This window comes from Harpia harpyja, chromosome 14 (assembly GCF_026419915.1).
Source record: "Harpia harpyja isolate bHarHar1 chromosome 14, bHarHar1 primary haplotype, whole genome shotgun sequence".
Taxonomy (NCBI): Eukaryota; Metazoa; Chordata; class Aves; order Accipitriformes; family Accipitridae; genus Harpia; species Harpia harpyja.
In genome coordinates this window covers 21,039,893-21,111,401 of record NC_068953.1, presented here as the reverse complement: position 1 = coordinate 21,111,401, position 71,509 = coordinate 21,039,893, and the positions used below count along the sequence as shown (strand labels likewise).

Genomic DNA, 71,509 nt, shown 5'->3' with positions numbered 1-71,509 from the left:
GTAGAGCCCAAATTTATTCTCCCCACCCCAAGGAAGAACCACACCAAACAGGGGAGTGCTTTTTGGTACCTCCATGAAACCCTCCCAAGCAAGTATTTCCCATCCCCTTGTGTCACTCTTCTCAAAAGCTCACCATCTGTTACAGATGCTCTGATAGTTGAAATAACTGAAAAAGAGAAACAGCTGGCAAATAAAAGCCTAAATTTTCCAAGACACCCCTTGTCTCATGAGATGGAGCCTTCTAAGTCCTCCAAGGTCCCAGCATTCCTTTAGGCTAATTCCTTTGGTCCCAACTAGCTATAAATTCAGTGCAGCCCTAGGGCTGCTCTCTTCAATGTATCTTCTTCTTGGAGGTTGTTGTCATTGTTGTCCTCCTCCTCCTCCTCCTATGTGCTGTTAGAAGGGAGTTGGGAAGGAAAGAAGAGATCTTCCCTTAAGTAGAAGTTGCTCTCCTGTAGGTTCTCTGTTGCTCTATTTCTATCCAAAACTGCTCTTAATCTATTGTCTTTTTTTATTTATTCTAAAATTGTTAGCATTAGCTTTTGCTAGATCTGAGAATTAGAAGTAGAAAGATGAGGTTTCTTAATTTGTTGTGGTTTGGGGTTGTGGGTTTTTTCTGTAGAGGATTGTTAAGGTTTTTCTACAGCCTGAAGGGCTAAAGCTCACACTTGTGATCATTTCAAATGGATAGTGTCTATCTACTCTTCCAGGAGTAGTGCTTATGAGACATAGCAAATATTAACTCTTCCTTTTTTTCTTTCTTCTTTTTTCTGCTTCTATATAGAAAGCAGAGGCCAGGTTAAGCTTTTGTCCTCCTAGATAACTAGGAAGTGTATTGTTTAACTGCAGCAAACCTTTACTACTTTTTTTCTGTATACTGTGAAGAAAAGTGGATGTTCAGGAAAAGACATATCCTACTGAAACATGTTTGGGGCTGGTGGAGGCGGGCTGGCTGTGCAAACATATCTTTAGGGATTTATGATGATCAGTTTTTCAAGCATTAGGAAAGCCTGAGAGCACATTATTTTTAAATGAGTTATATATTTAGCGCTATGCCCACCATTCTTTCAGCTCTAATTTTAGAGGGCAGGGGCCAACTCTGGCACTATTGTAGCCTTGTCTAAATTTAATATAGTTGAGCAGCTGATGATTATCAGAGGGATTGCCTTTTTGCTCCTTCAGGAATTTTTCACTCAGGAAAAAAAGTCACTGTGTAGTACTCCGCTTAGGGTATCGTACAAGCTGTTGTAGTACATGAGAAAAAAGTGTGCTCTGAAATAGTCTTTTAAGCCCTACCTCTTACTCCAGGTAGGCATTTCAGATACAGGAGAAGTGAATGAGGTTGGCTTGGACAATATTTTCCTTTGCCTTCTGTAGAAAGAGTAGTAACTTGTGCTGGCATATACCAGCAGACGAGTCCTATCCCATCTCCTTACGAGTACAGATGCCACTAGATAAAGAATGGAGCTAAGGATCTTCCAGTTCACCAGTTGCCTTCTGGAAGGGGTGAGAAGTGTTGTTCTTCCCATCTGCTTGCCCAATGCTAAGGATCAGGTGGTCCATCCAGAGCCATGGTTTGAAGACCAGAAGAGGAACTCTTCTAATCCTTCAGTTCAGTCTCTTACAAGATGAAGCCCCCAGAGGGTTCCCCCAGTTACAGTCATGGGTAAGTGTGACTTTTAACTCTTACATGGGTGTCAAGACAGTCAGACTTCAATGTGTTGTTTTTCTTATTATGGCCATAGTAAGCAGTATCGTCTCAAGCAGTGTCTCTCTGAATTTGTCAAATGATATGCTATTCATATTTTATGGAAACGGGGACTTGTGATGCAAGCAGGTTTTTTAAGGATTTGTAAGTGATTAAAGGCAACATACACAAACACCTTAGTATTAGAGGCAAGTTTAATCTGCATTAACTCTACACAGTGTCAAAGACTCATTCTAGACAAAGAGTGCTTAATGAAAAACTTTGTAAAAAGAGGCCTTGCAACTTCCTATAAATATTAGGCTTTCTGCCTTCCTTCTGAAATACATTAACAGCCTCAAGGGGGATTATTGATGCTGGCAAGTAAGTTTAAGCAGTCCTCAGAAGTTCCTGACACTGTGTACAGCATTAGATTTTTGCATATGGTTCCCCCCACACGCACTTACGTGTTTTGAGGTTGGGGTGACTGCAGGTCTCTGAGAAAGCAAGATTGATAAAGCAAAGCAATCGGAGTTATTTCCTATGCATGAAATTGATTAAATGCTTCACTAAATGGCTTATAAATTTGGCTCTCATATTTCTGTCACCCACTGCAAAGATTACAGAAACTCCGTCTATAACCATGTTGTGTACAATACCAAATTACAAAAGGTTGTAAAAACTAATGTTTTGTTTAAAGTTTTGAGCAGGACCATATGCTTTCAGTGACCTTGAGTAAGCTATTTTAATTCAAAACATTTTAAAGAGTAGAAGAGAAGGAAAAAAATCCATCTGCATAACAAAACTGAACTAACACAATTTAATACTTAGTATGCAGCATATCATTTTTTACTTCTTGCCAGAAAAAATGTTGAATCTCCTTCTACCAGAGTATTCTAATTTTATAGCTATTAAGTGTATGTGGTATGAAACCTAGAAGCTCAGGTTTCCCCAGATTGAATTTGCTTTTCTTATTTTATGAACTCTGTCATCAAATCTATCTGGGAACTTACATGGTCCCCTTTACTCTAGAACCCATGTGCATCAGGCAGTAGTGTTTTTGACCTCATCAGACTCTTTAAAGTGAAGCTTTATTGATTTCTGCCTTAGCATAGAGTTTCATTACCACCCAAAATAGGACGAAAAACTGAGGCACAGAGACACTGAGGATCTCAAGATGCCAAAAGCAGGTGTGAGCATAGTTTGCACCCAGATCTGCTTGTTTCCCTTTCACATGGGACAGCCAAAGGACTTCGTACAGTTTGGGTACTGGGGTATAGCTGTACAAGCATAGTCAGCTGCTGGAGATCTACTGGTACAATATTAATTTCCTGACTGTGCCTAGTCATGTGCAGTGTCCTGCACGCATTTAATAACAGCTGCTGGTTACACTCAGTTATGCTCTCAGCCCACAGCAGAATAAACTTTGGGCCACCTGAGTCTTCTGTTATTTTAAAATCTTGTGTTGGCTTATGCCTTGGCTGTCCTGGTGTAAACACCTGACCCGGAAACTTGAGCTCACCCAAAGCTATCTAATTGTAGGAAAGCACGTTATTTATAAAGTCACAGACATATAGTTAGCCACACTAAAATAGGTAGATTGCTTTATAAATCCAACAAACACTGTTCTTCTGACAGTCATAAATAAAAATTTACAGGATCCTTTTTACCTGCAGCTCCATTTTACAGATGGGAAGACTAAGGTTCAGCAAGCAAACAGGCCTTGCCCAGTGTCAGAGAGTAAGTTCTCTGGCAAAGCTTGAGGCTGAGCTCTGGCTCTTCTGCTCCCCAGTGCTTTAAGAGTGCAACCATACTCTCCTTAGCTATACAAATAAAGATCTTAAGTGATTAAGTGTAAGTACTGAAGCGAAGCTCAGGGCAAGCAAGAGTGAATTGGCATGAAATGCAAACATAAGCATGAGAAAATAATCCCTGTGTTTTAACCATAAATGCCTGTTTTCTACAGGAAAAGCTATGTTCTCCTATAACATTTACAAGCCATCTTGTCCCCAGCAAGGATTAACATTTGGCATCGAAGTACTGATCTGGCAAAGAGCTGCCAGTAATGTAATCTTTTTTACAACCAACGACATGCTTAAAGTCTTGACAGACTTGACCTCTGCCCATTGCTAATCCCTAACTTTCTTGCCCATTCAGATGTACATCTTTAAAGAGATGGCACCGAATGTATAGCAAACAGCTAAACTTTAACTGAAGGTGTAACAAGAGCTGCCCAGAGAAAAGCATTGGGTGGAGGGAAATCTGAGTGTTCTTTACCCAGCCTCGTGCTGGGATTTTGACCCCATTGTGGGGGAAGAGGTGCCTGCTCAGTTATACATGTGCAGTGACTTTGTTTCTGCCCAGATGGGAGAACACACCTTTTGGCAAGAGAGGATGTAATGATTTGCTGGGATTACAGGAGCACTGAAGAGCCCTAACTATAATCAGACTCTTTATGCTCAGACTGTCTGAACAGTCCTTGATCCCAAAGGATAAAGCTAAACAAAGTAGACGAAGCTCACACAGAAAAATGAAGTATAAAGAGACCTTATGTTTTACTGAATAAGTTTCTCAACTCCCAGTTCAGGCGTTTGGTTGAAAAACCAAAGTGATAGATTTACACTATGTTCAGAGAAAATAACAGCCAATCCAAAAAGATTCCAGCTGTCTTTTCTTTCAGTTGTGTGACAACCAGTCCTGGGACACATGCCAGCTCCTCAGATATTGCTGCTCCACAGTTTAGTTATTCTAACTCCTGGCAACTGGTTATTTGACCTCTTGGTGGCTTGTCTTTTTAATATCACTTTCTCTATGTGGATAATCTAGTGGGAATCCCTCCTTTATAATGCAACAGTCTATACATGGTAATTGGCCAGAACACTGAAGTATTGTGCTGTTAAGTTCATTCTTGAGCTACAGATGAGGAGCACTTATTTTGGTTGGGAAGCACAAAAATATGGTTCAGTCTCTTGTTTGTGAATTAGCAGTCCCCAGGCACTAAAAGAAAAGTCTAATCTTTTCTATGCCATGTGTTATATACCAGGTTTGGATCACTCTCTAAAGCCATGTGATAGCAATCTCCTCCTCCCAGCTGAGCACAGCCCTGGCTCCAAAGGACACACAAAGAGGAGATCAGCTGAGGAGCATCAGCCCTCATGGCTTTTGCTGGCTTGTGGGTGATGAGTTACATCACCTTTGTGTGAGAAACCAGATGGGTGTAAAAACTTATCTATATTCCTGTGTCCTATTAACAGTGATTACAAAGTGGCATAAAAGCCAGCAGAGTGCTCTCTATCTCATAGGGATCCTCCAGTGAGTGGCCAGTGCTGTTGGTTGAGGGTTGCTTTTCATTAGATTCTAAAGCAGCCTAAAAGCATCTCAGAAGAGCCTGGTGTATCTAGACAGTCTAATCTCCTGATGCTGTACTCAGTGAAAAAGCATGCAAGCAATCCAAACAAAAGAAGCAGCCATATATCTTTAATTTAAGGTTATATTCCATTGTAAGCCCTTTGTCCACCTTGAGCAGTCAGAACACAGCCATAGATTTTCCAGTAGTCTGGGAGTGGGATCTTAGAAAATGGTGCACTCAGTCTCACATGGACTTAAATAGGTTTCAGAATAATCCATTATGCATCAAGTGTTTAATCGACATAATTAATATTTTTAAGGGGAGCCATTTACATTGTCAGTTCTATACACATTATTTACAATTTCAACAGTAACAGTTAATGCTCTGTGACAAACTATATTGTTTCCAGCTTGTTATCCATTCATAACAAGGTCAATCTATTACCATTATTTTTGTGAATGTAGATGTTACCTTGAGGCAAAAAGTTAATTGTAAATTACAGAGGAGGGATTATTGAGTTTTTTAACTGTATTCACTGTAATGTATTGTAATGGTGCTATTTTATGAAACATTTACATTTAAAAGCATTTTGTTATTCATATCAGATATGTTGGACAAATTCACTTCCAAACTTTTCAAGAATTTACTCAATGGGAAGGGAAGAGCCATTTGAAAGGATCTAGCTGAACTTTTTATAACCATTGCAGTTAAAACCAAATGTAGTCTCATCTATTTTTCCCCTTTGTCTAAGATTTGTCCCTCTGCCATTACTGTCCAACACAACTCTAAGAAATGCTTAGTGCTCTGAGACGCAGGAGCAGATTTGATTGTAATTTAGAGTAACGCTTTAGCCCTTACATCACAAAAGTGATCTGTAAGAGATGTATCTGAAGAGTTTATTCAGCCCCTCATACACAGTAAGTACACAGTGCTAGTCTGATGTCTGAACTCTTCTACCTCCTTACTTTTGCACAATTTCTACTGCATTGGCTGATGCCCTGGCAGACAAAGTTCAATTTTGTATTTATGCCCTGTCTTGTTTGCCCCCACCTGAGAAAAAGTCAAAGGGTATGTGGCATCGCTGCTTCCTAGATTGCAGTAAAGGCTGTCATTCATAGGCTCTGCAGAATAAGATGGAGAACCATCATAAAATCTGTGTTTCTCACATTTTAATGATGCATCTCAAGGCAAAACCCATGAGCTTTCTATTAGATCATGGACTTGTCCCTCATAATGGACAATGGAGAGTTGACACCGTCTAACTTCAATCTAGACAACGCTTCTGCTACACCTACATACAGATACAGCAGGTCTGCCTACCACACTGGTCTCCACCTTAGTTGTCTTCTATATTTGTACTTTGAATTAGGTGACTTAAACTGCATTTTATTCTGGCTTCAGTTATAACACTGGCATTGAATCTTTACAATCGCTTCCAGAATAACAGAAGACAAACTCAAAACACTGAATATTTTGAGTTGACTAAAGGAAGTAAGATGATCACTGATCAGATGCAGAAATGCATTTCTAGTAGCACAGGAATCAGAAAAGTGTGTTAGATTTTTATCTTCCTTTCTCTACTGCAGAATAGGCAGGTGACAGCTGCTGGGATATTTGCCTAACTATCCTATAAAAGATACATTCTAATTTCTCAGTGATGAAGTTTGTGTAGTATGCTAGCGGTGTTTGGGTGAAAAGAAATTTATCTCCCCCGAAATTTTATGGAGAACAATTTTAAATTTGTTAGAATCCATTGTTCCAAAACCCAACTGCTCACTTGAAAAAATCTCTTCCTTTCTTCCTCAAGTCCTAATGAAAAAGAAATTTGTCAGGCTTGTATCTTCTATTTGAAAGGCTTAATATGCTAAATCAGACCAGGTTTTCTTTTACCACACACTCTCAGAAACTTCAAGGCATCATCAGGTATTAGCATATCTAGCTTGGGAAGGGTTAAGTAACATTATTTCTGTGGTCTCCATTGCTGGTAGTATGTTCAAAGTGCACAAAGCTCAAGACATGTGCATTCTTCGTCCAATAACTTGTCCAGTAATTGGTATATTGATTGCTAATGTCATCATGTTTTAGTATATATAAACCCTCTCACTCTATCACACAGCCGCCAACAATCCAAGAAGTCATTGTTTATTCATTGTAACTCCCAAACTGGCCGTGTCAGATTCTGCTTGAGGCCTTGCTGATAAAAATCAGCAGATGATTGGGCACACACATTCTTGACATGGCTGACCCATGACATCTTAGGGCCAGCAGGGAGCCTGTCATTATGTGTACAATACTCTTCTTTCTTTCCCCTTATCTATTCCCAGATGACTTTGAGATTTTTATTAACTCATTAATGACTGAAGATGTCATTAAAGAAAGTGGGGAGGAGGGGGAAGAAGGACATGTTTGTTTGTTTAAAAGTGGGGAGCAGCAAGCCATTGGCTCCACGTGGAGGAAGCTTAAAGACAAAGCTGAAGTCTATCCAGAGGAAAAGATCATTAGTTCATTAGGATGACTAAAGTTAAGCTTTGAAGGGAGAAAAAAAATACTAGACCATATTTGAAACACAACTGAGGAGGGAGGGATGGATTTCTCCACAAAAAGAAAAAAATACTGGTCAGGTTTATGTAGTACAACCAGTAGTCCTTACAAGCACAAAAGGACATCTTCCTGGTGTTACCCAGGTGTTCAAATACTTAAGTATTCACTCATAATGAGTTTTGTGTTCAGGGTTAGCATTTTATCATGTCTTTAAAAGTGTGTTGTTTTCTACAGGGAAATAGTATCTGCTTTTTTTAGTTTTTCTTGTAAATATGTCAATTGAACAGCATTATATGGTAATAACACCTGCAGTTCTTCTCCAGTTGTGGGGTTTTTTTTTTTTTGCATCTTAAGTTTGTGAATTCTACCTGTAAATGTAGCAAACTACTGAATATAACTTTGCGGATTTTTACTATATGGTCAGGATTTGATTGCATTAGAATATACATTAGGAGCAGAATTTTCATGTGAGTTTGTTCACAGCCTGCTTCTAATCCTACAGCAGTTAGTCACTAAACTTCCCCTGAATTCGGGATAAACTAGTCCCACCTTTTTCTTCCATTTTAAAATCTTGCCTATATTTCTTTATTTTTCTTTGAAACAATCTCACAGCTGATATTTTTATTGGAAGCTGGATTCCTGTGACAATGAAAGTTGTCTTTTTTCCTCCTGAAATTTGGGTGTTTCCTATCATTAGAGGCCTGTTGGTTTAGAACCAAGGACTGAACATTTTCAAGGATTGCAATTATTTTATTTTAATGATTGCCATTTGTGGATTGACTGAGAAATAGTGAATGCTTTTCTGTCTTAGGCAGCTGCCCTCCATATGGTTGTTGATCTCAACCTAGAAACTCTCTGACATGATTGTAGTGGTACTGGACATTAAAGTGACATAGAGCTAGATGTCATCTGCATTGGCTGGCCTTTAATAATCTTTGTTTCAATGTCTATCTTTTTGATGAGGTGAGTGGAAGAAAGATGAGCCTGTTTCCCTGAGGGACCTGCATGTATTGGTATAAAATAGTAGAATAAGCTCCCTGGATGGGACCTGTGAATTACTAAAACTAACTCAAACAGGAATCTGCTTATTCCATCATATAAACTGCAGATAATGGCTTGGCAATCAGGCATATCAATCTGACCTTATAGACTGACTATAGCAAGTTTTAGAATGCTTAATAGGAGTTTAAAAAGAAAATTTAATTATGCCATATTGTTTCTGACAACTGTCCCTTCTCTCCACTCAATAAATGATCCAGATCACCTGGGTCATAGGGCAAACATTTATTCTTGGGAATAATGATATTTGCTGTGTCCTGAGTCCTTGCAAAGACAGTGGACATTTTCTGCAATATTAGAAGTCATTTCTGGTTTGCTGCTTTGAGAGATTTCTTTTCCTCTTTTGTCTCCTGATAATTAACAGAACATCGTTTGTATTGCAGTGGGAGCAGGGGTTCTCCATCAAAGGTCAGAGACTTGTGCAAGGTGCTGTCTGGGGCTTTAAAAACTACATATATATATATATTCCAAAGGAACACACATGGATTTGAAAAAAGAAAAAAATAAATAAAATGGCAAGAACACATCAGCATATGCTGGCCTAATCAGCTATGCCCAGCTTCATCAAGGTGTACCATTTACCTAATGCACATTTTTGAGAGGAAGGTTTCCCTTCTCCTTACTTTCTGACATCCAGACTCCCTTCCATCGCATACCAAAGTGGGAACATGTGATGAATCTTTGGATAATGGACTGTTGCTTTGACAAACTACTTCTCTAGCGAAACACGTGCCTGTGTTGGCGACAATAATAGCAAAGTGCGGATTTTGTGGAAGAAATAGAGGCTTTGAGGGCTACAGCACCAGACTCTGAGTCTATAAATTGCTGGACTGGGATGTTAGATGCCTTTTAATATTTTCAAACATCCAGTAGAGTAATGAAAGAACTGTAGGACTATCCTGATGTAAGACCTCGGGAGAGTTGTTTTCAGAGATCATGGGAGCTCACAACTTGTTTAAGAACATGAAGTCCTATCCAAGTAATAGCTGGAAATAAGTTGCTTGATTTTTCTATCCCTAAAGACAAATTCTTGTAATAGCAAAAGTGTAAAATCCAACAAAGAGAGGCTTGATACTTTCAGATACTCCAGCTACTTCATAGTGGAAAAAAGGCATACTGACAGTGAAACTATTTGGGGTAAATAATGAGGACAGACTTCTCAGAAATAAACTGGCATGGATTTGGCCATGAGATGTCAGATTCATAACTTGGGAAATGAAAGACTCTATATACTAGAGAGCAGGCCCTAGCCCAGCAGTGGCAATTCAGCCTTCTGAGCCACAGGGATTTCTTTATAAGCAGTGGTATATTAAATGTGGAATCGGGTAGGCCAAAGGGACAGCAGTAAAACAGAGACAACGTGCAGTGACCAAAAATGAGCTAAAGCCAGACACTAATTACTTTGCAGTAATTTTGTTTTCCTTTAGAGTTGACTAATATCTCTTGCTCCTGGATGGTAAATGCTTTTCGTCACTTAGGTTTTACAACTAGTACATTATTTTTTTTTTTAGTTTAACTGAAGCTGCAGAGAAAGCAGGTTTTGTCTATTTATCTGATTTAATACCTTTATCAATATAAAGATGAGGGGTGGATTTTTATACTGTGCACATAGCTGGAGTGGGCTGAGGAAGAGCACTTTTAGACAGGCCTAGGTCAACAAAACAGATTCATCCATCACATCTGCCAGAATGGAAAGATAGTTGTCTCGATGCTCAGTCAATCCGAGACCTTTCTGCTGAGTCAACTGACAAGATTGCAGATATTTGTGACAATGAGGACACTTATCCGCTAGTAAATAGACTGAAGACCACCTACACATTTGGCGGTGGGTCTTCAGTTTAGGAAGCTCTAAACTCTTGAACACCAGCATATTGTTATTTGCAGTCCTCTTCTCCTTATTGGTTGAGAATTGTTACCAAAAACTAAGCTAGAATAAGACAAAATAACAAAAGGAAGGGATTCTGAGGTGATAATGGTTGAAGGTGTGAGAGTCAGTAGAAAGTACAGTAAAGAAACCCATGACAAGTCATGATAAATGGGTCGTTATAAAATTCATGTTTAGGCTGCACCAGTCTGGGGATAATGCCATTCGTCATGGCAACACTGGGGCACTAATGAGCCCTCATTGCATATTCATGGCTTTGGCGCCTCTCTTCTCTCTCTGCCTCCCTCCCACCCCGAACCAATGCCTGGTAAATATCTCCACCTCAAGCTGAAACTCGACTTAGGCTGCTTTTTTTTTTTTATTTGTTATGTTGCAGCAATTACACTGTAAAAGTGCTGCACAAGATTGATTGCTCTGATCTGTAGTTCAATTGTAAATTAGAATACACATCCCCCTGGGGACACACGGCCCCTATTTGTGATTAAGAAAAAAGCCCCATAATAGACTAATAGCTAAAGTTCTCTCTCTTTTACTTTCAGGCAATTAGCTTGATGAAATGGCCTCTTTTTGTGTACCCTGGAAGTGTAAACCGATATCATAATGAAGTATATGATGTTTATTCTATTATTTTCACCTTGCCATGTATGCAGGAATGCATAAATAATGGCTGCTTTGTCTAGTACATTTACTGATTCAGAAGTAAACTATGTCTTAAAGATGCAGTGTATGATCCTGCAGCCTTACGTTAAGCTGGACACTGTGACTAGGTCCTATAAAACTAATGTTCTGCTGGAAGAAGTTGGAGACCATTTTTAGTCAGGTGATCAAATACTGTTTGCAAGACACTTCCATTTATAAAGAACCTTAATTGGAAAACCCTCCTAATAACCTTGTGAGCAAAATAAGGTATCTCCATTTTACAGAAAGGAAAACTGATGGGGAGATGCTGAACATGTTACACAAGCCCACACAGGACCTCAGTAAGTGCTTAAGAAACCCTAGCTCCTTGAACTTTTTTACAGGCAATCAGAAGCTCCTTTTCCTCTCTTGTAAAGTGTTATTAATGCTGTCCTGGATGGTTCATGGCGTGGCTCTGACCTTAGCTTGCCTCAAAGACGTAAAACTCCACGGTGTCATGCTTGCCTTTGTTCCCATGTGACATACATGGCTAAAGCTCTTTCACCTGAATCCAAGGTGGATATGGTCATGCCCATATTCAATATCAAGTGTTGGCTGTTGGCTTTCCCAAGGCTCAATTCGAGCTGTCAGTCTGAGCAAATGAGTCATGTTGTGCAATAGCATTATAACATTGTGATGGTGTTCATGCAGTTCAGCTCAAGATAAATATCTGGGAAGAAAACTGCCATATGATGATAGCTCTGACCATACCTGCTTTGTGACAAAAGGTGCTTCTACATTAGCCTTTCACTTTGGCCCGGGAGTGCACTTTTGAAGTGAATCCTCCAAATGACCCTGCCTACCCTGCCTCACAACGCGAGGCAGTCTTGGAGCACGCAAACCGAATTCTTTTGTGTGAAATCAAACCAGATGATGTGGTCTGGAAGCTCCAGCAGCTAACAGGAATTCAGCCCACAGGAGCATGCTAGAGCTAGTCCGAGTCAACCTCTGACATGCAGTGACCTGGGGCCAGTTTGTGCTCTTCAGTGCACAGTGTAGACATACCTTTATTTGCCTATTTGCTAAGCGAAATGGGGTTCCTAGCCATAGAGTTATGAGAAGTTGAGATAATACAGCACGGAGGACATGTGAAATGGCCTGAAAAACCTGCATGAGAAAATGCACCACTTTATGTATAATCCCATCAGTTTATCTGCAACAGAAATATTTTCATTTAGTTTAAATTCTGTGTAAGAGAGGTTCTGTAGGGGAATATAAGAGTTTGGAAACATTTTGCTAAGCACTTCCTGTGCAAACCTTCAAAGGGTAACACTCTGTACATGGCTATAATACCATATTCTGTTTAAACTTGTTCATCATTGTCTTCTTGCATGACAGCCCTGGCATTTAAAATATGTTAGGGGTGACACAATACTTTCACCTGGTGCAGACATATATCACTGGAAGGATGTTCTCATAAACAAAGTGCTGCAGGCTATGATCTTATCATTCTCTTCTTCCTTCTTCTCAGTTCAGTTCAATGACAAACATGTATTTCTCTTCTCTGCTCCAGTTTCTGGTCAAGAGAAGCCTGGTGTTGAAGCAACAGGTGATGTTGCAAATCAGGAATGACAAGCATTGGTGGTAGCCTGGTGGGGGGAAAGCAGCAGAGGGGGCAGCAAACATGCAATGAATTTTTTCATGCTTTGGCTGGCACACCAATTCTACATGGTGCTGCAATTTTATAGCATGAGCAAAAGTTTACTCATGTGCATGCCTGCACATGCACGGTTTTTTTGAGAAAGACATAAAGCAAATTAGAGTGTTCACATGTAATTAGCTGACTATTAGTGTGGTTCAGCTGAGGCGATAGGCAGACAGTAAACTTTGAGATAGCTTGCAGATAAAAGGACTGAGGGTGTTCTGGAGAATGCTGGAGGTAATAGTTCAGAAGAGAAATTCCTGACAAATTGAGCAGGCATCTAAGGGTGTTCTTGCCCTATACCATTAGCACAGCACAGTGTAGCTATACAAGCCTTCCCTCTCTCACCTACAAAGCTTGACACTTCCTGGCATCCAGGGCTCTTTCTCCTTGAGACCACTTTTAAATTATTTAAGAATTAATTATATTTTTCTGTTTAAACACATTAGTTTGGACTAAAACTGTGAAATTCCCTGCTTATGCTTCCTGCCCTCTTTGTGACAGCACATGAAAGAGAGACTACAACCCTTGTAGAAGCTGGAATACCTCCAGTTATTTATCTAAGAGTGTAGATGACCAGGTCTAGTAAAAACATTATCACTTACCATAAGTAAGCATCACACTTGGAAAGAAACCCAAAGTGTGTCCCAGTTCAAGTCTTTGCAACTTCTATGAAAATGTGGGTATTTTACTAAATCTTTGTGCTAAATGAAAATGTCATCATCTTTTCCCTTGTTCTATAGCTGGCAGAGAAGTGTTTTTTTCTGTCCTTTGGGAGTTTTCAAGATTTCATTTTTTTTCAACTAATTCTCTGGCTAACCAATAAGCTGCTAAAAAAAAAAAAAATATCAGACTGAGCCATTTGCTTCAGTAATTTCAAAATATTTCATTTTTTGCTTTCACCTACAGATTAAAAATTAACACCAAATATATTTCAAAGCAAGTAAATGTTCATTTAGAAAAATATCTATTGGGACTCTTGCAAAGATTTTGAAATGTCTTTAACATCTTTTTTTCAGTTGAGAAGCCTCATGAAAACCACATTATTCCCTCCAAACCTTTTTGCCTGATTGGCGTTTTCCAGTACAAAGTTTTCATGGAAAACCTCTGACATAATCCACTTGTATCATAAATTCAGTATCTCAGGGTGTTCTTGTTTGGGTTGGCTTCTGATGAGGAATAATTGAGAACTGCATGCTCTGAGTTGATCTGGCACTGAAAATTTAAAATACTGTTGAAATTATCCATACTTCTGAGTATCTGTTCATGTAAAAGCTTACATTTCGCAAGGCCTGTGTACCTATGGCCTGTTGTCCCTTCCATTACTCTCAAATAGGACTGATCTAAAGTGTTTCTGTTGAAGTAAAAATTTGTCATAGGTTTTGCACAACTTTTACACTATTTCTTTTCCAGTGTGTAAACTCCATAGCAAGTCTGTTTGGACTCTGTCTGCAAGGAAAATGCACACTTGATGTATCAGAGGAAATTTTCTTCTTTTCTGTCATGCCAGACATGGAATTCACCAAATAGGCAGAAGAACTAGCACTGTTGGAGTGGGTAAAGCCATATTCACCAAAGAACACACTATTTTTTGAAGACAAGGAATCACTCTTCAGTGTACAGTTAGCAACATTTGGTAAATAGTAATACTTTAACTCCCAAAGAAAATTACCACTTCTAGTTTTAATGCTCACTTGTTCAAGGCTTACGTAGGTATTTGCCATGAACAAAAGTTGGAGTAAATTCTCTCCAGAAGAAATGTTGAATCAAGAGTGCAAGATTGTGTTGATGTTTCAGTTCAGCTTGAAGGAGGGAACATTCTGCTGTAGATCTCAAGTGATGCTCAAGGGGAAGAATAGCACATACGAGGAGAAGAGCCAGCATGCCAGTGACCAAGAGCCTACCACTAGAGATAAAGCCTGGGGACCGTGTCAAGGTAAGGGCCCTCACAAGCCACTCAGCAAGTGCTTTCTTTGCAACTCGTGCTGCCCTGCTTACCCCTTCTACCTTACTGTCCTGTTAGTTTTCCTCCTCCCACTCTGCAGAATGACAGGAAAACCTGAGGTTTTTCACAGGTTTCTGGAGAGAGGAGCAAGCTTCCAGACAACCATTTGTCTTGCCTAGAAGTAGCTGTGCTTGCTTAGACCAAAGGTCCAGATAGCCCCTTACCATGTCTGTGGCAGAAACCCCTAGCAGATATGCAGAAAAATGTCAGAAGTCAAACACAAACTAGTTTTTCTGAGGTATTTTCCTTGTTCCTGTCGCTCAGTGCATTGCAGAGACTGACAATAGAAGTTGCATAAAGCAAAAATGTTTAATGGTATCAAAGGAACCATCTTCCATGAATTTCTAGTCCTTTTTTGATCTGATTATATTTTTGGTATTCTGTGGCAGAAAGTCCTGCAATTTAATTGTGCTGTACAACAAATTTTTCTTCACTTTAAACCTCTTTTGCTCCTTGTACTAACATAGTGAATAAATATTCCCCTCTTCAGAACATTCTTCATAACGTTTGTCATCGTATAAACCTCAGCCATCTCCTTTCAGAGTTCTAAATTATCTAGTTTTTCCTCGTGTGGAAGCAGATAGGTACAATTACCCACAAGACAACCATTATCACACCCAACTGTTGTTACTGAGACTGAAACTCTTTTGCAAATTAATTTATTTAAAATAATCCAAATGGTGCAAATATCTGAAGATCAGGCAGATCTATAAAACCTGCCCACAGCAAAATCATGCAATTAGAATCATGCTCATAAGTGTTGGAGTCTTAAAACATTAATAGATCATTTTAATGGAAGGAGTTATTAAAATTGTATTTGATTTCCATTATTACAACACTGAATGCACTATGGAAAACTGAGTTCATGAGAGAAGTACAGCACAAAACAGATTCTTATTATCTGGGTTGGAACTTTAAAACAGACCATGCTTTACAGTTCTGCCTGAATTTTCTTTAGTATTATTTCTCTTCTAAATTGATAAGAACTCCTGTTTTTATATTAGAAAGAAAATGAGGAGGAGGATAAGAAAACAGCTGGAGATTGAAATAAAGCCTCAGAAAAGTAATTTGAGGAGGAAAAAATCCTTTCCAATGTAAGTAATTTTTATCATATATGAGATATGTTGTTCTGATCATAACTATCAGAAGTCCCATGAATTGCAGGGTTGCCGTAGATGATTTAGGAAAAAGTCGCCCCAAATGTGGAAGTAATTATAAAGAAATTCACGACTCATTAGTAAGCATTCCTTGTTTTATTTCTGTTACAAGTAGACTGTAATTTCTGGATCTCTATCTGACTTGTCTTTCTTGGGCACTTACCCTCCCTGATGTGTTTATAAAATTCCATGTTTCATTAGTGGGACATCACCAGAAAATCTGATGTACAAACATCTTCCTTAATCCAGTAGAAAGCAGAGTTTGTTGGAGTCAATGGAATCATTTCCATTTCCAACAGATTTAGGAATAAACCTGCAAGGGTTAAAAAAAATATATAACCATGATCACAAAGTGGAGGAAGGAATACAGTGAATTTGCTCTGCAACTGAGATATTTTTAGGTTTGTATTCTTTAGAATCCCTGTAAAGGTATGTCCCTTATGCCCAGTTGTCGAAAATAGCATTTAGGCGTTTAGACTTGAGTTGATTTAATCCAGTACAGAAGTGTGCTCTAAATTTTTCAATGCAGCACAAATGTGCAAAAATGGTGTCTTCATTTTCAAAAGCTCCGTATCATTTAGAAGAACTGTGCCAATAAATTAAACAAAGGAGAATATTTGTATTAAAAATAGAAACAGTGTCCTGTAGAAAAAATATTCTCTATCTTCTGAACTTAAAATATGGTTTAAAATTCAATGATCAGACCCTTAGCAGGTGTAAATCATCACAGCAATGATGCTGTAACACTTTAAATGATATTACCAAATTGTCTTGCTGGTAATAAAGAATATCCTCTATGGAATAAGGACCAATGACAGGAGAAAGTATCAGTTGATATTGTCTCAGCACGCATAAGTGGTAGACAGAAATATTCATGTGCATAATCTTACACCTTGCCTACATGATACCCAGTGGGCTAAAGTAATAGCATACAGAATTATCTTGGAAAAGGCAATTCTCAACAGAAACTAAAAATCTTATGAGTTGTCTGTAAGTTTCTCATAATTATACATGGCAAAAATGAAAATAAAACTAACAGGCATGCACTTGGAAAATGTTTCTTTAAAGTTTCTTTAAAAATCCAGAGCATATAATACTCAGATGTTTTTCAAGCCCAATTTTTCTGTTTCATCCCAAGAAAATCAGTATCTCTCTCCCCATTCCTTTCCATGGGTTTATTATGTCTATATTCTACAGCCCATGAAATAAATGTAATTCCTATTACTCAGAAAGGTGATGAAGTCATTCTGATGAAACATGACAAACTTCTGCTCTGAATTTCTGGTGTAAATTTCAGGGGAAAAGGACACCTCAATTCAATAGCCACTTCCATGAAGAGCCATACAAGCTACGCCGTCTGCTACAGCACAGTTCCTTTAACATACCAACATAATGCGTCTTTTCCAGAATCAAACTTTTCTTTAAAAAGCAAGTGTTTCCCTTCCTCAGTATTAAAAGTGCATCTCTTCTGATGCTTGTGAAAATTATTTTTAACAGCTTCCTTAAGATGTCCATTTTGAGCAGCATAATCTCAGGGTTGGGATCTCAGATGTTCATGAAATGTGCTCTGACCTATGTGTTCTGCTCATGGCTTTCCCCAGTATGCTATGGGTTTTTTGAAATCACTTGGTTTTAATTCAAATCAAGTCACTATGGGGATGGTAGGTCTAAATTCCATGTAGCAAAACATGTAGCTGATGACCAATTCCCTGTTTTCTCGTATTGGTTAAGGTCAATTTTGGTTCCACTATCCCAAAAAACTTTAGAAATAGTCAACTGAGGGAGGAAAAGTATAGTGCATAGTGGTGAATGATGCTTGGATGCATGTATTTAAAATGTCCTATAAGTCCAGAATAACCAGAATCATGATGTCATAACCAAATGACATTAAAAGGCCAAATACTTACCATACATGAAGACAAAAAAATAGTCTCTATAGATTACCTGTGGGTATCTTTATTGCAGATACTGAAGGATATTCTAGATTAGCAGAAATCGAGAAAGAATTAGGCATATATGTATGATTAGTCTTTGATCTCATGTAAAATGTAGAAGGCAGAAAATACTATGTATTACAGGTCCCTGAGCAAGAATCATTATCTAGGCATCAAGTGTAAACACATTACAATCGGAAGACTTTTTCTGAAGTATGAAAAAAATCCACTAACAGCAGGAAGCAGAAATATTGGAACGTTTCCCTTGAAGCCCTCAAAACTAAATCTGGATGCCTCTGTGTAAGGCAGGCTCCAGCAGCACTGTCCGTCCAGGAGCTCTGATCAGGCTGTCTCCTGACCTCAGTATCTGCACAGTCCAAGCAGGGACACATTGAATAGTAGCATCTTTCTGAAGCTGCTTAATGTATTAGGCTCTTTTTTAACCTGTTGGTGTCCTGACTTCTCTTGTATCATGTAACATGGAGAAGTGTAGCCTTTTTCCTTATTAATATAGAACATACAAGTATCCTCATATGAAGACTAGCAAAATGCCACCTGTTGTAAAACAGCAAATATTTTGTATAGAGGGAAAATTCTGTGACCTGCCTACTAAATGAGAAGCATAAACAGTTTATGTATGGCCCCCAGTGAACTCATCCCATTTTGTGCATATTGGAGCTCTGCAAATCTCCAGAGTTTTGTGTTTAGCAAAGCAGATGTGCAAATGGAGATCCTGGTGACCTCACCTCTGAGAATCAGGCCTTTGACATACATTACTCTCCTGCTGACAGCAAGAGAAGTGTGGATCAGTTGGCATTTCACACCTGCAACTAATGTAGAAGTTGTAACGATGTAAGTGAGCATTAGGAATAGAAGTGATGCTTTAGACATGAACCAGCTATATTTAACAGGAAAGGTGCAAATCCACATTATGACTCGGGATATGTATTAGCTGCAGCCCTTCTTTAACCTGGAAAGAAAGAATTATATCCAAGGGAACTTACCTCAGAGAGTTTCTCTTTCCGCTGGTGGAAGTGATGATTAGGCTAAAATTGGCCACTGGTTTTATCTGTAGTTGGGGAATATACGATTTAGTTCATACAGCTTCAGCTGGTAGGCCAGTCTCGGTTCAAGATTCCGATCTACTGTAAGTACCTCTTCACAATCAATAGAGCAATGAACTTGGAGTAGAGCCGAGGACCTTGCCCGGCTCCTTTGGCCTGGACCGAGCTGACCTGGTGAATGTGCAGGGGGATGAGATCTCACTGAACATCCAGAGTTCTCCAACTCCCGTCTGCCTTGGGAAGTCTGTGCCTCCAGACAGGCTCCTGGGGCCAGGAATTACAACAGCTTTTCACCCACTATTTTCTTGTTGGTAACAGATGCTTTGCACTGCTCCTTGGGCCTTTTGGAACTTCTACTAATGCTGCAGGATGTATTTATCCTATAATATTCATCACTGATTGGGGCTTTCTTCACTAAACCAGATATATCAACAGCAGAGCATTTGGGGTTGGATATGTTTGTCTGTTACTCCATCGAGGAGTAACAAATCTTGTTGGGTGGGTAGGAAGGTATCATCACCCATTATATCAGCTTGCTTAACCCAGGAACTCATCTCCACTTGATAGTTTTTGGAGGGGTTTTTGTGAGTGTCTAACAAGTGGCTGCTCTGATGCCTCCCAGCCTACAGTCTGATGCCTCATGGCTTTCTTCCTGGCTGAGAAATGTCACAGATGGAAATGAGCGGTTTTGTTTCCTCCTGCCAAGCCTACAGGGTGGAGCGGGTCACACCGGCACATATCTCCTTGAAAAGTCAGGGGATGCTACCACCACCAAAATGGGCCCCTGGGCAGTTAGTTACGTGACATTCGGCTTGAGAAAGGAAACCGGTTTGTCACCTCATTGCCTAATGGTGTGAGCTCAAGCCAGAGCTGGGGCATACCTATGGGCGCAACAGATAAGATTACATTATTAACAGTATACTCATCATGTTCTGAAGATATTCTAGTTTCCAACCTCAGAATGTGATACAACATTAAAAACGTGGTGGGATTCTCCATTACATGAATACTAATTTATGGGTTCTCATAACAAAGAAAACAAATCATCTCTCCCTACTCATCCTCCTGATATCTGTTAGAAGATATAACAGCTCCAAAGTAGATGAGAGCTGTCATAATCCATGACCCCCTGGCCTGAGAACTGTATATACATGTAGGAAAGGGGTTCTTACCCAGAATAACGTAAGCTATAAATGATGTGTGAATACTTCTGTATAACATGATAGTGTGTCTATAATCTGCAAAATGTATTTTGGATGTAGTTGAGAATAGTAGTGTATGTGATTCAAAGTAATCAGGTACATTAAAACATGTAGGAAGGGCACAGAAGAGACAAGGGAATGTACAGGTAAAGGCAGGAAAAAAGGAAAGAGAATAGATGCAGAGACAGCTAAAAGGATGACAGGTGTGACAGGCAGGATCAAGTAGGACAAATCCAAATAGTTTATAAGAAGACGGAAAAATGCCTCTCTGGCATTGTACCTTTTAGTGTTTCTCCACGATGATGTTATAGTGCTTTTTCTACTCTTGATGCAAACCAAGTATTGAAGTTCTCCTGGTTTGGGGTTTTTTTCCCTGTGTAAGATGTCCTTTACACTGCGATGAGATCACTGGTATATTAGTTCATTTTAATCTTTTCAGAAAGAATCCAGGAACTGCAGTGAGGTCATGACTGCAGTAATGTATAAAAGGATGGGTTTATGGAGGAAAGGAGAAATTTTCCTCTCATTTAGCAAAACTGTAACAGAATTTGTGGCTTTCAAGTGTGTTGGACAAGTTAAGGTTTGTTTATTTTTGTCTGTTGCATGTTTTTGCAAAAGATGTCCTGCCTTATACTCTTTTTTTTTTTCAAAGTATTGCATAAATCCAACAAAGCTTGCAGACAAAGCACGCTGCTGGAGCAGTCTCCATTTGAACAATCATCTAGAAGCATCTTTACCCATGGTACCTCCCCAGTCATACAGTCAAGAGGGGGGCAAAAAAATCAGACTCCTGTGATGACCTGAATGTCCTCACATTAGACCTTCTGTATCCTTCAGAAGGCAGATGCCTCACTGAGAACATCCTAGTTCCCATCTCTTTCAAGGAGGAAAAATCCTTGGGGCATCCCCCAGGGCCATGGTATCACTGTTTAATACAACATAATTGTGTGTCATTGATCAATGGAGTAATGTCAGGCATGAATTTGGACCGTGACATTTCAGGCAATGACAGTGACTCAGAAGTGCCAAATTTTCACTGTTATTCTGATTTTATGTCCAGTCTTTTCCACTCTTTGTTTGCTAAGTGAAGTGACAAGACTTAATTATATAATTCTGAAAGGTCTCTGGATGGATTTAGTACTGTAAAGAAATATGTAGACAGATGGAATCATATGCCTCACTTCACATTAAAATACAATACATTGGCCATGGTATTCTAATGAACTTAAAAATTACTCCCCAGCGTGCTTGCTGCCTGGGTCAGAGGGGTTATTCTGAGTTTGCTGTCTTCCTGGATTCTTGAGATAATTCCCTCCGGATTTGTTGGGTCAACAACAAAGTGGTGATAACAAATACACTGCTGCTTTAATCCAGTGCCATGCTTTCTCCCTCTTTGCAATGTGGATTTGTGCGTACTAACAGTTACACTGTTCCTAGTTTAACAACTTAGAGCATTAGTGACATGCAGCATAAGACCAGTTCCCCTTTCACATCTAGAGACCAAATGTCCTGGATGATCTGTGTGACACAGCGGATGCTGCAGGTTTAGTTTTGCTCAAAGAGAGTTACCCAGAGTTAACCCAGAGAGTTAGTTACACAGAGAGGAGTGGGAGATTAATGGTGTTCATGGATAGCGATAGGGAACTGTGCACTCTAAATGCCATTGCAAGCAAAGAAGAGCCCACCTCTACATACTACTAATATACATAACTATAGAAAGCCTTCCTATTTAAAAAGACTAATTAGTAATGCTTAGTGGTCTGGATTTCTAAATATGAATTGTCAGGGATTTTAGCGGGTTTAGGGAGGTGGGGAAATGGGTTAATATTGCATTGTTTAAAATTACAGGGGTTTGATTGTTTAAAACAATAAGCAGACAGGGTTTCCATGCCAGATTTGAGACATTTGTTCTCTTTTATTTGTACTAAAATTTCAGCTTGAGCTCACATTGTCATTCTATCCAGACTGCTTCCCAGACGAGCTAATTTGTCTACCTGTGTTCCATTTTAGGCCTTGGTTTTAATTTGAGGATGATTCCTGCTAATACCAAAGACTGGATAGGACATCCATTAAAAGTCTACACAGCAATTGAAATGGAAAATTCCAAAAGAAACCCTATTAGAGTTTTTCTCCATCAAATCAACATTACAGACTTCTTATGCATTTCTTAATTAGACATTGATATTAACTGGACTGTTGCATGATTTAAATCTAGCTCTTAATCTCAGCTATTCTATGCTGCTGTAGTTTTTATGACATCCAACTAGCGACTGCTTTATGCATTAATCTATCTGGAAAACCACCTTCACATTTTTTTTGTCTTTTTTTAGAAGAATAAAGGCCCCAAGAAGGAAATGAAAGCTTTTGGGTTCAGCCATTAGTAATTTTCTGCTTAGTATTTGAAAAATTGCTTATTTTAATTGCTTCATAGAAGAAAAAGATATCAAAGCTAACGTTCTTTCTCTCCAAACTTTGTAATTATTTCTCTCAGACTCTTATTTGAAATGCCTTGAAAGGATTTTCATTGAAATGTAGATTTCTTCTCTTTCAAAAGTACTTTTATTCCCCTGTGCTTCTTTCCCTTTTTTTCTAGTGACTTCCTCTCTAGATTTAGAGCAAAATACATAGACTCCAATTTCTGGACACCGTAGCATGTGTCACACAGATGTCCCTTAAGTGCCATCTTCTTTAAAACTAACCTTCCCATGGCCTAGAGACCGAGCTGACCATTAGCCATAGGTCTTAGACAGCCTGGTATCCTCGGGCTTCCTCCACAGACAGTGAAGAAGAGTCATAGGTGTTACAGGGGTTTGCTGTATCAGTCATACTCATTCTGAAAATTGCTGTGTGATTTGCTTGTTAATATCACTACCAAAACCAGGGGGAGCCTAATGGAAAAGTTTTATAGATGTTAGTGAGCGTGTCAGTGAACTGAAGTTTGGGGCTTGTGATAAAGTCTAGGGACAGGTAAGCTTTGTATAGTTTTGGGTTCTGTTTCCAGCAGTATAAGTCCTGAATACCCTAATCCAGGGAGGAATTTGCTAACCAAAACCTGTAGTTAGTTCTGCATTGTATTTAAACATCTGTAGCACAAAGCTTCAGGATCATGTTGGCCTCATCAGTAATCCTTGATACCAATACAGCAATAGTAGCAAGAAGTTCTTTATTTCACCTATACATTTTCAGGGAACATTATTTACTAATAGATTATGATCTGGTCAAAATGATCTATACATTCATTACATCTAGTGTGGGCTTTCATAACTCACTGTATCTAAGAATGAGGCAAAACTCGCATTTGTTTATAGTGCAGCAATTCTGCTCAGCAAAAAAAGGTGCAGAGAAAATACTGTCCTAAGCACCTTGTGATCTGCTCTGAGTCCCAGGTGATTTCTCATGCCAGCTCAAAAACATCTTTAAGAGCCTCAGAAGAGTGGGGACCTGACTGCCTCAGAGACTCCTCAAAATATAGCTGTTCTCTCTGCAAATAAGCGGCCCTGCAAGCCTAGTGCAGTCATGGCTAAGGTTATCTCGTAGGGGGAATCTTCACAGTGGAACAAAACATTTTGAGAAGAGAAGATTGAAATGAAGCTAAAGCATTCTCAATATCAGATTTTACTTGCATTTTTTGCAATAACACAAAAGGAAGAAAGAGAACAAGAAAATGAGTTAGAGGAAGATGGAGAGAGAGATGGTCTATTAAGCAGAGCTACTTTTTTACTCTCTGAATTTACAGTCCTGATAGACATCTTTATTCAAAATTACTCTTTTTTTATATTCAGATACTACAGTTTTCAATACTAGGTCCTAGATTTGTCTGGACAGATTACCCTCTTATTCCCACAATGAAACTTAATTATCCTTTTTATGTCTTCAGATACTTTCAGTCATTTCCTGAACTGTTTCTGGGGACAGAGCAGCTGATGGGTCAGTGAGTAAAGCAAGTACTGTGCATCCCTGTTGGCCACACATTTCTGAAGGCAGAAGCCCTTTGGCCCCAGGTCTCCTTAGAAAGATTTTGAGCACTAGTACATGTAATTTGCTCAGATCTACTTTTGCTGAGCTTTTTTTTTGACTAGGCAGAGACTCGTCATTTTCTCAGCACCTTTCTGTGTATTACTTGGAAGGAGCTAAATGTGAGTAACTCACCTGGAATCTGTAGAAGGTTATTTGAGTGATTCATCTCTGAGACAAGAATAACCCCTCATGAAACCCAGGATGGAAATGACTGCATGGTTTAAAACACACCTTCCTGTATCACTGCTCTTGCAGCAGGAAGGAATGCATCTGAGTAGTTAAAGTCCAAATAACTAAATAAATTTGTTCAAAGCAGCAGTAGTAGCACTGAGGGTCATTTAAGTTGCTGGCATTGAGTAGTTACTAGACTTCGGGACACTTCATTGGTTTCATCTGTGAAGAAACCTATAGCCCACATTATCCATTATCACTACCTTCTTTGTCTGAGCAAAACTAACAAAGAGTAGTCAACATGGAAAGGTTGCATGAGATAACCCAAGACTTGCAAGTACTAAAGAGAAAATTGTAATGAGTATCCATTCAGTCTTTGAGACTTATTTTTTAGCTCTTATTATTTTTATAAAAGTCTCAGTTCTTGAAATAAGAAAGAAATGTTACAATAAATTAAAACATAAATAGGCTTAAGAAAATCACCCAGTTCATCAGAAAGCAGAGAAATAGCACAACTGGTGTGTGTTATAGAATCCTTTATGAATTAAATGCTAAATCCCAAAGGGCTGACCCGGTTAAATAATTTTAATATATAAATAGAGCAGGTGTTGCTGCGGTACACAGGTATGCTTCATTGGCTTGAACAAGTAGTGGTCAAATGCAGTTTCACAACTAGGCTGGGATTAACAATAGACTTTGTACGGACTTTATACATTCTATAAAACCCAAATTAAACAAAAATCCACTTACCCTGGAATAGTATTCATATTCCAGTCACATCTCTGCATGGAAGTTGCTTCTTCCAAATCCAAATTGTGACCCCAGCCTGAAAGCAGGGAACAGGATGGCACAGTATCACTGAGACTGCATAGTCTTCCCACCAAAACCAGAGATTAAGACGGCACTGTGGAATAAAACACAAGTTTCTCTGTCACACCTAACCTACATTTTTTCCTGATGAGTTTATCACTCTTAATAATTTCCACTAGCCTGAGAGAACAGATAATCTGTTTTCTATAAATACAATAAATAGTGCTTCAAAGGACATGGCATTTATTCAATTCATCATTTCAGTGATCCAAAATAAATGTAAAAAGAAAAGATATCTAAAGCAACAAGCAGCAGAGGGTCTTGGGCTGAGTCCCCATTTTTGCTCCTGATGGGTTCTGCCATCTTAGACCAGTAACTTCAACCTTCAGCCGGGGTGCATTTGTCTGCCTCCATAAAGCAGACAGTTAGCACCTTTTATAGGGCTCTTACAGTACAGTGTACTGTACAATCTGTACAGTGCATGGCAGTAAACTAGGTCCTGATCTCATCTGTGCCCTCGCTCCATGTGACTGGAAAATGGGTGATAAAAAATAATAATAATAAGCTCTGAATAATTATGTATTGTCTTTATAGTGAAGCAGGTCTTGAGAATTGTGAGCTCTCCACTGGGAGAAGTCCCATATAAAAAATCTCCCTGGCATAAAAATGAATCGGATCCTGTCACATGAATGGCCTGCATTTACTATTCTTTTCACTTACTTTCTAGTCGCTCATTTTCTGAGCCGACTTGTGCCTGTTCCCTGGTTGTCAGCAGAAGCTGGGTAACAAGACTTGCTGGAAATGGAATATTAAATAAACAAACAAACACAGAAAGAACTGCTGACTCGGCAGATGTGCTATTACAACCATGATGTAAAACTATCAAACAACAAATGTAACTTCTGAATGTCTCATGATTCACATCACAAACAGCAAGGGAGAAAAGTGAAAGAGGATTTTGACCAGTACTAAGGAATTTGGAACAACACTGGATTTTGAGATCATAAGCAATTCAGGATGGGTCCAGATTGAATTCTTGGTTGGTCTGAGCAGCATATGTTCTTCCCGTAACCATTGCAGCATTAAGCACTGCATCCATCATCTGTAAAAAGGCAGCACTTGGACTACCCTGATAGCAAGGGCTACTCTGCTATAACCAAGAAAATCAATCAGCATCTCAGCTCTAGGATACTGAAAATGTTTGGGAAGCTCAGGAGAACGCTTCTCTCCTCCCAAGCTCCTGACAGTTCTGAGTGTCATACCAGGGCTGCTTGTTTCATCTGGGAATTGGGGAAGGCACATGCTGCCTAGACTTTGAAGCTCTTAGAAAAGGTAATAGTTCATACCTGCTGCACTGGGCTCACTCCAGGTATGGGGCATCTCCCCCAGGAAGATGGAGCAAAACAGAATAGGGCAGAGGCAGAAACACTGTGAGTAACCTAACGGAGGTTTTGGTGGGAAGAAGGGGAGATCAATTATCGGAAAAATCTGCCATCCATTAAGTGTCCTGGAACAACTATTGTGACATTGAAGCAGTGAGTTTCCATGTGGCTTTAAGACATCTGCCCTAAGGAAGCATTTGCAATTGAAACTGCATCCTCTTTTTCTTAACTCTCCAATTCCCATGGGCCAGCAGTTGCCTTGCTAAATGAAATGCTTCTTTAGGGAGACCGGCTGGCCCCGGGGACTGGTAATGCAATATAGTGCCTTTCATCTCTCACCCATGAACCCAAGTCAAACAGAGTTTGGTAAATGGCCAATAACCCTTACCATTCCAGGGGCTGTTTGGTGACCTGTGTGAAATGAGGAGGGTCATCTCTGTGTCTGTTTACTAGAAGGCAAGTGTCAACTTCACCATAAAAAGGGACACAGTTACTACTCATTATCACCCAATTTAACATTCTTAAGCCAAGAGAATAAGCCCGGAAAACTCAGCCATCTTCTTACTCAATAATGGTAGTCCCAGTATGTCAGGGCTTGAAGTACATTAATGAGGACAGTTGCATTGTAGCAAACCAGGCTGTGCCTCTCCTGTGGACAAGAAATCCAAGTCTGAACTACTCACAGTGGCGCGTGATTGCAGTTCTCCCCAGATCTATGTGGAAATGCCCAGGAAGAATGGTTCAGTTTTTAGGTGCAGCAGCCACTGAAGCATGGCCATGAAGTTACAGAAAGCTGCAGACTTCTGCAAATCTGCATTTAGGGTCTTAAATAGACACAGGCAACCTGCATAGGGACACAGCATCCAGTACTGATAGAGTTAATGTGCTGAGAAATCCTTCACTGGAAGGCTCTGTTCCCTCACCCGTCATGAATATACTGTTCTGGTTACCAAAATAGCTGTATTTGGAAGGGTTGAAGGCCAGAAGCTCACTGTGCTACCCATTCTTGCCCTATGCACTGCTCATTTTAAGGTCAGACCTTTAGCATCAGGAACCTGTTAGAAGAAAGAGGAATCACTTTAAAAGTTGTTGCCACTCTGGGGGTTACCCTGGAAGGTCCAAGAGGGGAAAGGGAAGGGCGGGGGCAGATAAACACTTGGTCAAATGAAAAATCAGTTGCCCCTAAATTTCAATAAATCTGCATAAACCTCCGAAACCCACTCAAAACCCCAGCCAGCTTGTTCTTACCCACAATGTTTCTAGTCACCACTATCATTTTCTCGCCCTTCTATGCCATAGCAATGATAACATTGTCATTGTCAATTCTGAGTTACTGTTTAATCCCTACTACTTGATTAATTGCACTAAATTGGTATACCTGTATTAATTAAACGGAAGACAGCAGAAGCAGCTTTTACTTATTCTTTTGCGTAGACCATTTCCCAGGGCTTCTGAGGTTGTGGAAAAATAACAATACAGACACACCACACATCATATTTCAGCTCAGCTGATAAAGCTATTTTACTCATACAGTGGCCCATGATTTTTTTCACATATCACAGTATAGGCTTAATTACCATGCTGCTGCTGCATGGCAGCTCCCCTTGCTTTTTTTTTTTATTTGTATTATTTGCAAGTCGTAATCATGTTTTCCTGTCATCCCCGAGCAATGTGCGTGCGTGCGTACAGGCAAATGCCAAGCCTGGAAAGGAAATTTGATGCGTGTCCATGAATCGGAGTTTTCAAACTTTGGCTGAAGATTAGTACATGTAAACATAGCTCTGCCCCCTTCATCTTGGATAATTGGTCACAAATGCTACTTGACACTTCTCAAATCAGACACTTTACATACTTCTGAGCATAGCTGAACTTTTTTGGCAGGAATTAATTTGCTTTGCAACTCAGCCACTCATTCCTGGCCCGATCCCTACTCCAGCGATTTCAGTGCAATGTTCTGCCAGTGCGAGAAGCACAGAGGCAGGACCAGATCTGTTTGCTAGCGTTGACGAGCCTGGCTTTGTTCACTCCCTCAGAAATACAATTACTGCAGCTAATGTTCTGCCCTTTGCCAGCTTTGATTAACAGTGGGATTTTTACCTTTGAGTCCCTCTTTCTATCTCAATTACTGTACAAGTTACATTGCATCAGGGGACAACTCAGAAAAATGAAGAAGGCAATGGAGCATCACCAGAAAATGCAACTTCTGACATGCCAGGACCCTACCACAGCAACATCAGCTTTATGGGGGAGGGCTACAGACACCACCCACCCTTGAAGACATTGTCTCAGCTTTCTCCTACCTCTCCTGCAAACGGTGCATGCCCTAGCAGAGAAGGGGAATCCATTTCTGAAGTGCTGATGAAGTTTGAAGTAGCCACAGAATTTCATGCTATTAAGCAGCCTCCTGTTTGTTCTGACATTGCTGTGCATTTCCTCACCGAGCAATGGTACTGCAAGAGCTGAGCAGACCATATGCTCACTTAGAAGGGCTGCCAGGTCTCAGGGAGCATTACTGTGCCTACTCCAGGTGGGGTTTGGGGCAAGAACACTTTCCATAAAGGTTTTCACTAGGAATATTGTATTTTATCTGGTGATTTATTTCTGTCCAGCCTCTGGACTAAATGGCAGTTTATCAGCATATCCATGTACATCTATGAATAACCAATGGAAAATATCATTCACCCTTTATTCACTGGGATGTTGATAAGCTGCAGCATATTAAAAATGTTTGTCAGTTTGTTCTTTTCAGCTATCAAATGGGATGTGTGCCAGCATGCCCTCCTCATGCTGGCTGCTTCATCCAGAAAATGGAGAAAAAATGATGAAACAATGTCAGTTCTAGAAGAGGGCGAAGGTTCGCATGAGTTATTTTAGCATTATTGTCTTGCTCATCACTAACACTAAATCTGTAAATTAGATTGAGCTCCTACCTGCTGAAGCAAAGGATGAAACTCTGTGCTGTGCTTCAGGTATAGACCATGAGAGGAGCAAATACCTGGTCACGCACTCATGTTGCCTTGGTTCTCAGGGCTTCATACAGCTGGAAGCACTGATAAGGAGGAGCCAGGACAGGAACAGACCATGCGATGTTTCTCCGACTTCTGGTAGCTTGGGCCGTGACTGAGAGCTGAACCACCACCCAGCGACAGTCAGGGAACCAGCTGCACCGACCACCTCCCCATGTGCTTGGTCCCCACACTTTCCAATCCTGGTCTTGTGATGGTTCATCTCTAGAAAAGAAGGGTAGCTGCTGTTATGAGAGATATGGCAGATTCACTCTGGAGAAGCAAATGCCCTTATTGCCCCTGAATTTGCCATGGAATAATGCAAGAGAAGACATTGCCTGCTAGTATGTCTTGGGTTTTCATAGATTCTTACCTTAAATAGATGGAGACGTATCTTACTTCCTCCTGTTTAACTCTGATGTTGGAACCATTATTGGGAATGGTGGGTATAATATTTATAGGTGACCAAGGCACCAGTTGGCAAAGAGATGCAACATAGCTCTAAAGCCTGAGCTAAGGAGGAGGCTTAGTTTCCATTGCTATTATCCATCACTATATAAATTTAGCTTTCAGGTCCTAGACATTTTAAAATAACATGTCTAGTGTTAGAATAGAAGAGTATCAGAAAAAGTGAATTACAGGTTACAGGCTTCTAGTATTTGCAGTAAAAGAACTATTATAGTAATTACACCTATAGAGTACTCATTTATGTTGTTATTAGGGGAAAAGAATGGTAGAATTAGGATGTATGGAAAGAAAATCTCGCAGAAAGGGAGCCAAATGATTTAGCTGGGACAAAGAAATATGATGGCTACTCAACACAGTTCTGTTTTCAGCACATGAGCTTACCGTGTGTGTGTGGACCAGCAGTGTCCAGTGGTTTAGGGGAAACCACTATAGGTCACTGATGTCTGGTAAAAATGGGAACAAACAACAGCCCACGGAAAGGCTTGACGTCACACACAAAGCCCCAAACTGGGAGCTGGATGCCTTATTGTACCGCTGAACATCTCCATAGTCTTTGCTAGGTGAGAATGGAAATTGCCCAAATGACTCCGTGAGCTCGATACTTCACAGACAAAAATCCTTCCCCACTGCCAGAAAGATCAAACCCAAACTCTTGAACATTTGAAATGAGACCAGAATAAGAAAAAAAAATCTTTTTTTCAGGGGAAAGGTGAATCTCCATTTTGACTCGTTATTTTGTGGTCGGGGATAAGTGGCCATTATTAGTAGTACCTAGGTACCCACTGTTGTAAATCTACTGCGTTACCTCCTGGATGTCATTACTGAAAGTAAGTGAACTGTTGCTTCAGTGGCTAAAGATTTACTCGCTTAATGCCTGGTGTCATCAACAAATTCAGGCTGGCAATGACATCCTACTTGTCTAAACTAATATACAGCTTTGCACTCTCCTTGTGTTTCTTCCCATTCAAACTTATGGCTTAGTGTTAATGTCTACCACTAACCAACATTACAGCTGAAGTGAATGAAGTGACGAATGAACACACAGTTTGCATGTAGATAATTAGAAGTCCGGCTGAGTAGATCACATTATTTAATGTATCATCATTATTTTTGTATTTTAAAAGCATCTAAACAATATTATTTCTTCTAAAACTCCATCTCTTCAGTGCTCTGACACCAGGGATGAATTGTGTTATGCATTTTGGTAGAGATTTGCTTTCTAAAAAAATGATGGATCCACTTGGAGCTTAAATCATTGCTGTAGTAAGTTAGTAAGTTGTCCCTACCTGAGAAAACTCTTGTGTCAGGAGTAAAACTCCTTGTTTGGCTGTGCTGCAAGGAACAGGGTAATATTTAATTATGACAATTCAAACTCATCTGGTTTCTCCAAGTGCAGACTATATTGATTTACAGTACTAATATAGAAAAGGCGGAATTAAAAAACTGGTTTATTTAGAAACTTACTTATTCCTAAAAATGTCTGTTCAGCTCATTTTTAAATTTGATTTCTTATCCCAGGTGAATTACACTGCATTTCTGAATCTCAAGAACTGCTTGTGCCTGATAACAGCTAATCGAAGTCCCAGCATAGTTCAGTCATTTTGATTGTAAGATTTTTGTTTGTTGCTTTATTGGACAATGGTGTTTGCAAAAGAGAGATTAAGAGCACCAGAGACAGCATTACAGACCATGGTTAGTGCATGAGACTTAATATTAGTATAGGACCACAGTCCGTAAGATCAGTGGCAAATGAAACCAGCTTGCAGGCAGAATCAATGTCTTGTTCTGAAAAAACAGTAAGGAAAATCCGTGCCAGCGTTTCCGCATGACAAATGAACTTAGGCAAGTTGAAGATAATCACGATTATTTAATATTCCACAGCTTTACAACTCAATACTCTGTGGACAAAAGATCAGAAGGCTGCTGAGTCCAAAGTTTTGAATCTTTGGGTCAATATGCTTCTCATGTCTTCAGCATTTAGTTTAATTTAAGAGGAAACAGTTCTGAGCTAAGATAAGATCTCAAACAAAATTGACGTGGGCTCGCAACATGGCCTAACATAACAATTTAATCTATCCTGTGCTTTCCTTGAAAGAAGGCTTAGTAACTGTGGTATGATTTCACCTGCTGCTTCTAACATTTGCTCTTTCTTTTTTCCTGAGCAAATTTGGACTATCAGATGGCGAGCAGCTTTGTTCATGGTAGACAAACTTGAATTCATTTAGGATTAATAACAATGGGTTCAATCCTGGATTCAATGGCAGTCTTAATGAATGGAGTCCTTGGAAGACAAATATTTGTTTGTGTTAAAGAGAAATAATTAATTCTCAATTTTCCTGGGTATGAGGTGATTACAACACATATCAAAATGTTTTCCCTGTGTATCCACCCTTGGGCGTACGAACTGCAGGAATGTTCCCCAAGCCCTGGAATGGCAGATACAGGCCATTTTGACCTTGTTATTTCAAAATCTGAAGTTTCACAATGAATTATTTGGTGTGAGGAAAAACATGTCTCTTACTCACAGTATTATCTCAGGCCCTCGTGGTGATCTGATGCCAGGGAGTAAGGCGAGAGAAAGGTCCACATCGCTGCGATCCGTCAACAGTCATAGCTCAGGACAGGACTACTCAGATGGAGGAATCCAGGCTGGATCTAGATTTTGGCCCAATCCTCACCATTGTCTTAGATGTGGGCATCTTCCAAATTCCTGTGGGAAATCCCGCATTCTTTACTACTTTCCCTGACTCTTAGGAAGCAACCGGAGCACACGCCACCACCATGCCCGGCCAGGGAAGAGCTGGCTGAGCCGCCAGGCTGGGCTGCACTGTCCAAAACTGAGTACCCGCTGACCTCAGTAAAAATCAGCAGGCTTCAGCAAATTTACCCTGCAGGCAATATTACCGTGGAAAAACATCGCCCACGTTGCTAGAGTTTAGGACGACAAATTAGAGCTTTTCATATGCACTGGAAGCTTCCCCCCCCCCTTTTTTTCTCCCCCCTCCCTGCCCCCCCAAGAACATCCAGCTGCTTAATTCCATTTGAAATCACCCGGAGTAGGCACCTAAATAATCTTGTCCTTCATGCCTGTCAACATCTTGAGGCACCTAACCACCTTTAGAGATGTGGTGTGAAAGCTTGTGAACGATGCAATCGAGGAGGGAAACAAAAGACAAGTATCCCTATTTGCTGCCCAAGAATCCACAAAGAATGCTGCTTCAGCTCTGCTCTGATTTCTAATTAGATTATGAGTGATGTAGGACTCTGAAGCCAAGCTGGAGTTTGTGCTAGCACTTTGCATGTATGAATGACAAAGGGACACTACTTTCATATTGATTTAAGCAAGCCAGTGGAAGAATGTTTAAACATCAAGTGCTTGATGCCCCAGTTTGCCAGAGCACCTGGAAATATCAAATTAATTCCAGGTGTTCTGCCATTAAGACAGGCTTGCTGCTTTTACAGCCACACACACAAAATGTGGCTCCCAGTTCCACAAATAAAAACTGAGTGGTTTCTGCTCCTAATGCCTCGACAACTCTGACATATTGCAAGTTCTGGAAAGAATTTTAATCTACATAGTTTTTTAAATGGGGAGGGGAGTGAGGGTGGAGGGATTTTAAATATGCTGCATACAATTTGTGATGGTCATCTCTAAAATGCAGCTCCATTATCCTTTTCCATTTGGAATGAATGAGGCTAATTAATTTCAGGCCATACTTGATGAGGTCAGCACCATACGAAGGGTGCGTGCTAGACATTGCTAATCTCTTTCAGCTGAGAGTGATGAATTAAAGATGAAGCATTCCTTTGCAGGCCTAATTTAGAATGTATATCAAAAACCTACAGCAAATAATACTATACCCTACAACAAAGGAAAACTTGTTCTCTCAGGCTCCCATGTAGCGTTGATTTTAAAGGCATTTTCATTTCACTTTGGAATTCCAGCTGTGGATGGGTGAAACAGTTCAGAAAATTCAAGCTTTCTCTCCTTCTATTGCTTTTATGGACAAAAGTAGGCAAGGGGGAGGCTAAGGGGAGAGAGAAACTAGTCAGTGTTTGATCCTGTGTATACTGTGATTCTGACTGTACGCTCGACATTTAGGAAAGCTGCCAGGGTCTTATGCTCCCCAAGCACCTGTGATGTGACACCCCCGCACCCCCCCAACAGTGCACACTGAAATTTTACTGTTGGATTTTTTTTTAAGTCTGGGGGGAAAGCTATCAAGTGTCCTGTTTTGTTCAGCATCATCTCAAGGATGTTTTGTTGGACATTGCAGGCTTTTCCCTGGGAAGAAGGACGGGTCCGGCAGTTCTGCTAGGTCACCCAACAAGGACACAAGAGCTTCCAAGCCATCACGGAGCTGTGTTTGTCTGTAGGGAAAGGCAAAAAGGTCCCATCGCATGTAGGGGCGCAGGTAGCAAAATTTAACAGAAAAAGTCACCACGAAAGCAACCACACCAGGTCTGGAAGCAGTACATATTGCTACAGGGCTCTCAAATTTGCTGAACGTGGGGCTCAGCCAAGCCTTGCCACCTTTCCCTTAGGCAAAGCCCCCCATAAAGCCCACAGGGGTTTCCCCCAAGTGAGGGACTGCAGGATTTGGCCCTGTGGGCAGCAAGAAATTAACCTTAATTGTCCTTTGGGTAACACAGGGACTATGAAATCCTAATCTGGCCTCAGAAGGAGGCTAAAAACAATAGACCACCAGCTTCCCCACCACTTTGCTGTTTAATACCTGGCAGTTTCTTGAAATTCTTGACAGGTTGCTGCAGCGAGTCGAAGTTCCCAACTGGTGGCCATAAGCGGCTGCCGTCTTTGTATCCCAGTAGTCCTCATTAGAACAAAGCTGCTTCGAATTAAATCCAATCTACATGCCGAATCAATCTTTCAACCCTTTGATTGCTTCTGAAAATATTTATATTTCTTAATAATGCACATTTTGTCCCACAGCCCATGATTAAACCCAGACAAGGTCCGGAGAAGCCTGAAGTATATGTGGAAGGGGTTATTTTGGACAGGAAAAGAAAGATAAAGAACACAGGTTTTTCCTATTGTGAAGCCATTAGAGTGTATAAATCTAGCAATTGCAGTTGTATAAGCATCAGAGTGGGGTTGTAATAAATACAGATTGGAGTATTATAGTAACCAAATGGAGTTTATGGATTATGTTCACTAGTTCATATTTCTCAGCTACTACAATCTAACTAGCGTCATGCTGCACTCAGCTCTATTAATATTCCCTATTAATATTCTCTTTACATGTTTGCGGGGGGAAAAAAGTTAGGAATCAACTGCTGCTCCCTGTAAAACAAACATGTTTAAAGAATCATGCCCTCCAAAGAAAAAAATAAACAAGGGGATGCTGTAAAGCAACTGTGTTAGAAGGGCACGAGCTGCGGCTGGCTGAAATAGGCTCGATTCTGCTTAAAGTTAATAACTTCCACCTGAGTGAGGATCTGGCCCTAATGCAGGGCATTTGCTGTGTGAAAATTAGGATGTAAAAATGAAGACAATAACTGCTACTATCCCTTACCCGGGTAAATTTTGAAGGTGGTAAATAACAAGCTTTGGCTGGAGATGAGAAACACACAAAGGCTTTGAAGCTGTGCTTTGTGGTAAATAGCATATTATTCCCTCCTCAAAAGGTAGAATACATCACAGGTAAGATATGTGGAGATGAAGGGACGGATACATTCCTTGGCTGAGAAGTAGCCCAGATAGGGCCTGATCCTCCAGAGTGGGGATTTGCCGTCGATTAAGAAGGTAGCTGTGGCTGAGGACACAGATCAGATAAAGGCACTGTACCTGTCTCCCTCCCTAAACATAAATGACTGCCCTTGTCTATAATAAAAGGGAAAAACTGACTTCAGAAAACATGCCACGATAAACCTCCTTGGATAAAGTAGTAGAATGCCTGGGTGAAAGGGAAAGAAATCCTAGAAACTAAAAATATATTATGCTTATTTAATGTCATTGTCAGCAGCAGCATCCCATGGTAAATACAGCTAATATACTTCAGCAGTGGGCTGGTAAATGCTTGTGATAGTTTTGCTTGTGACAGTTTCCCCTTTTATAAAGGAGAGAAGGAAATATTCTCAGTTAAAATATTATTCATTGATTCTTTCATCACATATTTCATTATACTAAGCTGTAATTTCCTAAATATGTTGGGGAGGTGGTATTATTATTATACATATATCCTGAGTCTTGACAGCTATTTTGCATTAATATATGATTTGGATGCTCAGTCTTTAAGGTAGAGAGAAGGGGTTTTTATCATCGCCAAAAATAAGGGGAGAGGAGTGATGAAAAAACCATTTCACAAGTAGGGACGGATCCAAAATCTAATCACACGCATGAAAATCCATTTTGGATCAGGCCCCCAGCAGAACATTGTATAGTATAACCAGTATTTTCTGAATATCTTCTATTGTTTGACAACCCTGATTTCACACTAAACTTGGAGTTCGTTTCCGAACAGAAGCCTTTTGTATAGAAACTTTAAATCATATCCCTTCATGAACACACACATACCATAGAGGATATTGTCTTATTAAAGAGTTTAAGCCTAAAGGTGTATGCCTATTTTTAAAAGAAATTTTCTGATTGTAGATAACTGCTCAATTTGATTTAGTGTCCAATGATAGTGATGGGGTTGATAACTGAGCATTCATCGGTAATTCATCTTGTGCTAGTAGAAATTTACAGCAAAGCAGTGCTTTCCCAACACTGACAAGTCCTATTAATCTTCTTCAGACACATTTCAATAGGTGTCTCCATCTGTGCCCAACATCTAAACACTCTGGCATCACTAGGGACTTGGAGACACCTTCATTTCAGGTTACACTAGTGAAAATGTGATACTAGATTGTACTCTATTTTTAACCTAATTCTCTCTTTTCATTCAATTAGCCTCTCTTGCCTGCATTTTTCTACTCATGTGTAACATCCTTTTCCCAGGAAGAGCTTAAAAATGAGATTTAGTTACTTAAAGAGACAGAATCTGCCAGGGCAAGAGCAACCAACAGCTTAATACATAAAAGCAGGGTAATAGAGCTCACGCATACAGTGTGGAGACCGAATCGCCAGCCGCAAAACACGTCCTGTGTTGCATGCCCATGATACTGCCTTCCTGATGCACCTCTCGCAGGCATTGTTCGGTTAGGACAGGTCTGAAACCAAACACCCCACCTCCAGCTTCCCAATGTTAAAACAATTGCAGAGTATTTGGGGGTTGAAATCCAGTATGTACCAAAACACCTCTGTTTGTTCAGGCTGTACGGGGATCACCACCATCCATCCCCACTTCACTTTACATATATGGCTAATGCATGAACAAACACAGCACAGTCAAATTACAGCAATAACATTTATGGGTGGATTATGTTCCAACTTCCTCGCTTATTATTAAAAGCAAGTAAACTGCAAAGCACATGGAAGAGGTAGGGTGCAAATGCGGGCGAATTTCCACTCAGAACCAAATGTTGTTTTTTCACTTTCAAAGCTGTGATGAGTTTGTTAGCAGACGCAGCACAGCTTTAAAGCTTACTCATTCAAAAATGTGTGTTTGGGTTCTCTTTTTCCTCCTTACTCCATTTACGTTTGCCTTTCAAAGAAGAGCAGATGCACACCATTTGGATTTGGGTGGCTCCTACTTGCTCTGAACTTTCTTCTGAAAAGAGCAAACCATGAGCCGTGCGTCTGCTCCACAACTCAGAGGCAGTTTCAAACTTTGTTTCTGGCTTTATGAAGTTCTCTTGTGAGTCGTATTATAGATCTAAATGACCTTATTGTAGGTGGCAAGTTTAAATGTGCCATATTAATAACTTGTTATCCAAGACAAATTAAGTCCTTATGTGTCAAAAGCACTCTGCTCTGGATTACCTACAAGACAAGTATTTATTGAATAAACGTTGGATCCAATTTCATTTTAATGTGACTGACTGTATGCTTCAGCCTCTTAGAATGAGATAAAAACACTCAAAACCTATAACTGTGTTGCAACATTACACCTAACTTGTCTATTTTTATTATTGTCTATTTAATGTGGGATATCAAAAGTGTTTGGGGTTTTTAAGGATGATGATGATTGTGATATTATTATTATTATTATTATTATTATTATTATTATTATTATCAAGGAGAGAGAGAGAAAAAAAGACTGGCATTCAGCCTAAAGAGAAATCATTGAAACAAATTAATCCTATGCCGTTTAAATTGACATGGTAATCCATCATCAGCAAAGGGAAACTCTGAAAGCAATCTAGAATCTGCAGTGTTCTTTCACTGGCCCTCAGGCACAAAGACAGATAGTAAAAGAGGAAGAGGAAAAAAAAAAAATCATAAAAGTTAGCAGCACCTTAGCAAAGGGAAGGGCTAGAGAGAGCAGCTTTCACTTTTTCCTACTTTCAGCCATCCAGTTCAGAACACAATGCTGATTAACCTTCAGCCGTTGCCTACTAATGTTTACTTCTGTATGTCAAATCATCTTCTGCTGCTGAGATAGGAGTAATTTCAAATAGTGCAGAGCCCCCATCCTATATAAACTCTACCATTGAAAACTCTGCCAAACATCAACTTGGGCATTTCTGCTTACAGAGGGCCTTTTATTAGCCTAAACTTGATCATTCCAAATGGACGATAAATTCTATCTTCACAGCTCTGGACAAAAGAGCTGTACTATCCTTGGGAGTTTAATAGCCAGGATTTTCATAGAGCTAGCATGAAAAACTGAGGGGTTTTATTTGGGTTTGAGTTTGGGGTATTTTTTTTTTGTCTATCCCCTGCTTTCTCAGCAGGGCTGTCCACTATAATGTATGTTTCCCAAGGGTTTTTTCAATCTGGTTTTAAATATCTAAAGTGATGAGACTTTGTGCATCTTTAAAATTTTATTATACTTATGCTCAGAAGAAAACATAAACCTCTTGGGACTTGAAAGCCCATTGCAATACAGCCATTATCCCTATAATGTCAACAGAGCTACAAAATTCTCTAGAAATAAACCTTTTAAGAACAGCTTTCCCTACCTCGTGTTTTCGTTTAAGGTCAGTGATGCATCGCTTTTTGGAAAATGTTTCCCCTCTCTGGCCAGATTTAGCAATCTGAAATAGAACGTATATTACTAAATGAATAAGTTTAATTTTAGATGCTAAAAAAATAAATAGAAGAAGAGAGCTAGGGCAGGAATAATACCTTTCAGTTAGAAACAGACATAGTAGAAAGAAAAAGTCAGAACTTTAGTGCCAGGGGCAAAGGGGTGAGAGGCTGGCTAATACGAACCATATCCAACATCTGCCCTATTTTAATTTAGCAGGGATAAAGTTTCTTCTTTTTTATTATTAAGAAAACTTTATGTGGCAGAGAAACCCATGAGCTATGTTATCAAAACTGTTTTATTGTCACACTGAAACTTAGAACTATTAAGAATTGGTGGAGCAAAGAGATAAAAACTCCCCTTCTCTCTCCTTTTATACTCTGTGACAAGCCTGGGCTCGGGTCCTGCTGTCTGGGATGTCCTTTTCACGTCTTTATGAAGTACTGCACTTGGGGCTGTAACATAAAGGGGAGGTTAATTGTTCAGGATGGGTCCAAATGATTGATTCTCCAGGTAAAAAAAAAAAAAAAAAAAAAAGAAATCTGAAGATTTAAAACAAAATACTGCTGCAAAGACGTTCGCGGTGGTCGCCCTCAGAGATGAGCAATGGTGGTGGTGTACAACAAGTGTAAAGAAGGGCTGGACTGGGGAGCTAGCTGTATGAGAAACAGCCCAAATTGCCAGGCTGGGACATGATCTCACTCCATCTAAAGTTTTCCACCTAGATAGTGCAAATTCTACTATAAAATAACAAAGTATACTAAAACACATGTGAGTAGCTGTAGGAGAAAAAGAGCAAATTGGTTTCTGACAAAAGAAGGATGAATACCTTTGGATAATCTAAAGTTGGAATTTGATTGAAAGCATAACATTCCTTTAAGCATCAATATGCTTAGGATCCAAAATATGGTTATTTTATTACCAGTTAATACTTAGATCAAAGCAAAACACTGTAGCTGGAAGGGACATTCTCTCTGGAAATAAAGTTCCATGTAATTATTTCCTATTAAAAACTAAAACTGATCTTAGATTCAAAAATTTGTGCTTCCTTACATGTGATGTAATGCAAGCTTGTCAAGAGAGAACAGACGTGCCATTTTTAACCGTTTGCTGGTATCCCTTTGCTTTAAAGTTTTCAGTTTAGCTTTAACCTTTGAATGTGAAAAATACTCATCCAATTTACCTCAGTGAAACACAGGGGATTATTTTGGATAATATTGACTAATTTCTTACAAACAGAAATTAGAATTTGATATAAACCAGCACCATTTTAAATAAAGTCTCCAAACATAAGGAGGTAAAATATAAAGAAAATCATACAGCGATTGATCAGCAGTTGAAACTTAAACATTAAATTGTAAACAAGTGTTTTACTCTTGGGTAAAACAGCTCATCTTAATTCAATTCGGGACATGGAGTTTAAAATATGCACTCAAAATATTTCCAAGAAAGCTCAACCTTTCAGAGGAGAGAGATAAGAATGTATTTTAATTATGAGGTTATAAATATGCGATCTACTTTTTTTTTTTTTTACCATCCCCTAATGTAGTACATAACATTGTTCAGATGCAGTTATTTATCTATCTGACTGTCTCTATTCCTGTCCAGGGTTTTCTTTTTAATTTTTTTTTTTTTATTTTTTTTCCTGATAGTTCAATCTCTATTTATGTCATCTCTGATGCAGGCCCTGGAAAAAAATAATATATCTTTCTGTACTCATAAACTACCACAGAATAAATAGGAATGGTTCCTTTTTAAAACTGATGGGCTAGTATTATAAGTAGCAGTATGAAATATTTAGACACATTATTTCAAGCTTTCCGGCTGCTTCTGATTCTGCTAATTATTTTTGATCTGTCACTCAGAAATAAAAAAAACTTTAAAGATTTCATTAGGACTGCAGAAAGGAAGAAGAGTCAGATATAAGGCAGCAATTATAACTTGGTTTTAAGATTTTTTTTATTTTTTGCTGACTCCTCAGCTATATTGTTTAGTAGAAGGATGGCTACAATATAATTCTATATTAAAACTTTGTTAAATAAAGAAGGAGCTGAGACATTCAGCTGGGATATTGTTTGCTAGCTCAATTAGTATCCAAAGAATTTGAAAGTACAATAAATGTATCTGAAGACCATATCTAAACATACTTACCAAAAAGTACCCACCTCTCTCAGCAGTTCACATATTTCTGCCTTCTGACTGGGAAGGGAAAAAAAAAGAGAAAAGACAAAAAAAAAAAAAAAGCAGTTCGGATGTATAGGTTAAGACTGGCGTATGGCAAGGTTTGTGTGAAATACAAAGAAACCTGTATTTCACTCAACAATTTCATTGCTTAAACATATAGTTTAGAAGCATCTTTTCCTTAAACATGTGGTTCAATAGCATTTTCTTCAAAGGAACAATTCAATGTGTTAAAAGATTTAAGAACAAAGAATGTGCTGCAAAATGCAAATTCTTACAGTGTTACACTGTGTATGCAATTATTATGTATGTAGGCAGATAGATATAATTTGAGAGTTATTAACTTTCAACATCAATGATGTACCCTGAATCAATACAATGTAACTACCTATTAAAATATAAACCAGGTGTGTTACCAGGCAAATACAGTCTGAGAAGCTTTTCTAGATTTTTTTTTTCTTTAAAGATTACAGCTCTACTATGGACAAGAAGCTCAAGAGATTGCTGCTGGTCCTAAAGATGGAGATTGCTTTGCTTTTTTTTTTTTTTTTTTTTGCAATATTTGACATTTCTAGAATATTTCATTTCCTCCACGTTTGAAAAAAAAAAATTTAAAAAATCCCACTCTGAAATGGTGTAAAGGGAATGAATTTTTCTCACAAACGTCCATACATTTATGCACTTCCCCGTGCATGGGAACAAGAAAAGTTCCATTTCCATTTTTCCTTTGGCTCAAGGGAGGGGAATGGAGGGAGCAGAAATCATTTTAAGCCTTGCCCCCCCCGCCCCCGTCGGATCGACCCCTCTTGCAAATCCCTTTCTTCTGCCCTCCCTCCCCCAAACACACAGCCTGCCGCAGTTAACCTTGGAGCCGCGCTGGGGAGGGAAGGGTTAATGAAACCAAGCTCTTTACGACCTCCAGGGTCAGACTCTTCCTATCTGCAATCTAAGGAATTAGGTAAGGAGGTTATAAGATTATAGTGAAAGGAGTTATAGGCCCTCGTAGCCTCACACCTGAACATATTGGGCTAATCCACTGGGATTCTTAAAAATCGCTTCAGCTATGGAAAACTGTTAATTAGGCTGAGTCTATCCCGAGGTTTCCTGTTGCATTAGTGATCCAGCCGAGCTGCCTGCGCTCTATAGGCTCACATTAAATGCGCTTAATAAGCCTACATATATTTTTTTTTTTTTTTTTTTTCCTCCCCTTCTCCACAACTAAAGCCAGCATCAGCCACCGATTTCGGGAGAAAGCAGAGTTTGGGTGAAACTCAGCCCGAGAGATGAACAAAAGTCATTTCCCCCCGCCTCGTCCCTGAGCCCTGAGTGCCCGGCAGGCTATTTGCAGCTGTTTCTAACTTCAGTGTTTGTTTACAGTAGCAAAATTAGCACTTGGAGGAGAAGTGAAAAGCTGTTTTCACATCAGTTTTACTCCTCGGTTCCTAGCTTTAGATGTCTTCCCTCCCTCCCTCCCAGCAATCAGCATCATTTAAAGTGCGGCTCAAACTTTCTCTCGCTCCTTTGACTTAGTTCTCTGCAGTCGCACCCTATTTTCTGCTAAAGAAAAACACAGAGAGAAGGTAGCGTTTGAACACGGCCCAAACGTCAGTGATTGGAGGCAATAATTAAAAAAAAAAAAAAATATATATATATATATATAACATCCCGAGCATCCCTAAAGAACGTATTTTAAGGTCGCTTTGCAGAGCCCTGCCCTGCTCCCAGCTTTCTGCCCTTTGGCACTTAGACACTCGCTCGTCTCCAGCAAAGTTTTCTTTAATCCGCCGAGACACCCCAGGGTTGTACCTGAGCCACGGCTGAATTGCTCCCTACGACCGATAAAATCCTGCAGCAGCAACTCCCCAACTTCAATACTTAAAGCACGGGCTGGTTTTAGCCATTTTGTCATTTGAAGAAATGCTGATTTTTTTTTTTTTATGTCATTTGTGGTCACCCTCGAATGGCAGTAATCTGTAGATTACATATTACGATCCTTGTCATTACGTGGATAAAATGAGGTGGTTAAACGCTAAAATCCATTTTACTCACCACATTTGCTCGGGGGCGGGGGGGGGGAGAACAAACTTGTAGGAGAAGGATTTAAACACCTCGCATCTGAGCTGGATGTGCCCTCGCTTCTGCTGCTGCAGAGCTCCCTGCCTGGTGGGCACCCGGGGCTAGAGACCCCTCAACTTCACCTCCAAGGCAGGCGCCCGTTTACTCCAGCCCTCGCCTATCCCTCGCTCCTGGGTCTTTTGTCCCCATTTTCGTGGTGTCTCAGCATTGCTTCACAGGGGCGACTTTTCTCTGCCTCTCCTGGGTTTGCTCTGTAGCATTTCTAGGCTCCTACTCGCCTCCTCTCCCCCCCCCCCATTTGCCTCTTTCATGTGTGTCCCTGATCCCTCTCCAGCTGATGCGATTCTTTAGAAATGTGGGTCTTATCCCGTCCCTACCTTTGCCGGGTCTGATTAGATATTATTTTTTCATTGGCTCTGCTACAATGGGTTCCTCCCTTTAATCTCTCGATATATTTTCCCCCTCCCGGAATAACCAAATCCATGAAATTCACAGCCTCTCTCTTTGACACGACTGGCTCGTCTAATCACTCCGTATCGATTTCCCTAACTCTTTTCATCCAGCTGAAGACACATCTTAAAACACTCCAAGCCAGAGTGTGCTCTTTGCTTTATACACACTAATAAAATGATTTACCCTTCTCTCTCTGCTCTCCTCACAGGAGAAAATCGTTCAAGTCCCGGCTATTTGTGTGTGATCAGTAAATATTTAGTGTGGCGACATCTTCAGCTCCTCTCCTGATCAATACGCAACCCAACAGGAGGTGGACTATTGTCCGGGTAGTGACTTGCTGAGATCTCCTTTAGATGAATTCTTTGCCCCACATACAGTCTGTTATGATTTATCCTCGAAGGTAACCAGGAGAGAGAAATTGAGGCTTTAAAAACGTCTGTTTCTAACCTGTTTACCGTGACATTAAAGCACCTAAGCAAGGAATGGCTTATTCTTCCCCCTCTCCCATCTTCCTTTGATGGGCTAACACATCCAAAGCGCTGCTAGAAAACGAGTGTCAAACCGGGCAGCCGTCGCACGGTTGCTTCGCATCCCTGTACCCCTCTGCCCCTCTTCCCCGGCCCCTCCAGCAAAACCCCGTCCTGTCTCTGCAGTGCAATGTCACGATAAAGGGGCGATTCCCCGGTCCCACTCTGCAGCATCTCCGGGCAGCAGACTCGCTCCCACAGCTCTGCCTCAGCGGGTGGGTATCGAAGTGCCCAGGGATGGAGTGTGCCCCAGCAACTTCCAGCCCACCTCCCTCCTCCTCCTCCTCCTCCTCCTCATCGCATCCCGCAGCTCTGCCTGCCCCAGGATCAGGCTGAGGCAGGGCTGGGGGCTGATTGCTTTTTTGTTTGTTTGTCTGGGGGGGGGGGGTTGGAACGACGTGGAAAACCTGCAGTGAAGAAAAAAAAAAAAAGGAAATGGAGAAGAGCTTAAAGCCCGGTTCCTGTGGTTAACCATACACGAGAGCTTTCCCAGGGTGATAAAATGGACAGAAAGAGAAGTTCGTGAGTGTATGTTTTATCCTGATCTGTTATTTCACTCCTGGGAAAGCCTATGCCTCGAATAGGAAATACTTCCACTTGTAATTACCCCAGGACTGTATGCTGTGTGCCCGCTGATCTCCGGTTAGGTGTCTGTGCAGCACACCCAGGCGAGACAGCTACGCCTTGTGCGTGTGTCTGTCTTTGATGCAGGGCTGGGTGCCTATACACAATAGATACACAATTATATCTGTAATGTTTGTGTGCGCTTACTCACATCATGTCCTGTAGCCTACAGAAGTGCCCAGCTATTTATATTATTTCCGTGCATGTGCATTTGCACATAAGCTATAGGTCGAAGGCACTTCTCTCTGTAAATGTACATTGCATGCATACGTGCTGCATAAAGATATGGCTGTGTGTTACAGATGTGCGACTGTTATTCAAATCTCAAACCAGCTACATCCACCTGTTAACTTTGTTTAGAAACCACTTTCACTAATGGCTTTTCGCTAACTTATTCAGTCCGTTACTCGAGTATAGGAGGCAATGGAGGGGAAAAAATCCATATGAAACCCTGCTTACAACCTCTCTTCGAGAGGACACTTTACACACCTTGCCTAGACAGGGCTCCTATAGAGCGCTTATCTCTCGAATATATCTTTATACTAATGCATACTTAATTGGTCTGTCTTGACTGTCCATATAAAACAATTTAATTAGGGTGCTTTCTGCTTTGGAAAGAAAGAAAAAAAATCTGCCCAGCATTTATTGTATTTAGCACCAATACAGGCAGAAAATGTTGCACAAGTTTTTGGTTGAAAGAGCACCTATGTGTCCATTGAAGGGCGTTGATCCGAAAAGACAGAGAGGACAAGTAAAATCGATTTGAAGCGACCCTCTCTGTCCCTTTCACACCATTCAGACACTCCATTCCTTCTAAGACAAAGACCCAGCGCCTTGGGAATGCTGGCAAGGGGGAAAAAAAGGAGGAAAGAAAAAAAAAAGGGGAAAAAAAAAAAGGCTTCAATCCCCCCAAGCGAAAGGGAGAGCTCTGAAATTCCTTCATATTGCTGTTATTTACCCCCCCAAGATATGTTCAACTCCAGGATTTTCTTCAGTTCAGCATCTAACACTGCTACTGCGAGGAATGTCCCTGGAAGGGGAGGAGGTAATTATGGCTATTAGTGCTGCGAGCCCAGCCTCAACCTTGGTCACTCGCAGGCTTTTAGGGTTAAAATAGCCCTCACCTCTGACCCCTGCGGAGCAAAGTTGTAGCTATCGCCACAAGTTGGGCCAAAGTTTTCAAATCCAGGGCTGGGCAACACCGGAGGGGGGAAACTTCTCCCTAGAATTATTTTTGGTTGGGATCTTAATCATCTTTAGTCTATTTAATTGCCTTTCCCTCCTCCTTTTACCAAACAATCCCTTTCGGGGTGGTGGGGGGGGATCTCGAAATGCCCTGCTCCCACTACCTTTCCCACTGCTCTTTCCATTTAGGCTTAATTTGGCAGATTGTTTTCAAGCATGAAAATGGTTATCATCAAACTGAATTACTAGGTCATCCTTTCATCCACGGATCTCAGGAATAAACGGGGGGGGAGGGGGGGTCCCGCTTTAGGCTTTCCCCACCACGACCCGTTCAGCTTTACAGAAAAGGAGCATTTGGAAAAGGAGAGAAAGGACGAAAAGCTTGAATTTGTCTCCTGGGCTTTCTGCACACCTTCACGATCCTCCTCGGCAAGAGGGGGATTTTGGAGCTGGAGGGGGGGGCAAAGTGAGGAGGGGAGGGAGCCCACAGATGCAAGTACCCCTCTGGCAATAATAAAAATTCATTCAAGTGGGCTATGTCTCCATCTTCCATGTACTGATTAGACTTAACAAGAGTGGAAACTTGTGTAGACCATATTTATGGTATTAACGAGCAGTTAAAAGATTTATCCTTCTTCTGATCAATATTGTTCGTGCCCGCCCCCTCCCCCCCCGGCGCCCCGGCCCTCCCCGAAGGCTGCAATGACAATCGCCTTCATACTTTTTCATCACCGATCGAGGTGGCAAAACCCTTTTGTAATTTTCATTAGCCCAGTAAACATGCAATTAACATGCAGCACTGTGGTTAACTTAATTCCTGTTTTAAGGCAAGGACAAGCAAGAAATGGAAGAGCGTTTGTTCCATTTGTCAAGTATGACACACTTCTTACCCTAACAGTTTCTTAAAATAAAAGCTCGGCTCCCCACCACCACGACCACCACCCCTCTTTCCAGAAACCCCCCACACTGATACACACACACACAAAAAGGAGCAGGAATCCATTAGTTGGAGAGTATTCTCCTGCCAAAGGCGGTATAATGTATTCCAAATTTTTCCCAAGCCCTCACTGTACTGGGGTCCCGTCCCCCCCCGCCCCGGGAAGGGGGCTGACGAGCTGATATTTCTCGTGGGTGAAAGATTCAGCCTCCTCCTAACCGTATTCTTTTTTTTTTCTTTAATAAAATAAAACTAAACGTGCTTCCCATGTCTAAAAGTTGCCATGTTTGTGAAGGGGGTGGGGAAAAATGTCTCCAAGGGTTTCAATTAGCAACAAATGATTATTGCAACGGATTTTTGGTAATGAAAAAATGTGGAGTACCTCTTTCGAGCTGGGATCTCAGGGGCAGTGAAAGAGAGAGAGAGGGGGAGAGGGAGAGAAGGAGAGAGAGAGAAAGAGATTGCTGATTAGCTCGGATTCTTTCCCAACTTGCTTTAGCGTGTGCTTGCGTTCCCTGCCGACCCTACACAGGACACTATATATTTTTTCCCTTTCGGTGCATGTGTTGATAGTTCAGCCTGTAGTTGTTTGCGGTTGGCTTTTTTTTTTCTTTTTCTTTTTTTTTTTTTCCCTGCCGGGGAGGGGGGAGGTGGGGAAGGGGGGGGGGCTGAAATCGGTCGCATCCATCCTACCCCCACAGTCATTAAGTTAGGAGATTTCCCTCTCTTATTTTTTTTTTTCCTCCCCAATTGGAAGGGTAGGTTGTGAATATTTTTTCTTTTTCTTTTTTTTTTTTTAAGTCTCGCCTTTCCAGCTCCAAACAAGGTGTAGCGAGACGCTCTTCCTTCTAAGGAATGAAATGAGAGACAAGGATCACTCAAAGACATCTCCTACCTTGGGCTTGGGGATTTTTTCTTAAAGGCGAGGCGCACATTCCTAAGCAGCTATGTACAAAGCCCCCCCTGAAATCTTGTCTGTGTAAAGTTAGAGTGTGTTCAGGATTTTTTTTTTCCTCTCTCCCAAGGCTGATCGCTAATAATACATCGAAAGCACTTCCCTTTAGGTTGTGGGAAATCTATTCCCTTCACCTTGCCTCCTTTTTTTTCCCCCTGAAGGCTGTAACTTCACTTTTTTTTTTTTGCCTCTTTTTTTTTTTTTTATCAGTTTGCACAATCGCTTAGATAAACACCAAGAAGGAGACTTCTCTTTAATTACCCAACGCACATCTTTCTGGGGGGCAAACAGCGGTCTGATTATTTTTTTTTTGTTTGTTTGTTTCACCTGCCAAACTAAAGGAGAGGTAGAAAAAGGAAGATGCAAGCGATTTGGGACCTTGAACAAGGCAAATATGGTTTTGGTATGTTTACTTATAGTTTTTTTCCTTCTTCTTTGACACTTTTTTCGGGCAATGTGTTGTGATTCTTGTGTTTCTCTTTTAAGGAAAACAAAAAATCCAAAAAAGCAAATGTTAGCTAACGTACGTCTTAAACGATCGTTTCTAAGGTTACGTGGGTTGCTCTAAGGAGGGGAAGAGGGGAGGGGGGGAGACCCAAGTATGTGTAATTGCAGCACCATCAGTTAGCACGTCCTTTAGCTAAATAAAGCAAGCAGCAAACAAACAAACAAGCGACCAAACCCAACGACCGGAATCGGCTTCCAGGTCCGAGGCAAGGCAAAGCGCCTCAAAGTCATTTCCAAAGCAGCGTCCAGGAGGCAGAGCCCGGTCGCTGCCTCCCCTGCCTGGGTCTCAGGCTGCTGGGGGGGGAGCGGCAGACTGACCTGCTCGGGAGGGTGGGGAGGGGAGGACAAGTCTCTTAACTTAAGTGATAGGTATTAAACTGCACGGAATTGTGTCGCCGTGTGCAGCTGGCAGCGTTTATTTAGGGGGGGGGGAAGGGAAAAAAAAAAAAAAAAAGAGGTCGGTGGTGAAGGTATAGCGCCGAGATCCCCTCTCCCTCTCCGGTCCCTTCTCTGGCTAAGCAAGTACAATGGAAAGAAGCTGGAATATACTCACCATCCGAAGGTGTGGTTGGCAGTTCGGCTGAGGCTTTAAGGCAATTATTTATCCTTTTTTTTTTTAAGTATTATTGCAAAGGACGTAGATCTGACTTTAAGCAGCAAAAGTGTTTTGCTCTGACAACAGCATACGAGGCACGGTTCCTCGTTTAAAAAAAAAAAAAATCACAAACAGGATCCCCCCCCCCATTCCCTTACCACAACTATCCCTTAAAAATACCTACTCGGTACAGAGCTCGCAGAAACCCTGATGCAGAAATCTTATAGTCCGGTCTAGGAGTGCCCAAGCCAATTAACTTTAAATCCTTAGGAATTAATCAGATTAAAATGTACAGAAGTTTCATTCTCGTATGCATACGTGAGCCAAAAGTCGTTTCCCTTTAAGAGATCCTTTTCTTTTAAAGTTGAATTTTAGGCAGATAAGAGACTTACACTAGGGGGCAGCCAGATACTGTACTTGCTCCAATCTTCAGCAATTTTTTTTCCTCTCTCACAGCATATGCTCTGATTTAGCACTGTAAATTTTTCAGAGGACCCAACTCTGACAGCCCCTGGTGATTTTCAAAGTACCACAAGCCAGTGGTTAAAAATTGCATTGACTTGGAAGTTCAGAGGCACACAATAGGAGCCACTTTCCCTATTCATGGAACTTCAGTGTGGTGGAAGAGAAAAACACACACATACTACATTGAGGGAGAAGAGGAATTCATTGAATTCTGTTAGACGTAACTGCTTTCCACTGAGTTCAGAGCGAAACTCAGTATTTGTTCGATGCTGTATTCATATTGCAATTTAATCTAGAAAGAATTAGAGGACTGTTAGGCAGCTTTCTGCCAGGAAAGCAGCTTCCCCCTCCTTCCTCCTCTTTTTTAAAACCTAAAGATTTACACCGGCTCTATCCCCTACTCTATTTTAGCAAAATAAATCCTTCCACTCCCTCTCATTAAAATAAATTTACATCTGCAGTAAAATGGCAGGAGGGATGCGTTTGTTTATTTGGAAAACCAATGCGGTCTTAGTTTTAAAACAGAGCATTTCCATTGTCATTAGGCTCGGAGAAGGACAGTTGAGAATCTCCCCCTTCTTTGTGAGGCGCTCAGGTTTCGAGTATTATTTAGCGAAATTAGCTGCAGTTCATTTTTATATTCATCTGTTCTGCCTCAACCCACTCGCAGGGGTGTTTTCAAATAAACAGCAAAGCATCTAATGGTGCTAATAGATAGTTATATTGCTGCATCCCTCGAAGAGCAAATAGTTAATCTGGGGCATTCTTCATTAATGCTTGAGCAATCAGCGTATACGGCGGCTTTTAAGCGTATATCAATGGCTTTTCATTTTTACGATCATACGTTCAAACTATTAATATTGTACGTCCTGTTAAAAGCGCTTTCTCTTCTGATTTCTGCATTTGTTAAGACGGCATTAATGTTTTTTCATGTGGTGAATTAATCCTGTTTACTTTATCAGATTTGAGACAGGAAAGGTTGGTGTTGGGTTGGTTTTTTGTTTGGGGGTTTTTTTGGTTGGTTTTTTTTTTTTCCTCAGGAAATTCAGCATCAGCAACAATCTGTGACTATTCTGCATTTTGAACCCCCACCTTCTCCCATCCTCCCCGAAAGATGACCTCCTCGGCTCTGGGTTATTTGGAAATCATAAGGCAGTTCCCCACATTTTAACGGGGAAAGACTCCTTTCCCCTCTTCTGCCTTTCCAGTCCCTCCTGGTCCCTGTTTCGCGGCAAGGTTATTTTTGCTCCGTCAGGATCAATGGGAGTGCCGCAGCCTTGCCTTTGAAATTGAGCCGCAGTACGTCTTCGTTCGTGGGGTCTTAACACACCAGGTTTCGAAGCAGGACATTGTCAAGTCTAGGTGCTTTTTACAACTTTCCAGTCATCTCAGCACCTGCAGCTTTAGCCACATATATTATTCCCATGGCAAAAGGGGGTGTGCATGTGGCAACACGAAAAAGTGTGTGTGAGGAGGTGAGGGGCAATTAATCCTCTACAGAGTTGTGCACAGGTCTGTGTCCCCATGTCCATACTTGGTGACCAGCTCGAACGTGAGCGTACATACACGCGTGTGTTTGCAGAGGAGGAATTGCCTGGCTGGGCATTCATCTGTCTATTTTAACGTGTTTTCTTTTTTTATCTCTCCGTCCCTTCGCCTGTCCGAGTGTCTTTTGGCCATTTTCACCAGGAGATGAACTCAAAGTCCCCGTTCCACTGCCCGGTAGCTATATTCAGCGGGAAATAAACAAACAACTGCGTACTTAGATCGGTTACCTCTTTAGTGGTGCTCCCACTATAGCACAGAGGTTGTGTTACCGTGTCAGGGTACGTGTGATCCGAAGGGAAAAAAAAAACCAAAACCCAACCCCCCCCCCAAAACCCCAAAATAAAGTTAAAGGGGTCGAGATGAGCTGCGTTACGGCGATGCCGCGGAGGTTGCGAGGGAAAAGACGCGGGTGTCACATTCTGCCGAGCGGCGTTGCGGGGTTTTATTTCCTCCATCCCGCTAAGGGGAAGGGGTAGACGGTGTCTGGCGTGAAACCGCCGTCCTCTCGGCCAGCCCGCCGGCTGACCGGGGCGCCGGGGGAAGAGGCGCCCGCACGGGGAGGAGCGCTCGGGAGGAGCGGCGATGCCCCGTTACCCCGCCGGGGACGGGGCTGGGAGAGCGGCCCGCACCGGAGCGCCGGGGCGGGACACGGGACGCTCGGCAGCACCCCGCGGCTCGGCGGGCGGCCGGGGCACGGGGCGAGCGCAGGTGCCGCCGCCGTCCCCGTCCTCCTCCCGCCGGTCAGCCCGGAGCGAGGCCGAGGGGGTCGAGGGCAACGCCGCCCCCGCCAGCGCCTGGCGGGACCTCCGGCGGGCGGGAGCCCGCGTACCTGCGCAGCCCTGCCCCTGACGGGGAGACGGCGGCCGCTCCCCTCCCCCAGGCGGCGGCGGAGGGTCTCGGTTTTATTTTATTCGGGGGAGTTTTACCTCATTTTAGCGTCAGTTTCTCTGATTTTCACCCGCGCCCCCCCCCTCCGCGCCCCGCCGCTCCCCACGACCCCCGAGGCCGTGCCCCGGCGGGCAGCCCCAGGTGAGGCGGCGGCGCTCCGCTCTCCTCGCCAGGCTCGCCTTAACCCCTGGCCCCGACGGGGGAAGCACGACACGGCGGGGAACCGCGGCGAGGAGTAAAGAGCGAGAGGAGCGCGGAACCGGCGCGGAGCGGCGTGCGCGGGGGGACGCCCCGGCCCCCGTGGCGGCGGCGGCGGCGGGGCGGCGCCTGCCTCTAGGACCGCGCGGGCGGCGGCGGCGGCCATGGCAGGCCGCGCAGGGCGTCGCGGCCCAATGAGGGCCGAGGGGCGGGGCGCGAGCTTTTGACCAGTCAAACGCCGGTCGGGTTGCCTTATAAGGCGCGCGGTCGCCATGGCAACGTGCGCTAAGTTGCAGCAGTCGTGTCAAAGTTCACTCTCCCGCCAGCGGGGCGAGCGGCCGGCGGGGAGCGCGCTCGCCACTCGGCCCACACGCCGCCCGCCCGCGCCGCCGTGCCCCGCCCCTCCCCTCCCCTCACCGCCGCCGGGGGGGGAGCCCCCGCTTTTTTGGGGGGGGGGAAGGGCTGGCGCTCTCCCCCCCGCTCTCCCCGTGGTGATTTTCCCCTCTCCCCCCCCCGGCTGAGGAGCGATGCTGCGCGCTGGGTTATGATCCTTCCCTCTCCCCCTCCTCCTCCTCCTCCTCCTCCTCCTCCTCCTCCTCCTCCTCCTCCTCTCCTCCTCTCCTCCTCCTCCTCCCGCTCCCCTCTTTTATCATCCTGGCTGGCTGGGCGCTGCGCTGGCGAGTTGACTCCTTCCCTCCCCCCCGCCCCGCGGCCCCCCTCCCCCCGCCCGCGCCGTGAGCACCGGCGGCGCGGAGGCGAGAGCCCACTTGCGAGGCGGCAGAAGCAGCATAAGGCAGCGCGGCGGCGGCGGCAGCGGCGGCGGCGGCAGCGGCAGCAGCAGCACCCGAGCGGCGGCGGCGGCGGGAGCGGCGGCGGCGGGAGCGGCGGCGGGGACACGGCGCGGCGGGAGCGGCGAAGCGGCTGAGCGGGGCAGAGCGGAGCGCAGCGCGGCGGGGACGGAGAGGAGGAACAAATAAAGAATCATAATAATAATAATTAATAATAATAACAATAATAATAATAATAAAAAAAAGGCGAGGAGAGGAGGAGGAGGAGAAAAAAACCAAACAGCCAGCCCCCCCACCCCCGAGCCCAAAAGAGGGAGAGAGAGAGAGAAAGAGAGCAGCGCCCGGGCGGAGCGGCGGAGAGGAAGAATTAAAGCGAGCGAAGGAGGGAGGAGAGACAGAGCAGAGAGAGAGAGAGGAGGAAAGAGGAGGAAAAAAAAAAAAAAAGCCCACAAAAACAAAGCGATCGCAGTTGATGTTGCTGCTGCAAGCTGGACTTCCAAAAACTACGGCGAGACCGTCCGCTCTCCGCGCCGAGAAAAGTCTCCTCAGCTGTGCGTGTTTTTTTCCGCTGTGTGTGTAATCTTTAACCTTTTATTCATTCTTATTTTGATGGCTTTCCTGAATGGCTGACTGCGAGCTTCCCTGGACCTGGCCCCCAGACACCCGCCTCTCCTCCTTCAACTACTCTGCTGCAGATCAGCTCTAAGAGAGAGAGAGGGAGATCTTTGAAGAGATTTTTTTTTTTTCCTCCTCTCTCTCTCTCTCTCTCCCTCCCTCTCTCCCCCACCCCCACCACCCCTTTACTTTGCTCTCCTGGAGCCCAGACAATCGACTCGCAACTCACCCCCCCGCACACACACCTCCATCGCCCCGTGCTTCTGCACCTTCGCCGGTACCGGGAGATCCCCCCCACCCCGACCCTCCTGAAAAAAAAAAAAAAAAAAAAAAAACAAGGCAAAACAACAAAAGAGAGAGGGGGGAAGAGAGAGAGAGGGGAGGAGGAGGAAAAAAAAAAAAGACTGCTGCAAAGCTGATCTGAAAAGCAAAGCAAACAAACTTTGAAAATAAAGGGGGAACAGGAAGTTTGGCAACGGTGTCCAATAGATATGGCAATGGTAGTCGGTGCGTGGCGAGACCCCCAGGACGATGTGCCCGGAGCTCAGGGAACGCAGCCTTCGCAAGCCCCGCCGGTGCAGGGACCTCCGGCCGGGGCCCCGCACACCCCACAGACCCCGGGGCCCGGGGGCCCTCCCAGTACGCCAGCCCAGACCAACCCGCCAAGCCAGCAGAACCAAGGAGACAAACAGCAGCAGCAGCAGCACATTGAATGTGTGGTTTGTGGGGACAAGTCTAGTGGCAAACATTATGGCCAGTTTACCTGCGAGGGTTGCAAGAGTTTCTTCAAGCGGAGTGTAAGGAGGAATCTCAGCTACACTTGTCGTGCCAACAGGAACTGTCCCATTGACCAGCACCACCGCAATCAGTGTCAGTACTGCCGCCTCAAAAAATGCCTCAAAGTTGGCATGAGACGGGAAGGTATTGGGATTTCATTTGTTTTGCAATTTTTTTCACTCGTTGCGTTTTGGGTTTTGTTTTGGTTGTTGGTTTTAGGGTTTTTTTTTAATTATTATTATTTTTAACCTCCCTCCCCAAACCCCAAACCCAGCCAGAACCTTTCCCCACCCCCACCCCCCGAATAAACAGACAGAAACTTTCTCGTAATGAAAGAAAGAGGTGTTGGAGGGGGTGGGCAGGGGAGGCAGGGGCTCTTGCATGCTCTCTCCTGCACTCGTAATTGATTTGTGTTTGTTTTGATTTTGCTGATGGAGGTTTATTGGAAGTGGATTTTTAGTTTCACGCTGCTTAGGAGCGAGATGATTATTCTGACGTGTGGTTACTTTTCCTTCATGCTTCCTCCTGCATGCTCAGCATTAGCCCCCGTCCCCCGAGCAGCTCTGTGTGCGTGTGTCCGTGTGTGTCCCTGTGCCTGTGTGTGTACACACACACCCAGCCTCACGAGATGCGCGCACACACACACACGCACACACATATATATATATATATCCTCCAGCACCCTGCCTTAGATTGCAATTTTACACAGGCGGTTCAAATTACTATTACAATGGGACTCACCCTACCGAGGCTCTACAGCACTCCACTGTGGATTCCCAGCCGGATTTTTCCTCCTTTAAAAATATATATATATACACACACATGCATATCCGCGCGCGTGTGTACATACATATTTCCGTGTGCCTGCCTCTCCTGATTGTTATTATCGCACTTTTCTCTTCTTCCTCTTATTTTCTTGTTCCTCCGGGAGAGGCAGGAGGGGGTAGAAGGGACCAGGGCGGGGGGGGGGGGAGAAGGAGCAGTCCAGAAGTAAGTGTGGGGTGCTCAGGTCTCTGCAAGTCGAGTCTTTGTGATATAAAATTAGACGAGAAATGTGAGCCTGCAGTTTTCCAGTGCGTGCTCTGTGTCTGGACGCTGCTATGTAGGTTAAGGGTTAGGGGGCTTGGGACTTGCTGGGCTCCTCTCTTTGTGTTTCTGCAAGAGTAACTAACCTTGTAATACATGCGATAACAAATATAAATCAAGCACATTTTTAGGCGTTCTCCCTGCTTGCTGTCTCTCTGCCTCTGAGCCCTTTTTCTCTCTCCTTTTTCTCTCGCTGTCACCGTGTAAATTTATTAACAAAATGAAAGGCCCACTTTCCATGGGCAGCTGAGGAAGGTGCCTTTGAATAATGCCCCCAGTCTCGCTGGGGGACCTGCCAGGGATGTTGTGGGGTGATCTTGCCTCCTTTGATATTTCTTATTGAGGGGGGAATATGTAATAACAGCAGCAACAATATATTCAGTGGGCGAGAAACGTGTGTGGGACCAGCGCCGGGGATTTTGAACTGAAGTGTTTCTTCCCTCTTCCCCCCCTCCTTCCCCATCCTGCTCCCCCAGCCTCAAATCAGTAAGCTGGTTTAGATGTAATGAAGAAAAATACCCGGGCACACAAAGACGCATCCCACATCTTTTGAAGGAGGGGTGGCGGTGGAGCAGGGGGAGTGTGTGAAATAACTGAATTGTGGTGTGTTTTGGGAAGCGAGGATCTCAGGCTCCTTCAGGCAGTCCTGGCCGAGCGGCTAGCATTGCTCAGCTTTTATTGTTGCTTTTACTTGACCCGGGAACCGCGGAGCCTTAAAACGGGGTGCAGGCTGAACTCTGGCTGGAAAAATGCATGTTCCCCCTTAAGCTGACTTGGTACGGTGTCACACAGGCACGCACAGGCACACAAAGCAGGCTGTATTTGAACCGATGGTTGCAATTCAGATATTAATAGCTGTAGTTTCTTCTTTATTTACTGCAGCGGTCCAGAGGGGCAGAATGCCACCCACACAGCCAACTCATGGTCAGTTCGCCTTGACAAACGGGGACCCTCTCAACTGCCATTCCTACCTATCCGGATATATCTCCCTTCTTCTGAGAGCAGAGCCCTACCCCACCTCCCGCTTTGGCAGTCAGTGCATGCAACCCAACAACATCATGGGCATCGAGAACATTTGTGAACTGGCAGCTAGGATGCTCTTCAGCGCGGTGGAGTGGGCCAGGAATATCCCCTTCTTCCCAGACCTCCAGATCACAGACCAGGTGGCCCTCCTGAGGCTGACCTGGAGCGAGTTGTTTGTCCTCAACGCTGCCCAGTGCTCCATGCCCCTCCACGTAGCTCCGCTCCTGGCAGCTGCTGGCCTCCACGCTTCGCCAATGTCTGCTGACCGAGTGGTCGCCTTTATGGACCACATACGAATCTTCCAAGAGCAAGTAGAAAAACTGAAAGCATTGCATGTCGACTCTGCAGAATATAGCTGTTTAAAGGCCATAGTCCTCTTCACCTCAGGTAGGCAGCATTTCTTTGCTCTTCCTTTTTCCTTCCCCCGGCCCCCCCTGAGAACTGTTTGCTCTTGCAAAGTGTTATTGCCTGCACCCCATCACTGCTCCCTGCCCCTGAGAACCAGCGCGGTCTCTTTCCTTTTAGGAACCGGTGCCCTGTGGTCTCCCCTTCAGGGCCTCGGATCTGAGCATCCCATCTTCAAGGGAGTGCGAAATTAAAAAAAAAAAAAAAAACCATAATAACACACACACACACACAAAAGGCAACCAAAACACACCCCAACCCTAGTTGAATAATGCTGGGGACAGGGGACGAGGGGGCTCGGGGAGAGGCACCCATTCGCCATGAGAGACTGCGCTTTTCCCATTGAAAATAATATTTTATTTAACAGTATAGCTCTGGGTTGTTGCATTTAATGACACGCATCCGAACAGCAGCAAAATCTGTTTGATGTTGTTAAATACAAGTCGTCCTATCAGTGAAACCACTTTAAAAAGAGGATCATTTTATGGGCAGCCAGGAAGGGAAAAAAGCCCTGCAGGATTAAAAATTGAATTAAAAAAAAAAAGTTAAATGCGCAAAGCTGAGTTTAAAATATGTTCCCTGCCATCCCATAAAATAAAATAAATCAACTTTCCAAAGAGCTGTCTCTGATTTAAACAGAATGTGGCAGTGAGCAGTTCTGTGTCATTTAAGCTAAGGGGAAAAAAGTTTGCATTTGTACCCAGCAGGAACTGCATAGTCCAAAGCGAGTAGCGGGTGCGAAAAGATCATTACCATAAGTAGACAGGGATAGTATGAAAAAGTAAGAGGAGACTGAAGCTGCCGCTCCACAGTGTAATTCCGGGGTGGCACAACCATGCCTCTCCCGAGGAAAAGACCTCGAGGTGTTTCTTAGATAATCAAAGAGAGGGGGGGAAAAATATGTGTCAACTTTTGCTGCCTAGAAATAGTGCATGAGTTATAAAGCAATAATTGAGTGCGTTGTGAAATCTAATTAGCTTGCACTAGAGTTTAACCTGGGTGAGTAATAATCCTGATATTAACTCTGGAGGCTAAATTCTTTCTTTCTTTTTTTTTTTTTTTGAGGGGAAAAAAAAAACTGCTCGCTAATTTGTGCAATACGTTATCTCAGATTGCTAACTTTAAGGCTGCATCGGCAACCCAATGTGCTGGAGCCCTAGAAGTTTTGGGATTAAGTTTAAAAATACCTATATTTCTCCTGTAACTCATTTGAAAGCTTGGGAAAGTGGCCACGTGATAAACATATGAATGGAAGCAGGACCTGTAAAATAATTACTCATCGGAGTTTTTTAAAGCCTGATATCAGGAAACAGGAAAAAAATGTAGTTTATGTGGGAAAAGAAGGGCTCACAATCCATTCCTTGTTGTGTTAAAGGGGGTCTGGGGAACGAAGTCATTTTCTGGACTTTGTCCAGGTTCTGGGTCGTGACCTAAACTTCCTTTTATATATTATTGCTTTACACATAAAAAACTTCTCTTTTTTTTTTCCTCCCCCCCCCCAAATTACTCGTGCTAAAGTCCTAAGGTGATCAATGAGCAGGGTGCATCTAGCCGCATGGAGAGAGGGATCCTGAGTGGGAAGGGGTGTACGTGGGGTGCTTATTTTATTTTTCTATCCTTTTCTAGGATGCGTTTTCCTTTCCCTCGCTCAAACGCTCAGTGAGGATCCCACACACGCTCACATCCCTCCCCAGCCCCTGGCCAGCTCACACCCACACCGAGGAGTTTATTTCCAATCCTGCCTTTTCTCCCAAACCACTTTTTTTTTTTTTTTTTTTAGCCTTCTGAGAAAACAATCGTCCGATCCTGTCGTAACTGTTTAATTTATTACTATTTTCAAAATGTGAGGCCTGGCGTGTAAATTGCCTCCCAACTAGATAAACGTTTCTTGTTATCTGATTCTGGGGAAGATAGCCGCATGCAAAAAAAAAAAAAAAAAAAAAAAAGGGTGATGCATGCAGCTTCTGCAGCACCCCAATAACACTCCCTGATGTAAAGCAGACGCACATAGATGCATATAATGTTTGCTGCAGCCTCTTTTAAGACGAAAAAAAAAAAATCTGGGTTCTAATGACTCGCAGAATATGCATGTGTTAGCCCTGTGCCTAGGAAAGCCACAGGGAGGTCAGGTCACAACCTGTGCTCTTTCAGCACAGACGTCTCTGATTTAAAGGGAACTTATTGTATTTTAGCGTATCAGGAAAAAAAAGAGAAAAAAATGTCCAGACCCTATCAGGGAGTTTTCTTCTTGTAAGGGCCTTTAGGTTTAAAAAGAAGAAGAAGAGGAAAAAAAAGAGGGGGGAGTGGAGGGGGGGGAAGAAAGAAAGAGAAAAGAAAAGAGGGGGGAAAAGAAACAGCTCAAATGAACAGAGAGATCACAGTTTGCATGGCTGCCTCTGAATAGGCTAAACTGACAAGATCAGTTTTAAAGGGCCACTTAAATCAGTTTCAAAGACTGAAGAAAAACGCGTTGTCTTCTTTGGGGGAGAATCTGTTGCTGGATCCGGGGCGCCATTATCTTTGGCTGGGCCAGTTTTTTATTATTATTATGATTTCTGTCACTATTATTAGTATTCCTTTGCATCACATGGTTGGGCTCTCCCCAATTATTTTCGGGGGGGGGGGGAGAAATAGTGGCTCCCTTTCCCCCCTTTCGACTCAAGCCTTCCCCGCCCCCCCCAGCCTTTCCCCCTAAAAATACAGATATATGAAATTATGCTTGGCCAGCACCTCCTTGTCACCCCCTCAGGTCTGTCGTGCCATTAGAAATCTCGAATCTTGGAGATTCTCAGTCCTAAAGGAGACCCTCCAGAAGAGAGAGAAATACAAACACACACACATACACAGAGAGAGAGAGATTGTCCCTTTTGGTAAAACCTACTTAAACTCTGGGGGGCAAGGTGATGGCACACTACCTACACTTAATTCTAGCAATAAAAAAGATCAAATTAAAAATTTAAAAAAAACCAAAAACCAAACTTTTTAATCTGATGATTGTTTTCTTTTTTTCTTTTCTTTCTTTTTTTTTTTTTTTTTTAATACACTTTCTTCTAGATGCCTGTGGTCTCTCTGATGTAGCCCATGTTGAAAGTTTACAGGAGAAGTCACAGTGTGCTTTGGAAGAGTATGTTAGGAGCCAGTATCCCAACCAGCCTACACGATTCGGGAAGCTATTACTACGTCTCCCCTCCCTTCGCACTGTCTCCTCTTCTGTCATAGAGCAATTGTTTTTCGTCCGTTTGGTAGGTAAAACCCCCATAGAAACCCTAATCAGGGATATGTTACTGTCTGGCAGCAGTTTTAACTGGCCTTATATGTCCATTCAATAAAATATTCGAGAGAGAAAAAAAAAATTTAAAAAAAATTTAAAATTGAGAAGGGAGATGAAAGAGAGTGAAAGGAAAGCAAATGACATTTGGGTTCTGGTTGTTTCTTAAATTTCCTTCTGCTAAGAAAGGATGTAAAAGGATGTTACAAGTTTGCTAAGAGAAGACAGGAAAAAATTAATGGACTGTGAATTTAAAAAGAGACTGTCAAATGAACTTTTACAGAATGCATTAAAAACTCCCGTGTCGTTCAGAAAAAAAAACTTGCTACTTATCATTTTTTGTAAAAAATAAAAAAAGAGAGAAAGAAAAAAGAAAGAAAGAAAAAAGAGAAAGAAGAAGAAAAGAAATGATGGTCGGCTTTTTCTTTTTTTCTTTTTTCTTCTTTTTTTTCTTTTTTTTGGGGTAAACTTTTTAAAAAATCTCGCTTAAAGTGCATTTAAAGGAAATTTGGAGAAAATTAGCAGAACGGAAGAAAGTAAGTCTTTTTTTTCCAAATTATTAATTGTCCTATGTGTCTATGTACCTATAGCTGTTCTTTTTTGTATTTTTCTGGTTTCAAACCAGTTTATTCTGTGGTTCTATAATAATTTTTGATATAACCTTGGCTTCTTTAAAAAAAAAAACTGTGTATCCTTAAAATATATGTTCTGAAAGAATTAAAACTGAGTCCACGAAAGTATCATAGGAAGAAAGGAAAAGAGAAAAAAAAAAACCTCAACAACACAATGATGGAAGCGCACTTAAGGTGGTGACCCAAAATCTAGCTTGAAGCTGAGAGCTATAATTATAGACCCGAATGAACCACACGTGTCATATAACTACCCCCAAATCTAGGGTTTTTGATATTTCGGACAGAAAATGAACTGTGGGGATTTATTATAGGTAGAAGGAATTCGTGTCCAAGACACACTACAGTTTTGATTTAAAAAACAAACAAACAAGCAAAGTGAACTTTTGTAATTTGAATTGGGTTCCACATAGTTCATCATGAATTGTTATTAAACTCCTCTATCTGTTTGTATATTTGCAAGCCCTTTGTATTATAATAATTGTTGATATTTTCCCTTTTTAAAAAATACCATTGAAATCAGCATGACAAAATAACACTGTTGGCACTTATAGATAACGTGATTGATTCAGTATCTTAGAGTTTACAGTTTTGTGTTTAAAAAAACTGAAGGTTTTTTTTTTAAGTGCAACATTTCTGTATACTGTAAAAGTTATAATAACTGAACTGTTTGGTCGAGTCTTTGTGTGTTATATTCCAAGGAAAATTGAAAGTATTCAGAAATTAAAATATTATTTGATATCTGAAACTTGTTTGGCTGTCATAAATGTCTTTCAGAAACCACATTACTTCTCTATAGTTTGCAGTCATTTAAGTCCATAGGCGATTGATTTGTTTACTTGTCACAGTAAGTTTGTAGCAGATGTATTGTAGTGTATTTACCTGTTTAATTCCGGGATGGGGGCGGAGGACTTAAGTTCGTGGTTTATCTCTGGTTTTAGGAAGTACTATGCTGAAATGGTAAACCATCAACCCCCATTCATCTAATCCTCCTGTTAATTAAAAATGGATTTTCTGGAAAAAAAAGGCCCTTATTTTTGTCACACTTAAGTGCCTGCGTAGGAAAGGTATTGTTGTGAAAAAGTATTAGAAATCTGGAGATCAGTATCTATTTTATGATCAGAATGGGGCGAAAAATCTTTTGTAAATGTCTGACATACGCGCACAAGATCATTCAAGCAAGGTAATAGCAGTATTGTAAATATAGGTCAGTTGTTTGCAATGAGTTTTCTTTAAGTATGTGTGATTTTTTATAATACTCCGTAGTTGCCATCTATCGTTGTCATTGAGAGGTCTTCAAATGGAGTGGCTTTAGCTTCTAGCACTGAGGAGTTGGTTTTTAATGTATATATACTCTCAAGTGGATTTTTTTTACCTTAGACTGTGAAAGCATGACCACAGGTCATCTCTATATTTTACATATGGGATATATGTCTGTATGTATACTTGCATACATACATGCGTAGGCGTACATGCATCTTTCCTGTGTAGCTACAGGGCCCTCTCTTGCAGTCCTCGCACAGGCACAGCTCCCACTGATGCGGTGAGGACCTGCCTGGGCGAGTGGCATAGGATCGGACACACCATTTGTGAATTTAGTGCTATCCCGAGCAGGTGAAAAAACCCCAAACCTGAAGGAAGGCAAGATGATGTGGTTTTGCAAGGGGTTGATATTTTGGGTTGTGTGCGTGCGTGTCTCTTTTTTTTTTTTTTCTTTTCTTTTTTCTCTCTCTCTCTGTCTCCCCCCACCCGCCCTCCCCTTGGTCTATAGCAGATGCTTTGTATGTGAAAGCTTGCAATTTTGTTCTTGTCTGAGGCTTCCCCCTCTCCCTTTTTACCACACGTAACTACACCATGTTGTGGTTTCACAAAAAGAGAGGGAGGGAGAGAGATCATTCTGTAAAGTCGATTAAACCCTGATCTTTAGTGTGTTCCAGTTAGACACATCTGTACTGGGGGCAGAGGGGCGTATGACTGTGAATTTGAGCAGAGTTTTACATCTGAATCATGGCTCCTTTTCTATAAATATATAAATATATATAAATATATAAATATACTATTATTGCAGGGGATTGCTGACCTCTAGATTTAGCTTTTTCTATTGCAAGTGCTATCCATGTGAGTGTGTGTGTGTGAAGTTTTTATGCTTACTAAGAACACAGGATCTTGACTTGTTTGTTTTGTGTTAGTTTATTGTAAACAACCATTTGTTGTAAATTGTTATTGGCATTAAATTATAATTTATGATTTTCAAATCCAAAACATTCTCTGCTTTTTATGTTTTAAAGCCTGTAAGCTATCTCTGTATTTATAAGTTTCTTGCAGCGAGCTTTGGTTCACAGAGAATAATAGTAAACAGAAAATGCACCAGGGTTAAATAAAAACACACACACACACACACACGCACGCGCACACACACACACACAAGCCCCATGTATATATGTTTGGAATGCTCAGAGGAGGATTTGTTTAGGGACTTCAGTTAGTTTTAAGTTTATAGCATTTAAAGAAAGTTTTTCTTTTCATGCTGAGTTAGAACAAAAGATCTATCCAAAGATTGAATTGGACAAAAGAGGAGGGTTGGGATCGAGAAGCTTGTTCTATGTGGAATTGAGGAGATCTTTTTTTTTTTTAATGAAAAAAAAAAAAAAGCTGCTAAACATGGCGACTCTTTCCCTTTAAGTCTCTAATTTATTTTTTTCCTTGCGGTTCCCCCCCTTCCCAACCCTCCCTTTGATTTTTTTTTTTTTCCTCTTTAATCTGATCTTAGTTCGCTTTATTCCTTCCCCGCCACCCCTGCCACCGGCGCGGGGAACTGGCGAGGAAAGACCCAAAGGCGACCCGGAACGAGAGCGATCGCTGCAGAGCCGCCCGCGGTGCAAACCACATCTCGGGAAAGGTCTTCTTCACCCCCCACCCCCCTTCCTCCTCCTCCTCCCTCTCCCTCCCCGCCGCCGCTCTCCCAAACCTTCCCCGACCCCGCCGGGGGAGCGGCGGCGGGGGATGGGGGGGGGGGGGCCGCCCGCGCTGTGCGTGCGCGGGGCGCGGAGGGGACGCGGAGAGGAGGCGGCTCTCCCAAGTTCAGACAAAAGCGGAGGGTTGGGGCGTAGAGGAGGTGCTTTGGCGGGCGGTGCCAGCCCGCCTGTGGGGCTGGCGGGGCCGGGCAGCGCCCGTAGCCCGCGGGGTTCGCCCGTGGGGCCGCACCGCCGGCGGCCGGGGGAAGGGGCGGGCGGGTTGGGCGGGCGGGTGGGAGGGGAGGACGAGGTGGAAGGGGGTGGTGGTGGTGGAGGAGGAGGAGGTGAAGCGGGGGGGGAACCGCGGAGCGCTGCGCGGCCGCGGGAGCGACGCGTGGGAAAGTCCGCCGCGGGGTCCGATGAGCTCAGCCAACATGGCGTCCCCGGCCCTGCTCGCTCGTTCCGCGCCGCGCGGAGGTTGGGGGGGGGGGGCGAGGGGGGGGGAAGCCGGGGGAGGCCGGAGGCCTCCCCCCGCTTCCCCCCCCCCTCGCCCCCCCCCCCCCCCTCCGCGCAGGGTCCCCGCGGCCGGGGGTTGCCGGGCCGGCCGGCGGGAAGAGTTGCCGGGCCGTCGGACCGGCGGGTGTATCTTCCCCCGGCGTTCGTATCCCATCTGCATGTAAATGACCTGTGGAAGCATCTCCCCCGTGCGAGCGCGGCTCAATGGCCATTGAAGCGGAGTCAGCCCTACCCCCGGGGTGTTAAACATTTAGGGTTTGAGCCTGCAGAGACAGCGGGATCCTCGGGAAGGTGCCTTAAAAAGAAAGGGGGAAAAAACCAACACACACACACACACAAAAACCAAAACAAAAAAGGGGAAGAGAGAAAAGGGAGGAAAAGGGAAGGAGAAAGGGGGATGTTTCCAGGCGCTCCGTAACCGCCGCTGCTGATAACAGGCGGGATGGGGGAATGGAGATGGGATTTTATTTTTATTTCTTTTTTTTTTTTAATTAAAACTTTAGTGGGTCCTGGGGATCGTGCTCGCTTCGCTTTGCTTTGTAGAATGGAAAGAGATACACGGAGAAATGCAGGCCTTGTCAGGATTTATTGAAGTTGGGTTTAAAAAACGTGCTTCAGATGATTTTTCCCATTTTCTCAGATTTCAAAGGCTCCCCGCAGTGCGGCTGCCTAATTAATGGTGAAATTCAACTAAATCTAATTATGCAGTAATTTTAAAGCAGTTAGTCCTGGGCGCTGCTTTGTAATAGGAACCCAGTTTTTAAAGTTTGCTTAATGTGTTGGTTTAGGGAGCTGGGGAGGAGAGGGGTGTAAGAGGCAGAGCTGTGGGTTTGTTTTATTTTTCCTCTTTCCGCCTCTTTTTTTTTTCCTTTTGTAAAGCAAAGAAATGCAAAATATAAACCCAAAACACCCATGGATAGCGAAGGGTGAGGAGAGAGGCTGTGTTATCCATCGTATGTGATACGGGTATTGAGGGAGAAGCACCAGCGAAAGTGTAAATAACACAGTAGTTAATAGGGACCATAAAGGTATTCCTGGCCTGTGGATTTCCAAGTGCCAAGCTGTTTTAGAGAGGATCTTGAATCCTGCGGTAATAAAGGGGCAATGGAGACACACAGCGTCTCTTCTTGGAAAATAGAAACCAGATTTCTGCTATTGAACATCTATTGTCATTAAGAGGAGAGGCTTGTGCTCACGAAGTTATAAATCTTATCACCCTTTTGATAACACAGTTGTAATCAGTTAGCATCGCATTCAAACCCAATTGTAAAACTGCCTAATTTAATATGTCATACATGTCATTAAAACTTTATTTTTCCCCCTTCTCTTCCCCCCCCCATCCCTCTCTCTACCCATCCCCATCCCCCCCCCCCCCCCCCCCCCAAGTAAAATGTCAACAGATCTGGCGTGGTAACGTGCAGCAGGGAGAGCCCGGGGTGGCTGTGCGGCTCAGGGGGCGAGCCCGGTGCTATGCTGAAGAGGCTTTGCCTTCTTCCCATCTAGGTAATCGGAAGCGTTTATATCATATTAGAAGAAGTTTAGATAAATAATAATAATTTTTTAAAAGAGGGGGGTGGGAGAGGAGGATGAAATCCTTCTCCTTCCTTCACAATTGCAATCGCTCAATGAAGTTATTTGAAAGAAACTTGTCTTACGATTAGCTAAGCAAACACATCTGCTTTCCTAGTTTGGGCTTAGCTAATTATCAAAACAAAGGGGCCGTTTCTTCTTCTACCTTGCTGGAAAGAAGATGTTATTTCAGGAGTCCTGTCCCTCCTCCTCCCCCCCTCATCCACACACACGCAGCCCCTATCCCAGCCCTTCCCAGCGAAGCACCACGCTCGTTTTATTGGGATTACCGATGGGGAAATGAGTTTGCGCACTTCTCTTCCTAATGTTAAGCTTTATCATTACCTTCCTTGGAACAATATTTTTCCAACCAAATGTCCCTGCGGCAGGGCGGAGTGTGGAGGTGGGGTGGGAAGGGGAAGGGAGGAGGGAGAAGGTGGTTTTGAATTGCGGACCAACTTCGCAGCTATTTGAATCAAGCCTGCACTGGGTTGATTTTAGTTGACAGAGCGTGTGTTGAAGCTGAACTCTATAATTTGCACTTCTGTTCTTTTATTAGAGTTGGACAACGAACTAATGAGCTTTCCCCCAGCACAGTGTCACTTGTATTTATTTTCTTTTGGAAACTTTTAGGTAGAAGAAGTGTTCTTGAGAAAGGGCAGAGGTGGGGGGAAGGTTTCGCGTGGTGTTTTGGTGGTTTGGTTTTGGGTTGGGTGGGTTTTTTTTCCCTGGGGGTGCGGGCATCAACTCTGTGTTTGTGTGGATGTGTGTGTGTGTGTGTGTGCGTGTCCCTGTCCCCCGCGAAAGGCGACCCACAGGATATTAGAGGAGGATAAGCTCCGAGCTAGATGTGAAATCCGGGCGATGCTTTCCTTGGCATGACTCGGTCGGTGGGAAGGTAACGCAGAGGTGATCCTCGCCAGACACCCGAAAAGAAAAATAAATAAATAACTCAATAAATCCTTGCTCCTTAGGCGGAGGCTCCGCGGTGCGGGCGCGCTGCTGTGCGGAGCGATGGGCGGTGAGCAGCGGTAACCCGAATTTGATCCGATCTCTGCAGGAGCGGGTTAACTTTATAAAAGCAAGAGGTGGCTCTAAATATGTACCTGAGAAAGAGTGGAAGAAGGGATTTTTTTAAGCAAAATAGAAAAGTTTAAAATAAATAAATAAATAAATAAATAAAAGAGAGGGAGAAAAAGCCCAAAGGAAGGATTTCCACACACACAAAAAGCAGGGCGAAATGTTTGTCCCTACGTGCCCACCAACGCATGAAACTGCATACATTGCTCGGAGCCTGCTCTACCCGTGTGAGTCGTGAGATATTTTGAATTTTGATTCCAGTGTGTTTTCTTTGAACTGGGCCTTTCGGTTTATTAAGGCAGGAAGAGGAACTCAGCAATCCTCTTTGAAACACGCTTGGTTTAACTATTTTACACAAGTTTGCCCAGGTCCCTGGAGATTCTCCAGTTGAAGAAGATTGAAATTAGAGTTAAAAGCTGGCGGGGGGGGGGGTAAAGGGGTGGAGGGCGAGTGTGAAAGAGGGTGATGAATCTATTGTAAATGCTCTCCTGTATTCTGATGTGTTGGAAATACAGGACGCAGAAATATGCGTCGCCTTGTTTGATCCATACGCACGCATCTGCATGTATGCGGGTGTATATCATATACTCTCTATATGTATACATGCAGGCACATATGTAGGCCACGATTAATATTCTGAGAAATGCAGGAGAAAAAGCTGGTATTTAGCGGCCATACGGAAAGGTGCACACTGACTGTTTCCCAGCAGCTTTACTCCCAAACTTTGCCTTTTCTTTTGTTTTCTTTTCTTTATTCTTGTTTCTTTTTTCCCCCTCTTCTTGTAAATTGCTGTTAACGTGTGTCTTTATGTTCTGTCTATAACTAGGATGTAATCAGGCGCCCCATGTCTCTCTCTAAAAGCATTTAATAAATGTCTATTAAAGCGCTACAAATGTAAGATAAATTTAGTGGCGCTGCTGTCTCCCTGTATCCAAACGGTAATGATGGATTTATCAACAGGGATTCGCCTTCAGCGCAGTGAGAGAGATTTACTCAACAAATAAGTCGGAAAAGCACCCACCCAAATACAATCATTTATACGGAAACTGATTTCTTTACAGCACCACAGATTCGAGGGAACACACCGCTTATTGCTTTTTTTTTTTTTTCGCTTTTTCTTCCCCCCCCCTTTTATTTCCCCCCTTTTTAACATAATCAGTGGAGCTGGAAGCTTGTCTCTGCCTCTGTTTTGGGAGTGTTTGCCTGCTTGTTGCTAGTGGAAGCTCCCAGAGTCAGTCAAACCCGGATCAATGCCTAATTTCTCAACATCACCCTCTCTCTCCCCGCCCCCCCTCTTCACTTATTTCTTTTCCTTCAGCCCAAAAATGTCGACGATATGTGTATTCGGTATCAGAATTCGTCGAGTTTTGGAGTCCAAGATGGATGATAACGGGGGGGGGGGGGAATTGTCCCCGAATTATCTGTGTGTCACTTCCCAAATGCGTGCGAGCGGCTCTTCGGAGCCACACCACCCCGGAGAGATGCTGCCTACCTCTGCTGAAATTTCTCTCTCCTTTTTCTTAGCCTTTGCTTTGAACCCTACCCATTAGCCTGTATGCGAATAAAAGGAATGAACTCAGAAAGAAACCACCATTCATTGTTGAATTCAAGCACTGTAAAAAAAATTACTGAAATGCAGCCACATAGCGCCCTTAAGATTATTTCCCTTTCCTAGAAAGTAGCTCCTAACCTCAGATTTCTCTCTTCCCCCCCCCCCTCCCCGCCCCGGTCTTATTTCCCCCCTTGACCACATCTTTCTCCGATTCGCCTTGGGAAAAAAAAAAAATGCATGTGCTGATTTGATGGAGTCCTTTAAACAGCGGGCATGCGAGAGCTGTATTCATTCTGAAACGTTAACCCTATTTTCTGAATTTCCTTCCTTTCAAATAGCTGCTCGTATTTTACTATCCTGGATCCTCGATTTAAACATCCGCAGCTCTAGGAGCTTGTTAGATACATCTATATTTTAATTTAATTTAATTTAATTTCGGTATTGTACTTAACAATAAATAAACCCGAGAACTTGTATTTTCCTTTGCAGAGAGTTTTTTATTCTTCTCTAGAAATTTCATTGAGATGTCTCTGTACTTTGTTTGTCAGTTATCTTTGTTCCTTTTAAATAAAGGGCTTTTAAATGGACTTATTGCTCCCAGCGTGGGTTCTTCTCTCTAAATGTTAGAAAATTGTGCCATCTACCCGCTATTCTAAGTACTGTCACACTCAGAGACCTCCAAGGACCTTCCAGCCCCAACTTCAATACAACTGTGTCAAAGGGTGCCTAGTAGCGAGAGGAGAAAGGTTTGCGTGGATTTTACAGATTTCCAGCCTGAATCGCTCTCTGAAGCGCCAAAATGATCTGCAAAGATGCAGTTGGCTTCCTTTGATGGCTGGCTCGCCGGCCCCAGCTCCAACCCAAGCCTTTGCAGGAACTAATGAAGCCTCCCTGCCTTAGCTACATTGCACTTTCTCTCCCAGTGCATAGTTTTCCTGCTAATTTTAGACACGAAAAGTGTGGGTGTGCAGGGAAAAGGGGGGGGGGGGGAGGCAGTGACTCGTCTGTCGTTTGTGGGGTTCGTTGTGGTTTTTTAAAGAGAAATCGTCAGATATTTATAGCCATGGCCTCTAATGATGAAAATATATAGTAGTTAATTGAAAAAAAGTTTGCTTTTTAAGGTTGGTTCTGGCTGATTAGCTAGGGATGCTGCTGGCTGAGTTTCCAAGTGAGGGATGAGGAAAACAGAAATGTATATAAACTTTACAGGCCTTTTTATCTCCACCCAAATACTTTGCACAGTAACCCAGTTCTACCCCCTTAGCCGGACTGGAACATTAGTGTTCAGGTTTAAAATTAGATTTCGAAATCTGTCTTGCTCGTGGGTAAGTAGAAGTAGTTGGGAGGGTGTCTTAATTTTTTTTTCTTTTTCCCCTAAAAATTAAAATCAGAAGTGCCTTCTAAATCAGTTAAAACGGATTAACAGTTTCCAAGTTTATGGTGTAGTTACATGTCTTCGAAATTATTTTTGCACCCCTTAGGAGTATTAGGAGAGAATTGCGAGTGTCGGCTGAGTATTTATGGGTGGGGGGAAAAAACAGTGATACGCTTTATGACTTTTATGACTTGTTTCACACTGTTCGAGAAATGGAGTTTTAAGCAACATACAATTAAAACTATATTGCTCTTTGGATAAATTCCAAGAAACTCCAGAATCAATTAGTTTAGATCCTTGAATACTTGTTGCTAAAAAATATATGTGTGTGTGTGTGTATATATATATATATAATATCAAAGTGTAAAGACGGCCAGCCAAGGGCAGTTTTGCTCCAGATGTAATTTTTAAGTCCCCACTATATAGACCAGACGGGCTGCACAGACTCGCTTCTCCGATTTCTCATTTTGCATTTATTCCTGTCGGAATATCCAGGCATCACAGAATCATTTTTCTCTCCTTTTTTCCGTGCGTTCCCCTGTTCGTTCCCTTTTGGGCTTTTCGGGCAGCTTCGCGATTTGATTTTTTTTCTTCCCTCCACCCCCCACCCCCGTTTGATTCTTCCCAGTGTCTTTTTAATCATTCCGGTGATTATTCCTATTTGTCAGGTACTAGGGTTAAAACTTTATCCTTCGCTACCCAGAAACTACCGCCCCGCAGGGGAAGCCAGATTCAGCCACTCATAATTCCCAGGTTTAAGGATAATGCTAATTTTGAAAGCGCCTTCACCAGCCGCTCTCTTCCCTTGATCACAGACTGGTTAGTCATCTTAAGTGCGATCTTCCCCCCTTCCCCATTTATTTATTTTATTTTATTTTATTTTATTTTATTTTATTTTATTTTATTTTATTTTATTTTTTATCTTGCCCCACAGCCTTTTCCACACCACATTTCTCGGGGCTGCCGTTCGCCGTGGGAGTGGGGCTGCCCCTCACCCGCTGCAGCCGCAGGGCTGGGGCTCAGGTCGGCTCAGCTCCGGGCATCCCAAATCATCCCACCACCCTCCATTTCTTCCGTGGAGATCATTGTCTGTCCCTATTCTTTGCAACGTTTATTTTTCTGGACAAGAAAGTCGTCCCCGGTTGTAGATGTAGTGGAGTCCACTCGCAGCTTTTCCTTCCTACATGATCTAATCTCAGCCAACAAGTTTCTGCCTTAACTGCTGCAACATTACTAATTAACGACCACTGAAATTAACTGTAAAGAGACCTAAAATGTCATCCTCTAGGCTGACAGCTTCAGCCTTAAACAGAAACTTCAGGGAAAAAAGGGGGAGGGCGGGTGTCACTAAATAATAGTAGTAATAATAATAATAGTAATAATAATAATAGAACTCTAGGAGATGCATATGCGAAATATCTTGCGGGAAAAGCCTTAAAAGAGACATTTGACATCCAGACTAGTTTTACGTCGACTCTGAATGAGGCTCGAAGGAGGAGGGAGAGGAAGGGCTGCCATCCAGCAAAGTTTGCTGGACTTTATTCAGATAAAACTCGATCTTGCCCTCGCTGAAGCCAACGAAGAA

The 71,509-nt window shown here is 42.5% G+C and overlaps 1 protein-coding gene and 1 long non-coding RNA gene across 7 annotated transcripts; one reads left to right on the top strand and one right to left on the bottom strand.

Annotated features, from left to right (window-relative positions):
- Positions 1-16,077: 16,077 nt before the first annotated feature.
- Positions 16,078-49,288, bottom strand: LOC128150821 (uncharacterized). 4 transcript variants are annotated; one of them, XR_008238202.1, is made up of 9 exons: positions 49,147-49,288; positions 41,314-41,347; positions 34,790-35,821; positions 32,579-32,763; positions 29,511-29,810; positions 27,146-27,229; positions 25,139-25,292; positions 18,939-20,670; positions 16,078-16,313 (listed from the first exon to the last, which is right to left on the bottom strand). It is a non-coding gene; the product is annotated as an uncharacterized LOC128150821 (long non-coding RNA). The 4 variants fall into 4 exon arrangements; XR_008238201.1 differs by lacking the exons at positions 27,146-27,229; positions 34,790-35,821 and having other exon boundaries at positions 41,300-41,347; XR_008238199.1 differs by lacking the exons at positions 27,146-27,229; positions 34,790-35,821.
- On the top strand, positions 48,356-63,140 carry NR2F2 (nuclear receptor subfamily 2 group F member 2). 3 transcript variants are annotated; one of them, XM_052807480.1, is made up of 5 exons: positions 52,752-52,895; positions 52,984-53,021; positions 54,395-54,611; positions 56,436-56,963; positions 60,036-63,140. In XM_052807480.1, the coding sequence occupies exons 1-5, from the start codon at positions 52,832-52,834 to the stop codon at positions 60,308-60,310; spliced, it is 1,122 nt and encodes a 373-aa protein (XP_052663440.1). In that variant the 5' UTR covers positions 52,752-52,831; the 3' UTR covers positions 60,311-63,140. The 3 variants fall into 3 exon arrangements, with proteins under 3 accessions (XP_052663439.1, XP_052663440.1, XP_052663438.1); XM_052807479.1 differs by lacking the exons at positions 52,752-52,895; positions 52,984-53,021; positions 54,395-54,611 and adding an exon at positions 48,356-48,489; XM_052807478.1 differs by lacking the exon at positions 52,752-52,895 and having other exon boundaries at positions 52,914-54,611.
- The last annotated feature ends 8,369 nt before the right edge of the window (positions 63,141-71,509 follow it).

Excerpts from the sequence above, each read along its gene's own strand:
- NR2F2 (XM_052807478.1), top strand. The coding sequence starts at position 54,182 with ATGGCAATGGTAGTCGGTGCGTGGCGAGACCCCCAGGACGATGTGCCC. Across the intron at positions 54,612-56,435 it reads AGTTGGCATGAGACGGGAAG|CGGTCCAGAGGGGCAGAATG; the intron begins GTATTGGGATTT and ends TATTTACTGCAG. Across the intron at positions 56,964-60,035 it reads CATAGTCCTCTTCACCTCAG|ATGCCTGTGGTCTCTCTGAT; the intron begins GTAGGCAGCATT and ends ACTTTCTTCTAG.